Genomic DNA, 72089 nt, shown 5'->3' on the forward strand with positions numbered 1-72089 from the left:
GATCAAATCAAGGGGGCTATCGACTAACTGTTGGATATGATGTAATGCTGAGTTATTGGTGTCCCAGTGTTGTTGCCATCGGGTTCTTGCTCGTTTCTTAATGTGAGATTTTAAATCTTTACTAATTTGTATATTAACCGTATTATCAGATGATGTTGAGGCAAGTTTTGCATGGCTGTCTGCAAGTTCGTTGCCTGTGATACCAATATGGGATGGTATCCAGATTAATGTAACTGTTGTTTTTTGGGAAGCGATTAGTTGGTAACAATCAAGGATCTTTTGGACAATAGGATGATCAGTGAATATGTTTTGGATAGATTGTATTCAGGCTAGTGAGTCTGTGCATATTGCAACTTGTTTATCAGGTGAAGAAATGGATTTGAAAGCCTGAAATATGCTAAATAGTTCGCCAGTGAAAACGCTACAAAACGAGGGGATACAAGATGATGTGATAAGGTTATCTGACGTGGTAACAGAACAGCCTACTCCTGTATCATTCTTTGAGGCATCAGTGTAAAGTACTATGTCGTATTTATTTGTAAATATAATTTCTTTAAAAGACTTTTTAATGAGTTCCCTGGGTGTTGTAAGTTTATCGAATCTTGTAAGAGATGTGTTAAACTGAGGGGTGATTATAGACCAAGGAGGATATGGAGGTAGGGGTCATGGGATTGTTTGTGATGGAGAAATGTTATTAAGTAATTGTGTTAAAATTAGTGGAATGGGTTTTATTGATGGTGATTTAGAATAGTAATGCTGGTTGTTAGTTGATGAAGTAAGAAGAAGATAAACTGGATTGTAGGTATTGGATGAAACGGAGGCAGCATAGGAAAGTAATAATTAGACTTCGGCAAATATGCATATTGCATATTTTGCATATTGTGCATATTTTATGCAAATATTTCATATTTTGGCATATTTGTATAAAAGTTTGCATAAAGTGCATAAAAGTTCAGATTTTTATACTGTATTTGAAAATTTTTAAACATAACAATTTATTTCAATTCTTGTATAAAACTTTGTAGTCATTTTAATCAAGAAATGATCTAAGTACGTAATCTCTACAGGTACAAAACATTTACAATTTCAAAGAAAATCAATTTAAGTAACATTCTTAGAAAGTCTCGGTCACTGAGGCATTCAGTTATTGGATAATCGCTAAGGGTTCGCTCATTTCCATTTTATGATTTAATCCTCAAATCTATCTACAATTTATTGTATCTTAACAGCAGGTAAACGGCTAATAGTTTTGTTCCTAATTTAGGGATTTTCCAAAATCTCCCAGTTTATTGAATTAGGTACCTAAACATTTCTAATTTGATGCTCAGATTTGTAAATCATTTTTGTTTTGATATTCAAAGCATAAACACTCGTTGTGCGTAACAAAAAGGAAGATTGTGATTTTATAATGCCTAAAACAACCAGTGCTTCAACTTGGATTAAACCTTATAAAGAGCTGTCTATGGATATGGGAAAAATATTCTGTTCAGTCTGTGGCAAAATTGTAAGTATCTAATATTTTCTATTAAATATCTAATATTTCATACATACAGGGTGTTTCCAAATGACACTTACAACGTTTGACTGTAGATACTTCTCGAAAAATTGATCAAAACGATATAGTTAATGAGGGGTCAAACTTATTTACTTTTCGAGATACAGGGTGTTAAAATTTAAAAAAATTAAATTCTTTTAGTTAATATCAACAATAACTTTAGAACCAGTAAACATATTTACTTGAAATTTAGTACTCGTAGGTTGTTTTTAAATGAAAAATAGCTTCCTTTAGTGAGAAAAAATTGTCCATGGTACAATACAATGGTGTGTATTTAGAAAAAATTTTCACCTTTACTTTTTTTATGAAGTCAGCTATTCTAAAACACAATTATTTTTATTGTAATTGAATTAACAAAAAAAAAACTTTTGTTGAATTTTAAAATAAGTTATATGATGTACTAATGGTTAGTAACAAAAACTAATTTGTGGATTAATACTGCATTTAAAACACTTAGCGAGTGTTTTTTTTTCCAAACCAGTTATTTGATTAACCAAAAACACCTTGTATATTTTTATATTTTAAAGGTTGGGTTAAAACAAAGGTTTTTATTTTTATTTATAGATAGCATGTGAGAAGAAATTTCAGATAGACCAACATGTGAGAACTGCTTCACACATTGCAAAAAAAGGAAAAATAGGAGGAAAACATCAAACTTCAATGGCTAAATGTTTCCAATCTACTTCAAAAAAATTAGATGAGCAAGAAACTTTTAATGAAGACTTGTGTTGCGCATTAGTGTCTGCAAACATACCGCTTTCAAAATTAGCAAATGTAAATTTTAGTTCGTTTCTAAAAAAATATTGCAAACTTAATGTTCCAAGTGATCGGTCTCTAAGAAGAAATAATGTGAACGGGCTATACTCGTCGGTGTTAATTAATATTAAGGAAGAAATTGCAGATAATTATTTTTACATATCTGTAGACGAAACCATTGATTCCTCAGGAAAGTATATTGCTCATTTATTGATTGGTGTTCTTAAAGAAGATACCTTACCAAAATCTCATCTTATTTCATGCCAGCAACTTGAGAAAACAAATGCTTTAACAATTTCGCGTTTTATATAAGAAACATTAGCAACTTTTTTTCTTCCGACAACTATTCCTTCTAATAAATTACTGCTTATTTTATCGGATGCTGCTCCTTATATGGTGAAAGCAGGACAAAATTTAAAAATATTTTTCCCCGATTTAATACATGTTACTTGTGTAGCGCATGGATTAAACAGAATTGCAGAGGAAATACGAAAAATGTTTCCTCTTGTAAATACCATGATATCCAGTGTCAAAAAAGTATTTCTTAAATCTCCTATAAGAATTCAACTTTATAAAGAAATGCTACCTAACATTCCTCTTCCACCACAACCTATTTTAACGCGATGGGGAACATGGTTAGAAGCAGCTAATTTTTATGCAGATCATTTTGTTAAAATAAAGAACATAATTGATACGTTAACAGATGAAAGTTCCCAATCTCTTTTGGATTCTAAACAAACTTTTCAGAGTAACTTGCTTCAACAAGAACTTTCATTTATAAAATCAAATTTTAGTTTTGTTCAAAAAACAATTACTCAGTTAGAATCACCAAAACTGTCATTGTTCGAAAGTACAGCATTAATAAAAGAATTTGCGTCATGTTGTCGGAACGTTAGAGGTAATATTGGAAAAGATATTTTAAAAAAATTTGAAGCTACTATGGAAAAAAATAAAGGTTACCATATTCTTTCTGAAGTAGTCAGTGTTCTAGCTGGAAATATTTCGGAAACAATTAATTTAGAACCAAATGTTTTGGTTAGTTTGAAAAATGCTCCCGTTACATCAGTTGATGTTGAACGAAGTTTTTCCATATATAAATATATGTACTCAGACAGAAGCCACAAGTTTTTGTTAGAAAATTTTGAACACCACTTGGTCATTTATTGTTACCATAATTCTAAATAAGTTTATTCATACTTAAAAATGATGTAGTTACTTAAATAAAATAAATGTAAATCTTAATGATTAGTAGGAAATATTTAGTTATGTACACTTTTTTTTTAAATAAAATTGTTTTTACTATTTTACGATTTTTTTATTTATTTGTATGCATATTTTGTAAAATATTTGCATATTTTCGGGTAAACACGTGCATATTTATGCGCATATTTTCTACATTTTTATTTGCATATTTGCCGAAGTCTAGTAATAATTGTTCACGTCTAATCCAAAGTGGGGGCTCATTGGCTTCGCAATATAGACTTTCAACGGGGCTAGATCGAAAGGCTCCTAAACAAATTCGTAAGGCTGTGTGATGTATCGAATTTAAAAGGTTAAGGTGTGTTTTAGAGGCAGAGATATATATGTAACAACCATAATCCAGTTTGGAACGAATGATAGACCTATATATCTTAAGCAGGGAGTTCTCATCTGTGCCCCAATGATAGTTTGAAAGAGTTTTGATAATGTTAAGCCTCTTGTTTGCTTCACCTTTTATTTTTAGAATATGTTGTTTCCAGGTGAGTCGTGAATCAAACGTTACACCGAGAATTTTGCATTCCTTGACTACTGGAAGATTCGCTCTCTCAATCATAATATTAGGGGATTGGAAGGGTGATAGTCTACTAAATTTTATTATTTTTGATTTTGTATATGATAAAGACAGGCCTATGGAGCTTGTTTTTTTAACTAGTGTATCTACTGCGGATTGAATATGCTTGGAAGTTGTAGAGATAGATCGTTCGTGGCAGTAAATTATCAGGTCATCTGCGTATAGGACATGCCTAACAGGGGATATTATATCAGAGCACAAGTCGCTTATTGCTAGGTTAAACAGAGTGGGGCTTAATATTGAACCTTGTGGTACGCCGTCAGTTTGATGGTGTAGTGATGAAAAAATGCCATTGACAGAGACTCTAAATGTTCGTGAAGTTAAGAAATTTTGTATAAAATTAAATATGTTACCCTTAATGTTATAATGAGAAAGTTTCTTCAGTATAGATTGCCTGCTAATTGTATCAAATGCACCTTCAATATCAAACACTGCTGCAATGACTTCTTGTCTCCTGTTGAAGGCATCGGAAATATGACTTTGGAGAAGTATTAGATTGTCTTGAGTAGAGCGATTACGTCGAAACCCTGACTGTTCTTTTGGAATTATATTATATTTGTTAAAAAACCACGTAAGACGTTTATTGATCATTTTTTCAAAGATTTTGCAGATGGTACATGTTAGAGATATTGGTCGATAAGCGCTGGGTGATGATCGTGATATGTTAGGCTTTTTAATGGGTATTACAATTGAGGTTTGCCACTGATTAGGAAACTTGTTAGATGACCAGATTAAGTTAAACATTTCAAGAAGTTTAAGATGACCTAAACTAGATAGTTTTTTTATAAAAATGTAAGGAATATCGTCGGGGCCGGAAGCAGTGTTCTTAAGAGTTTTAATAACCGAAGTAAGTTCTATGTAAGAGAATTGGGAATTTAAGTAATCGATATCTTTGACAGTTGCTGAAGAACTTGGAAAGGAATCATCGACTACTGGCTCGATTTGAGAGCAATTTATTTTGCTTTTAAATTTTTTGTCGAAGTGACTGGCTAGGGTCTCACCAATTTCTTGATTGTCACTAATTACATTATCATTTAAAATTAGACTAGATATTTTAGTATTTGTATTGATTCCTTGAATTTGTCGTATTTTGTTCCAAAGATTAGTAGGACTGGTATTTTCATTGATAGAAGATACATAGTTTCTCCATGACGATTTTTTACTTTGTTTTATAATAAATCGCGACCTGGCTCTAGCTTTTTTTTAATTCTGTGAGATTTTCTGGTTTTTTATTTTTCCGATAATCTCTAGTGCCTCCTTATGTTGTTCTACGGAGATTTTGCAAGAATTATTCCACCACGGAACCCTTTTATGTCTGTGTGAAACAGAATTTTTGCCAATATGCAAATTGGCAGCTGAGAGTATCGTGTTTGTGACTAATGATAAATTGTAGTCAATATTGTTGGATAGTGTGAGAAAAGATAAGGTGGTATCTGTTTTGGTAGTGTAGCTTAGCCAGTCGGCATTTTTAAGTTGCCAGTAGCTTCTGGATATAGTTTGTTTAGAGTTGGGGATATCAGTGGATATAAATATGGGGTAATGATTGCTATCGTAAAGATCATCAGCGACTTTCCAATTTAGTAAAGGTGCGGATTTTGGATCACTTAAGCTAAGATCTATAGAAGAAAATGTGCCTGATGAGAAATTCAAGTGTGTACTAGAGCCTGTATTTAGTAGACAGGAATATGTACAATTAATTACGTTTTCAACAGTTTTACCTTTGTTTGACGTGCTATTGGAACCCCACATAGGGTTGTGAGCGTTGAAATCGCCTACAAGAATGTAGGGAGAAGGGAGCTGATAAATGAGGTCAAGAAGTTCTATTTCATTTAGAGAGTGATTGGGTGGAATGTATACGCTACAAATAGTAATCTTATTAGGACACTAAGTGGTTATGGCGATAGCCTCAAGTTCGGTGGTGAGAGAAAGGTGCGAAGAAAATAGTTCACTGGAAATAAAAATTGAAGTTCCACCACTGGCTCTGTTGCAGTCAGCTCGAATATAATGATATCCTTCAAAATTGTTTAGTTTAGGTAATTTAGTAATTTTTGAGTTAGTTTCTTGTAGGCATATGATTTCAGGTTGTTCTTCGGTAGTTAATTGCTGGATTCTTTCTATGCGAGGAAAGAAACCATCGCAATTCCATTGAATTATTTTGAATGTAATGTTTAAATGTGATAAGTGTGGGACTACTGTAAGGATTGTTTAGAGCATTGAGAAATAGGAGCGTTAGTTTCATCGTCAGATAGGTAATCGGATGATGCACTTAAATTGTCGGAGTCTTCAGGATTAAGCTGTCTTTTAATTTTTTTTGCAATCTTGTTATTCGGTTTTTAAAGGATCTCTCTTTTGATTGCGAATGAAGAAGAGATAAATCATTAAGCAATCCCTGGATATTGGAAGTGAAATTGAGAGCTTCTCTAAGTGGGTCCAGTATGCCGTAGGTAATTTCTAGGAAAGCTATAAATTGGTTTTCAGTAAGAGCTGGTTCGGATAAATTATTTTTATAAATGGCTTGGACTGCATTATAAGAAATGGGTGTCAATTTATGTTCTTTTGTTTCAATTGTTTTACTTTTTTTTCTTTTGCGGCTGGCTAAAAGAATTAGTGGTAGATTTTACAGATAAGGGGGGAGGCATTTGATTGATAGTTGGTTCTGGAGTAGGAACTGGAGAAAGTTGAGAAGGGGTGCCAGCATTATTGTCACTGGATATAGCCCGTTTCTGTCTCTGTACGGGAGGTGATGGTAACTGTGTAACTATGAGGATGCTTTTTGCCACATTAGTTGTAGTTTCGGGGTAAGATGTGGATGGTGCATTGATTTGATTGGGAGTGCATTCGGGTATCGTTGTATTTGTGGGTATGGATACGGAGGTAGTGGGAGAGGGAAGTTCGGATTGGGCTACAGAAATTGGTTCATTGGTACAAGTTTCAGCAGTATAACCATCTTGTTTACATAAAAAACATTGTAATTTGTCAGTAGACACAAATATTCGATATGATGTGTAGTCATGAGTTATTAAAAGAGAGGTCTGGACTGAAAAGTTTTCTTTATCCGGAATAACGTACGCCACTCTTCGGAAGCTCATTATATGTGCATATTCATCACCTAGCGAGCCACATTTCACGAATGATACAGGAGAGACTATCTGTAAACCGATATCTTTTAAAGCTTCTTCGATAGTGCTGTGAGGTATCGTGGGAGATACATTTGATATAAGAATACGCTTAGCAGGTGTTATAAGTCTTCGGATAGGGACAACTGTTGAGTTAATAATGATACTTTGGTGGGCACTGAGAAGATCGTCGGTTAGTTTATCAGAGTTTAAATAAATACAAATGCGGTTATTTGAGATTCGAGACGCAAAGATGATATTTTTTGGGGTAACGATGTCTCCTATAGCTTTTATGTACTCAAATAGAACGACATTAGGAAGGGCATGTAAGATAATGGCTTGATTTTTATGAGGAAACGTAGGAGGTGGAGGTTTAGATAAAGTGGCAGCAACATAAGACTTGGTATTATTGATCGTGTTATTTTGTGAGGTCATTTGAGTAGTAGTTGAGGTCATTTTAGTGAGCGGTTCTTGATACCAAAACCACTACACATAAATTTTTATTATCAATGCAACAGATGTCCTAGTGGGACTCTGTGGATAAAAGGATTAAAAATAACAGTTACCTTAATTTTTTTTACGCCACTGGAAAGTCAAATTCACCAATGCACTTTTGAACCATTAAAGTTAAAATGTTTCGGTGAAATTGTCACATATCGGTCTTTACTCGTCGGCTGCTTAAATTGGAATGGAATAGGATTTTGATTTTACCACTATTCACTATTTACTCGTTCAGACTTTAAGAATAATCATTTAAATATTTAAATTTTAAGGAGAAACTTTGAAATGCGTCTATACACTTTGACAGTTGTTTGACGTTTTGAGTATTAAAATTAAAAATTGTAAATATATAAAAAATTGAATGTGTATACGAACATTTACTCTCTGTAAATTTAGATTATAAATAGGCTAAGGTAATAAAATAAAAAATTGAAAGTACCACAACTAGTTTGGCTAATTAGCTATGCCGAAGCCATAATACAATAAAAAAAATTTCTCATCATTTAATATTTGTTTTTGTTATTTTTTAGTGCATTTACTTCATTATTTTATACGATAAGAATCTTGGCAATTAAAAATATTACTTGACACGTGTATAAATATAATTTTTTTTTTAATTTTGATATAAATTAGACAAATATGCTTTTACTTAATAACGTCAGTTTAAAAGTACTAATTAGCAATTTGTTACTTCTATTGGTTTTGTAATTTTATACAAACATGGTAAGTAGACACATTGATGTAATAATAATTTTTAAAAGTCCCTAAATTGGTCAGTTTTTAACGAATGGAATAGAAAAGTTTAGAAAATGAATGTGACAATTTCATTAATAAAAGTGAAAAAGTTTCCTAGCGTAATATGTCGTCTGAGTCTGATTTCTAGATTTTTTTATCTATCTCAATTAAAAAAAAAATATTTATTAAAGTTTCTTGTGTTAAGTCTCTTCAAATCATATAATTGTCTTTTTGACTGTCATATAATCATTTATGTATTTCTTTTTTCGTCCCATTTGGATAGTCTATAATAGAGAATAAAATTTGTAGGCAGTAAATTCTTAGAAGTACTATAGTGGCGTTTCAGCTCTATTGTAGGTCTCCCAATGGTATACGAAAAGTTACGACAAAGCTAATTGTATTGAGGAAATATAATACCTATTTATAATATGTTTCACGTTAATTTAGAAATATAATTATTATTGATATTTAGTTTAACTACAATAAATAATTTTAGGTTAGCAGGAAATAGTTAAACCTTCTTAAAACCGCGATCGTATTGAGGAAATATAATACCTATTTATAATATGTTTCACGTTCATTTAGAAATGTGATTATTATTGATATTTAGTTTAATTACAATAAATAATTTTAGGTTAGCAGGTAATAGTTAAACCTTCTTAAAACCCCGATCGTGATAAAAGCTGATAACTCAGGGATTTACTTGTTTAAACAGAACATACATAACTTAGGTACATAATCACATTTTAAATATTATACATTTTTTACACGGTTGTTTTTTTTTCTAGACAGCAAAGACAGGAAGTGATAAAACTTTATTACATCTTTTGGTGTGAGAAAAAAATCAGTTAAATTATTTAATTAGATTATCGAAGCAGTAAATAAGTATTTAAGTGTTGTGAGCAATATGAAAGGCGAGATGAGTCAAAGCAAACGATGCCCAAATTGTTCGATTTGAGATAAAACTATTACATATGTAAATTGTGGACTCCAAGTAAATGAAGGATTCGATCAATATTTCAATAAAAATATATATTTTTATTTTCATATGCATATGTATGTATAAAAGGAGTTGAATGCTAAAATTTTTTTTAACACATACTCTGCAGTAAAACTCATTGTTAATTTTGTTATTAATATAAAAATACAATACAATACACTGCCACATAATTCAATATTATAATACAATACAAATTAAAATGCAATGTTCATAAGTATTTAAAAATTACAATATACATAACTTACGCGTATGTTTAATTTACCATAATAATATTAATAAAAAAATAATAATATTAATAAATATTAAATATGTTTACAAAAGGAACATTTTTATTCTCGAGAGAAAAAGAGAAAAAATATATCTTCTGTCTCTCTCTTACCTAAATATTACATATGCAATGATTTTGCTGATTCACTCAATATATACGAATACACACAAATTTCCAACGTCGAACGCGCGTATAGAAGTATAAATTCAAAAATTGTTTGTGGAAGATAAAAATAAAAAACCAACAACACGGATTATGTTGTAAATTTTATTTTAAAATTTAGCATTTTTGCGTATATTACATATAAGACTAACGTGAGATTTTTAAATATTTTAAAAATAAAAAAGGAAATTCATATTGGGTTTCGAACTCACATATACCAGCGTATAAGCCAAACACGTAAGAAATTTGCTAATTAGACATGACACTAACGTATTTCAAAATTGACAGTTCTAGGCCATACAGCGATTTATTGTAATTATGATTTTGAAATACAAAAGCCTAAAATAATTATGAACATTTCTAATTGGCAAATTTCTTACGTGTTTCGTTTATACGCTGGTATATGTGAGTTCCAATCCCAATATGAATTTCCTTTTTTATTTTTGAAATATTTAATTTATTTTATTTAATATATAATACAAAACATATCACATAAGTAATAATATTATTATATATTATATATATATATATATATATATATATATATATATATATTTATATGTATATTATTAAATATATATACATATATACAAAAGAAACATTTTGTTTTCCCGATAGAGAAAGAGAGAGAAAATATATCTTCTGTCTCTCTCTTACTCATATCTTACATATGTAATGATTTCACCGATTCACTCCCGTGAAAATTTCCAACGTCGAACGCGCTTATAGAAGTATAACTTCAAAAATCTTATTTATTAATAAAAAAAATAAAAAAATAAAAAAATATTATTTAGATGAAACTTGGCTTAGTATGACTTAAAGGTTATACTTTCTCAAAGGTGTGGTAAGATTTTGAAATTAAAAGTCGCCGACAAGCCTTTATTGAAGGGTTTTTAACAGGTTTAAAAACACTAGTGGGTAAATAACGGAGGCTTATAATAACACATATAGGCAGCGATTCTGGGTTTTTGGACTACAGTTTGTTACTATTCTAATCCAAGAAAACCAAAGATTACCATCCGGAAATGGACGCTCAAAAATTCGAAGGTTGCTATTTAAAGATTCTACCCAAAACCTTGAACCAAATTCTGTCGTTGTTATGGAGAATGCGTCATACCACAGTCGACGGTTCGAGCCAACATTAATAACTTCCTGGCGAAAAGGTGGCATCATCAACTGACTCTCTAAGAAAAATATACCATTCGATGACAACATGTTAAAAGTACAATTATTAAATCTTGCGAGGATATATATATACCCGAATTTAAGAAAAATGTTATTGATAAAACGACTTCTAAAAACAACATAATTAAACATTGCCTCCCTTCTTATCATTGTAAGTTAAACTCTTTCGAGCTTATATGGGCTCAAATAAAAAACAAGGGGCAAGATAACTTAAGTTTTAACATGGAGGAGGTAAAAGGCTACTGCCATAAAAAACGTCACACCTGAGTCTTGGACAAATTGTATAAGACATATTATAAAAGAAAAAGATAGAATGTGGGATTTAGACACGAGTGGATATTTCGGTTGTCTTTCTTCTTCTTCTTAACACGCCATACACCAAAGTGCGTAGGCGACTATTTCATTACTAGAATTCTGTTCTTGGCGGCGTGACACAGCTCGCCTGTATTGTGTATTCCTGTCCATTCTTTAATATTACTTAACCAGGATAATTGTTTACGGCCGGCTCCTCTCCTACCTTCGATCCTCCCTTGTAGGATTAACTGTGGTATTTCATATTTTGCTCCTCTCAATATGTGCCCAAGGTAACCAATCTTACGTTTTTTAATTAATTTAAAGAGTTCTCTTTCCATGCCGGCTCTCTTAAGGACGTCATCGTTTAGAACTCTATCCACCCAAGGTATGCGCATCATTCTTCTTAATGACCACATTTCAAATGCTTCAAGTTTGTTGATAGATGTTTTTTTCAAAGTCCACGTTTCCATGCCATAGAGCAAGATGGACCATATGTAGCACTTGACCATTCTGTAGCGTATTTCGAAATTTAGGTATTGATTACATAGGAGCGGTCTGAATTTCACAAAAGCTTGTCTTGCCATTTGTATTCGGGTTTTTATCTCTTGTTGTGGATCCGATTAGTCATTGATTGTGGTGCCAAGGTATTTAAAAGTTTTCACGCGTTTTATGCGGTTGGCTTTATACTGTGATTAATATTTGATTAATATTTTGACTTCTTGTAAAGGCTGAACTACTTTATCAAGATTAATTTCGTATATAAGTAAATTTATTTATTTAAACATATTTTTTAAACTAAAATACGTTTTCCTTAACTCCAATAAACTTTGCTCTTTTTAAAATGTTAAATAAGTTTCATTTAATAGTATATTAAGATTAATTTTTTTAAATTCACTGCAACAGTGTAAACACTACGCTACTAAATGCTAAACTACGAAATCAATGAGCAATTTATCTCTCTCTATCTTATGACAACGTTGATCAACTATTCCTTTGTCCTTTCTACTGGTCCTAAGAACACGACGTTGTCATATATAACTTTTACACAGAGTATTATCGTACTTTAAAAATTTTTCTATGTGTAAATATTTTTTATAAATATATTATACATAAATATTTATGTTATTAAATACATTTTATTAGGTTCCTTAACGAATACAAAACGATCATTAATCTTTGATAATTTTGCTGCATCTGAATAATTAAAATATAATTTAATAGTAAAAATCTTTTATCACAAACTGGCAACGATGTCGTCATTCACATTTCTGAGAATCTACTACCTACAAATTTGTTTCGTAAGTATACATTATCGTAGCTATACATACCCATTTCCCATTTTTAAAATTGTATTATTATGTTTGTGTAAATTTATTTTTTAGACTGTTTTCGTTTCATTGCTTCTCATAATTTTATCACCGGCATGTTATCATATTGTTTATGTTAGGCTATTAGTTATATATGAAAACTTATTCCTGTATTTACTTTCATTGTAATTATTTGCTTTAAAATAAATATATTGATTGATAGATGTTTAAAATATGATTTTCTTTTTTTGCCGTTTTTGTGTTTTTTTGGTATTTTCGTATTTATAAGATAGCTTGGTTTCCTTTCTTGTTATCTTTTCATATCCGGCCTTTAATATCAAAGTATTTCGTTATGTCGGCTTGCGCCTTTATTTTTCAATTACAAAGATTTAATTTTTAAATTACGACGCAGAAGGCCAAAGAGAAATCCATGTAGAAGGCTTTACGAGGATATAGACATACTGCATAAATGAAAAGGCTCCATAACGTTCTCCATAATTACCTCGCTCCAAGAGAATCAGCTGAGTACATTTAGAATAGTCAAATGATCCTAAATTAGATCTAGACGCGAACTAAATTAGATCTAAATCTCAATTAGATCTAGACTAGGCAGCGTTCCTAGAATTTAAGCTATTATTATGGAACAAAAATGTTACGTTTGGCCCCAACTACTGTACGGGGTAAAAACATGGAAGTAAACGTGGAAATATTGAACCTGGCGTCACCCAGGTGGGGTCTAATGATACCCCCAACATACTCAGAACTAGCATAACTCTATGGTTAATACACGGATGTTTTATTGGTTGTCTATAGCTTCCTAAAACATGTTGTCGTTGGGTATTCTGAACCCATGGTACAATGAATACACAAGGTATGATATTGCGCATGACATTTGACAGCTGGCCCAGGAGTGTGACGTAGTCAAGACCGTTCGAACCATCTCGAACCCATTATTACAGCTTGACGTACACATTAATTTTGAAATTATGGTCAAAAAATGATCTAATTGTTTTTTAAATGTTTTGTTTTGGTTATAATTGAATAAAAAATATATTTTCAGTAGCGTAAAACCTTTACTTTTCCTAGGGATTCAGGCGAAATATTTATTTTTGTTTTCATACATATACTAATAATATAAGCACTCTTTTTGTATGCAAATCCGTTGAAATTTAAAAATTTTCTGCAGAGGAAATACTGTGAATAGGTAAATAGTGGTAGATTTGCTTATTCTGATTCACTGTCACTCACTTCCAAGCAGTTTTACTGAAATAAAAAAAATTACAATAAAGAAAAATCTGTTTTACAATTCAATATGGTATTTTAGATGAGTTATAATGAAATTTAGCAAAATAAAAAATATACACATTACCTACCGATTATTATATGAAAAATTTACTTCAGACGACTTTACACCGGCAAGACAGAAGGCTTGTATAAATACAAAAGTTCAACAATAATATCGGTTATCAATGGTGACTATTGCAAATTGCAAGTTATGATATAATAAATATATTTTAAAGTAACTCAATACTGACCGAGTCATCTATTTTATAATAGAAAAATAATTTAGATATATGCTTACATATGTGTCTTTATACAAATATCCACTTCGCAAGGGCTTAAAAAATTTGATGGGTAAAATTTAACCGGCGGCCGTATCCCAGACGAGCGCGTAAAAAATTACCAGTAAGGCGCGCCTGTATCTGAGACTTGTGTGTACTTGTGGTGTTTAGTTACTGTTTATTTATACTGTATAGTATTTTTTTTGTAAAACTGAAAGTTTTTATTTGCCATTGTATATCTGGTTTTGTACCTTTTTCAAAGTGCGCTGTGCAATTGCTTGTTGCAATAGTGATAATGAAGATAAAATCTTTAGGTTTCATACATTTCCTAAAGATAGTGTGACCAGAAAACTATGGATTATATCTTGTTGTAGGTAGGATAATTTTAATCGTAATACTGCAAGAATTTGTTCTAAACATTTTAAAACTGAAGATTACCAAATAAATCTACAACAGGAACTTTTTAATTACGTTTCTAAAAAATTAACTCAAATCTGAGGCAGTACCTAGTCTTTGCCTAAATCAAAATCAGCTACCCTTTTAACCAACCAAAAGAAACGCGTACAAAGAGCCGAACACAGAGAGTCCAAAAAGTATGTTGAGCAGCATCTTACTACTTCTAGGTCAACGACGTAAGTCTAAACCTTTATTTTTATTAATTTTTAGTCATGAAACCTTAAATGGTTCTTTCATATCGATTTGTTAAGTAAGAAACTAGCCTCAGCCTGCTATGCAATTTGCAATAAGAACTGTTTCGGAGGAGATTAATTTAGCATCTTCCAAAATAACATATTTTTCATTGTTAAATCATGTTATCATTATTAAAATATATAATGTTATCATTATTATAAACAATACCAAGATAATTTTAGGTGTAAATATTACAAAAGATGTCATTTAAAATATGCAATATTGTGTGACCTCACTACACTCATATTCGATGGCCAGCTAGCTCATTCGATATAAATAAAGTTGACTTTATCATTATTTATTTTGATTTTCTGTTGAACATCTGAAATATCGAACTCTGGAGTATAAGTTAACTAACCTGTACCTACGTATAATAAAAGATAATTAAAACTTGTTTTATAAAGGATATCATTATGTTCATCTCTTTATAATTACTATAATTAAATTAGCCAAATTATATAAAAAAAAACTTAAAATTAAAAGTCTTTCCTATACAACTACATTCAAATGTTGCGAGAATAAGCGTTCTTGACTACGTCATGCGCGAAAGCGAACCAATTTTGGAACATTATGTATCATACCTTGTGTATTTATTGTACCATGTTCTGAACCAATTTCAGTTGTAAGTTGATCGTTAAAGTGAGTACAGTGTTCTGCAATCCGATTAGACCCCACCTGGGTGACGAAGACCCAATTTTAATTCGCAAGGTAACTAAGACAATTTTAATTCGTGGCGTTATTTGTTGTGCATATAAACTTTTTTTCTCTAGAATGAATTACGAAAAAGAACAAACCAAACTAATGGCACTTTGGCAGGAACTCGAAGATAATGACTAAGAAATTATGGACTCCGACGATGAAAACAAAATTGATCACATAAGTAATCAGTCTGATGGTGAACAAAATAAAGAAATTGAGGAACTAGAAATATTGGAATCTTAAAATAAGCGAAAAGAAGATGAAAAATATCCTTAATATTTAGAAAGTGATTCCAAAACAAAATGGAGAAAACATAATAGTAATAAAGCTAGTTAGGAGCTAGTTAGGAGGACAGAAAACATAATTTCGAACTTACCAGGATCCAAACCATATGCTAAAAACGCTAAGATTCTTTTAAATTGCTGGCTTCTTCTTTTTGATGAAGAAATGCTTGAAGGTATCATGGTCTGCACCAATGTATTCATAGATAAAAAAGCGTTAGCCTACAAAGATAAAGCATACTGTAATAGGACCAATATTGTTTAAATAAAGGCATTATTTGGAATCCTCTACCTAGCGGGTGTATCTAAAAATGGTCATCGTAATCTAAAAAACCTTTGGCGAACAAATGGTACAGGAATCGATATATTTCGTTCAGTGATGGCACTCAATAGATTTACATTTTTATTGCAGTGCTTACGTTTCGATAATGTAGACAATCGACAAGAAAGACAACAGTCTGATAAGTTGGCTCCTTCTAGGGCAGTTTTTGAAAAATTTGTCGCAATTTGTCAACAAGCTTACTCATCAGGACAGAACTTGACTATTGACGAGAAGTTATAGTCTTTTCGTGGGCGTTGCTCATTCCGGCAGTATATTCCGAACAAGCCCGCCAAATACGGAATAAAAATTCAGGCCCTAGTAGACTCCCGTACTTTTTATGTTTTTTATATGAAAATTTATGCAGGGACCCAGCCAGATGGACCGTACTAAATAAGCAATAATCCTATTAATATTGTCCAAAGATTGATAGCACCAATTTCTGGTAAAAATCGAAATATCACTTTCGGTAATTGGTATACCTCTTATGAACTTGCGTGAAAATATGAAACGTGAAAATTTTGCGTGAACGACATACTTTAACTTCAGTAGGAACTCTGAGGAAAAATAAGCGAGAGATTCCCCCAGAATTTATACAGATTAAGAACAGACACCCACAGTCCTCGGTATTTGGATTTCAGGAACTTATAACTATGGTATTATTTGTACCAAAAAAAAGGGAAAAACGTAATTTTATTATCATCACTTGATCACGATGATGAAATAGATAAATCTACCGGCGACAAACTTTTACCAGAAATAATAAGTTTCTATAACTTAAGGCATTAAGGAGTCGACATTTAAGCTCCAAGCAGAGCAGACGTGCTACAATGGAGTGAAGCGATAGATCTGAGACAGGAAAGATGTTTGAGTAATTAAGAATCGCGAGAGGATTCAATTTCTTTGTGTTATGTTTTAAGACCGGTTAAGGTGCTAATACTCGTTGCAATATGGCAGTTTAGTACAGAGTAATCACCATAAGATTTGTGAACCGGCACTGAAGAAATTTGGAAAATTATTATATAGGATGTCCCGGTTGTCAGCTTGCGTCCTCCACAGAAAATAATTCTACATCTCTTGATTGTTCGTCCCTGAGTATGGAAATGGTTTGCTTTGTCCCTGTTGGAGAATATGTCCAGATAGAGTCCCATAGATGTTAACAAGTTTTTTTGAAAGTTAAGTGCTAAACAGTGAATTAAGGTAACATTTAACGTATTAATTTTAAAGTAAAGACAGACATTATTTTTGATAATTATTAATAATTGCTTTCGTTAAAATTTAAAAGGATTTTGTAATAATTAATGAATTGTAAATTTTATGGTTTAACTTAGTTGTCATTTTAATTGTTTTTTTTTAATTTAATGCTAACATATGACAGCTAGCTTCATTTGTTTCGATATTTACTTGTTTTGTTTGTTTTAAAAAAAGGTTAATCTCTGTGCGGTAATATTTGTAAGTTTTTGTAGTATCTCCAACCCCTTTGTAAACGGAGTTTGTAAACGGACACATGTAAGTTTTTTTATTCTGTATTTGGCAGCTATTTATATAGTATATTTTTTATGCCATTTATGCGTTGATAACTGTTTGTATGAGACAAAAATAAACGTTTTGATTTGTTTCTCTGATCCATTTTTGTTTTTATTTTAGAAAATCTCCTAACCTTTTTGTATGTTTACTTTTTAGGAAGGAAGAAACTTTCTTTCCTCCAGCAGGAAGTTTTTTTGAAGCGGCGTCCCTTTTAAATAGCTAGAGGTATTTCTTCTTGTCTTTTTTTGCCCATTTGTCCAGGAGATTTATGTAAGTAACCTTTTTATTTCATTCATTGTGTAGATACCCCAATCCGACCCATTTATTTCAACTTATCCACGACCCCAGCTCTCCAACAACTAACTGAGTGTCGTTCGCACTAGTAGCGTTTATTTGGCTTGCCTTATCTTCGCCCCCATAGTTTCTGCCCCCAATTTTTCTACCCCCATGTTCTTACCCTGAGGTAAGCAAAATAATTTCGTTACAACCTTTACAAAAGAAGGGGTTGATACGGTGGATGAGTTGACAGAAAGTTACAGTGTACCTCGTAATTATTGTAGAAAGTGGGCACTAAGGATATTTTTTTCATTAATGGACACAGCTGGAATTAACAGCCAGGTAATTTACAGAACAAACACTAATGACTATTCAAAGAAGCGTAGTATATTCCTGGAAGATCTGGGATTAGCATTAGTTACGCCAATTATGGAAGAACGAAAAAGTAATCCGAGACTTTTACAAAACATTTACAATACAAAACAGTTCAACTTTTGGGAGAAAGTGACCAAAATCCAACGAAAAAGCACCGTACGGGACATGGACGGTGTCCAAAGTGTTCCAGAAAGTCTGACAGGAAAACTAAACAAACGTGCAATCAATGCCAACATTTTTTTTGTTTAGATCACCTTCATCGCATTTGCGACGAATGTATCCAGTTCCGGGACTCCTAACTTTTTCAAGCTTGGATATCCAATGTCCTGCTTTTTTATATTTTTATTTGAACCTTTTGACAAAACTTTTTTGGAAAATCTCTTATTTTGAATCATTATCTTTTGTTTGTAAATTTTTGCTGTATCTAGTGTTTTTAGTTTGTAGGAATTTTATTACATTGTAAATTTTACCTAATATGCGGCCAAATGTAATTCAGTGGTAAAAACTGGTGTTATTTATAAAAACTCAAATAGTCAAGTAAGATATTTAAAAAAATAAACTCGTGTTCGAAATGTTTGTTGAGTTTTTCTAATCAATTTTAAATGGAATCAATAATACCCGACTTGGATTATTACACACACATTTTTCACCTGGGTGATGGTCATGGCCAGAGTCTATTACATCATGGAAGTTAGAGTAGTTGACAAAAAACAATAGGTAGAAAAGAAGTCATTGCTGCGAAATATTCAGGACTGTTTGTCTGTGTTAATGTTAATACCTCTATGAGAGTTCTTCTTCTTCTTCTTTTGGCATCATAACCCTGGATGGGTCTTTGCCTGTCTGGCTATGTCCTTCCATTCAGATCTCTCTTGTGCCCTTCTTCTCCATTGTCTTATGTTCATTGTTTTCAGGTCGTCTTCCACGTCATCCAACCATCTCGTTCTGGGCCTTCCTTTTTTTCGCCTTCCTATGGGCTTCCATTGTAACATTTTCTTTGTTGTTTTTGCATCGTTTTGTCTCTGCACATGTCCCAGCCATGACAGTCTTTGACTTTTCACAAATCTTACAATGTCATAACCTTCATTTAACTCATTAACCTCGTCGTTTCTCCTGATTCTCCATGTGCCATCTTCCTCTTGTACCGGGCCATATACTTTCCTCAGTATTTTTCTCTCGAATGTCCTGAGTTGGGCTTCATCTTTTTTCGTCATTACCCAAGTTTCACATCCATAGGTTACTACGGGTCTAATCAGTGTTCTGTAGATAGTCATTTTGGTTCTTTTGTCTAATAATTTCGATGTCATCAATCTTTTATTAGCATAGTATGTACAATTCCCGCTGGAAATACGTGCATTAATTTCGCTACTTACGGAGTTATTCTGATTGATTTCTGTGCCGAGATATGTAAAGGCATCCACTCGTTCGATAGTATAGTTGTCTATTGTGATATTATTTTCATTGTCAGTTATTCTTTTGACTGTCATATACTTCGTTTTTGCTTCGTTTATTTTGAGACCTCTTTTTCTTGCTTCAGGATCAATTTGTTTGAACACTTCCATTAGTCGTGGCTTATTCCTACTAATGATGGCTACATCGTCTGCATATGCAGTAATTTGTACTGATTTGGTGTTTATATGGCCGGTTATATTGGTTTTTCTGATGACTTCCTCAAGAACTAGGTTGAATAGCATGGTTGATAAGGCATCTCCCTGTCTTACTCCCATGTTGATGTTAAACAAGGGAGTCAGTTCTCCATCTACTCTGACTACGGCTTTTGAACCCTGCAATGTCATTTTTATGAGGCTGATGTATTTCTTAGGTATACCTAGATTACAAAGGTCTTCCAGCATTTTGTCTCTTTTCACACTATCAAAAGCTTGTTTAAAGTCTATATACATATTATATAGGTCTATGTCGTATTCATAAGCTTTTTCTTGTATCGTTCTTAGTATGAATATGTTATCTGTAGTGGCTCTATTTGGTCTGAATCCATTTTGATAATCACCAATTATATTTTCGGAGTATTCTAATAATCTATTGTAGATTATACCAGAAAGAATTTTGTATATTACACTTAGCAATGTAATTGGCCTATAATTCTGGCATTCCCTCTTATCTCCTTTTTTATATATTGGCTGTATGAGGCCAACTGTCCATTCCTCTGGCATTTGCTTCTTCGTCCATATTAATGTTATTAGGTAATGGATTCTTTCCAAGAGTTCGGATCCTCCATGCTTTAATAATTCTGCCGAAATTCCGTCCGTTCCTGGTGCTTTATTATTTTTCAGTTTATTTATTATCTGAACTACTTCTTCATAACTCGGATTTTCGATGTGCAGCTCCGCCGTATAATATATTGTCTCGTTCTGATAATTTTCGTTGTCTGCATTTAGATTTTCTTCGAAATATTGTTTCCATCTCATTATAATTTTTTGCTTCTCTGTTAGTAGTTCTCCGTCCTTGTCTTTGCATATCGTTAGTTTTGGTCTAAATGACTGTGTGCTTTCTTTTATGCATTTATAGAAATTTCTGCTTTCGCGTCTGTTGTTATGCTTTACGATTTCTTGTACTTGTTTTTTCATAGCCTCTCTTTTCTTGCTTCTGCATATTCTAGTCGCTTGTATTCTTTTTTGGTTATAAATCTCACTGCTATTTCTTGTATTTCTTTGAAGTTGGTTAAGCCTAGCTTGCCTTTTTTCCTCTACTGCAGTTCTGCATTCATCATCATACCAATCCGCATTTCTTTGCCTTTTGGCTTTTCCGACAGTTTCCTCTGCTGACTCCGTTATAAGTGTTTTTAATTGTCTCAATTCCTCCTCTGCAGTATCTTCCTCTCTAGTTCGGTTGAGTTTTATTTGGAGAGCATTTCTGTAATCTTGTCTTTTTGTTGCGCTTTTGAATCCTTCGACATTCCATTTTTTGATTTGAATATTTTTCCCTTTTGCTACTGTCGCTATTTTCTGCCGTAATTTTGCCCCTACAAGATAGTGATCTGAGTCAGAGTTCGCCCCGCGATACGTTCTGACATTAGTTATGTCTGTTGCCCATCTTTTTGAGATGAGTATATGGTCAATTTGATTGGCTTCGATAGTTCCTGGTATTTTCCATGTTCCTTTATGGATATCTGTTCTCTGAAAGTTAGTACTGACAACTACGTAATTATTTGCTGCTGCGAACTGTGCCACCCTGAGTCCATTTTGACTGGTTTCAGTGTGCAAACTGTGTTTCCCAAATATATTTGCAAACGTTTCTTCTTTCCCCAGTTTAGCATTAAAATCGCCTAACGTTATAACAGCATCGTGTCTTTGGATTTTATCACATACATCCTGTAGTTCTCCGTAGAATCTTTCAACGTCTTCTTCATCAGCCTCTTCCGTCGGTGCATATACATTAACCATTGTTACGTTATGAAATTTACCTTTAAATCTTATGGTGCAAATTCTATCTGATATTGGTGTAAATGCGATAATGGCTTTCCGCAGTTTTTTGGTTACCATAAACCTCTATGAGAGTTGCTATATCCAATTTTGTTCTGGTTATCAATATATCATCCTTCTCTAGTTTGAATCTTTTTTTAAGTTTTTCTAGCAGCATCAGATTAAAGAATATTGATTTTTTATCGTCGAGTTTATACAAGTTTTATTTAAAAAATTGATTTCACGCGGATAACACCTCCAAAATCGCGTTGCTTTAAGCGGTATTTTTGAGATAACGGTTTATTTTACAAAGAAAGTGTTTAAAACCATTTGTATTTAAAATTATTTCAGCTACATTTATTGTTTGAAATTTTATTTTTCTGTGGAGTACAGATTCTTGGTAAATAAATGTTGTCCTTCTGTGTCGAGAATTTGATGGTGACGCACAACGTAACAAAGGTAAAATATTTTCCATCTTTTTTGGTGTCCAAAAATTGACATTCTCAGCAAAATTCAGTTTATTCGTCTCGTTTTTAGAGATCAAATCTGACGACTGGAATAAAATGAAATATTTAGTGTGAAACATGCCACCAAAATTAGTTGCAAAACCATATTCCTAAAATTTGGATCCATAGTCTTTAATTTGGATTCATAAGAAATCTCATATTTATGATTAATTTATCTCCAGATGAAATAATATATACAAAACATATTTTAGGCTTTAGGAAAAATGGTAACTAGAAATCGCTTGGATAATAGAATTGCTCTCGTAACAGGATCAACAAACGGTATAGGCTTAGCTATAGCAGAAAGATTAGCACAAGAGGGAGCAAAAGTTATTATATCTAGCAGAAAAGAGGAACACGTTAAACATACCGTCAAAAAACTTAAGGACAAGGGTTTATTAGTGACAGGTGTCACCTGTCATATTGGAGATTCAGAGCAGAGAAAATTACTGGTAAAAGAAGCAGAAAGACTTGGTGGTAAGTTTAAAGATAACATATAAGCAAAATTATGAACCATATAACTTAATGTGTGTATTTTAAAATTTAAAATTAATTTAAAAATAAATAAATCTTAAATATCTATATTTTAGTTATTTGTGAAAATCTTGAAACACGAACATAATGTAACAAAATTTAAATTTAATGAATACCTTGTCAACATTATCCTTGGTGCTATAGGCCTATAAAAGAGCCTCAACTTTCCCAAGTCTATTACGCCAGTCATTCTATCCACTGTTGCCAGTTTACTGCACCTATTTGTCTACCATCCTCATCTACACCATCCCTCCATTTGAGTTTTGGCCTACCCCTACTTATACTTCTCACAGGTTGTGACATAAGGATTCTTCTAGGAGGGTTGTTCTGCTGTGATCTTGCCAGATGTCCTGCCCATCTTAGTCTTCCTATTTTTGTAAAGGATACTACGTCTATACCACCAAACATATGTTTATATTTGTGATACATCTCGTAGTTGTACCTCCTTCTCCAAACGCCATTTTTACAGATGCCACCGAATATTTTTCTCAGGATCCTTCGTTCACATTATGAGCAGGAGATTTTCATCTACCTTGGAAATGGTCCATGTCTCAGACCCATATGTCAACACTGGTTGTATATGGGTCTTGTATATGTTTATTTTTGTTTTTTGGCTTAAGTTTCTGCTTCTCATATGTCTACTCAGCCCAAAATTGCATTTGTTTGCTAGAATTATTCTTCGCTTGATTTCTTTCGTCATGACGTTCTCCTTGGTAATCAGGGAGCCTAAGTATGTGAATTTGTCCACCACTTCAAAGGTAGAGTTATTAACCGTGAGTTGGTGGCCAATGAATACCTTGTAGGATTTATAATAATTAATGCAAATTCCACATTTAGCTGAATTGGGTTTCGCCGTCAGGAATTAAGATATTCTTTTATCAAATGCCTTAACGTCTTTGGACAAAGTTCTTATGTTTTCTTCAATAACTTTCATTTAGATCGACAGAAAAAAGCAAGATCAAGATCATCTGTGTGACAAATTTTCATCAAATAGTATTTATGAAACACTATGTATGTGAAGAAATTAATTTATACATTCTGTTTCAACGCAAATTCGACCCCTCAGAGAGTCAGAAACCAAGGGTTTCTTCAAAATTTAAGCAAACACATCAATTTGTATTGGGAGAGGGACGAATTTTTATGCAAAATTCATGGCCCTAAATATAACCCATTACTGCCCTGTATCAACTTAAAGTTTTTTTAAGTAGTAAGTGTTGTCGACTGGCACATTATTTGAAAGGTAATTTTTTTCTCTACACCACACTTTATTTTTTTTACGTAATGGCTTTAAAGATAATTTTGAATTTAACTAATTAATTGGTTGACTATCAATAATAACAAGAAAAATATAAAATTTTACCAAATTAACTAATTAAATGTTCTTATTTACCTCCAATACAATAATTCAATCAACCTACAAATATCACTTTTTCATATGAATTTCTTTTTTTAAACGAAATTTCTTACAAAAATGAGATATTATAGTGAAGAAAAAATAGAATTGGTTAAGGTGTACTATGGAAATAATCAGTGTGCTAAGACTACGGCAAGGATCTTTAATACGAACCACTCGACAGTCTATCAGACAACCATCTCGTGCATCTGGTGTATCAGCATCTAGTATTTATCGAATAATAAAATACAAAAAAATTCGCCATTATAAAATATGACTACTTCATCAATTAAACGAAGATAATCCTGATCGTCGGTTTCAATTTTGTAAAGAATTTAGTAAAATCATAAATAACAACCAACATTAATTATACAATACGTGTTTTTCCGACGAGTGTACTTTTATGTTAAATATTAAGTAAATAGCCATAATTGTCGTTATTGAAGTAACAGTAATCATCATTCATTCATGGAAACACATATACATATGCCTCAGAAATTAAATATATGGGTTGGCAATTTAGGGAATCACGTTATTGGATCATTATTTTTTTAAAGAAATCTTAATAGAACAATGTTAGAGGATGAACTGACATTCCAATAGGACGGGGCACCCCATAATATATTATACGCGTAAGACACTTTTTGAATCAATGTTTGCCAGGGCGTTGTATTGGCAGAAGTGGTCCTATAGAGTAGCCGGTCAGGATCTTTCGCCTTTGGATGTTTTTTTGGTGGGTACCTATAATCAAAAATATACGCTACTCCGCCTGCAGATCTTGCAGAATTGCGACAAAGAATTGTAACAGAATGCCGATTATTGACACCGGGGGCATTTGCAAATATTTTACTATTTTTACTTTCTGACTCTAATTATTGGAATAATGGGTTATCTCAAAATAACAACAACAATTCAACAGGTGTTAAATTCTCATATAAAAAAAATGGTTTTGGAAAAGTATTCAGAAGATCTTGAAAATTACCTTGTTTTAACCAAGAATATATACATTTTTAAGTCGCATGTCTAGATGCGTTGGCTGCTATGGCACTAATTCTCTCATTATAAATAAATAAGTTTTACCTCGGCTTGGGCACGAAGTTGTCTCCCTGACAAATGGTCAAGATCTCCATTATCATGTTCATGTCCAGATTCTTTGTGTGTGAGAATGTTTACTTCTGGAGGTTCTGTGTAAATGGCATCTAACTACATCACCGTAAGCGATCTGAAGTGCGTCAGCTAGAGAAAACTGCGCTCAAAAAGAAAAAAATAGTAAATGCTAAGAAATACACGCCCATATACGAGTTTATGTATTACACAATAATATAAAATAGCTCGCATTTCACAGTTTCCTATATTGACCATGCAATTAATATATTATGACATCTGATTTGATTTGTAAATATATCACTGATAGTGAAATCAAGTCCCGTTACTAATGCCTTTATTTTTACAAAAATACGGTAGTACTTCATCCTAGCGTTGCATATATGTAATACTGAAGTTTGGCGCTCCACCCAAAGTGGTAACGAAATATTTAAATAAAATGTAAAAGATTTAGGATATGTACCTTCATATAAAGTTTAATTTACTTTTAAGGCTAAAAAAGTTTTTGAGATAATAAAAACAAAATATTAAATGTATGTACCTACCCTAGATGGATGTCTATTTTTTTTTTAATTCATTAACAATTTATTTTCAATGTATATTATGCACAAAATGTTCACACACCATATCTGCAAACAAGTAAACATACATTACAGAAACTGTCAAATTTACTAGACTTATCTTGTGCGCTGTTTAAATTGTATAATATTATGTAATTTATATGTAACACTAGGGTATTAAGGGTTAAGATCAGTATTATGTTTTTTTTGTTCCGTAAACTTCTACGGCATGGTAATGGTTATTCTGTTATTTAGGGCTGAGATTGGACTAAGAAAAACCAAATATAAATAAAATCTGTACATTCTCGAGCAAAAAAAAATTCCAACATGATTTACGACTTAGTCGTTAATATGTTTTTTAATCTTGCAAAAAACAATTCAATTATCCCTTCTGTATAAAAATATTATATTTAATTTTCAGGATTAGACATTTTAGTCCAAAGTGCAGGTGTAAATCCATTCATCGGTAATATCCTGGATTGTCCCGAAGAGGCTTGGGATAAACTATTAGACACAAATCTTAAGGCGTCTTTTATGTTAACAAAAGAAGTATTTCATCTCCTAAAGAAGAGTAAATACGGAAGAGTTATTTACAATGGATCTCTTGCATCCTACTCACCATCAGAAAATATGGGCGCTTACCCAATCGGCAAAGGAGGTTTAATATTGCTAACTAAACAAGCTGCTTTCCGTTTGGGCTCTTATAATATTACTTGTAATTGTGTAGTACCTGGATTAATCGACACACCATTTGGTAGTGTCTTAATAAAAGATAAAGAGTTTCAGTCGTATTTTAAAAAAGTGACTCCTCTCAAAAGGTAAATTATTATAATATTTTTAGATCTTGACGCTAGATAAGGCTTTAGACGTTAAATTATATTAACAAAAAATTCAAATCCAAATAAGTATACACATAGAATATTCAAACAATTATGAACAATTAGGAAATAACGCAATGAACCTTCGAAAATTGGCACAGTAAGAGGGATTAACATGCTGTTTGGTACACTCATTTGTAAGAGCGTACAGAGATTTGTGCATAAGAAAAATGCGTTGCATTTTCTAGAATTACAAATTTCAAAAATTTTAACTCGGCAAATATTAAATAAAATATCGCTGAACGCTAATATCATATTAGCGAAAGTCACTAGACCCTGGGTATCAAAGAACCAGGTTCTAAAATTTTGTTTACTGTGGTTTAATTTTTTTTTAAATTGATGACATAACAGCATTAATACGTTTTTTTATAGTAAAAACAGAGTATATAATTTGATAATGGTTATAGTTTTATTAAAAAAATCTGTTTAACAAATTGAAAAAAATAGTAAAATTCATTCGTAAATGATTTTAGTTATTTTCCTTGTTCCGATAGTTTACTTAATTCAAAAAAAGGTATTTTTTGTAATTCTGTTTGCTTTGTCTGTATAAGTTAAAATATCAACTCACGAACCACTTTATTTATTTCAGAGTTGGAAGACCTGAAGAAGTTGCCAGTGTAGTTGCATTTCTTGCATCAGATGATGCTTCATATATCACTGCAGAAGCCATTACGGTGGGAGGTGGCTTTCCAAGTAGATTATAGCTAAATAAAATTTAAATTTAGATAAAATATTTTCTTATAGTTGATAAGGTAAAGGGGTATTTAATCTGGTGTATTTTTTATTTGGTTATTTCTTGGTAAATAAAACTTTGTTTTTAAAAATGTTTTTCATCCAAATAGGCAGTCGGTTATAATAAAAACAACTTTTATCGAAAACGTCGCTTTAAGGAGACTATTAAAGAAAAAAAAAAGGCAATTATTTGACTTATAAAATAAATATAGATATTAAACAAGGCGAAAAGCTCGGGTTCGTTCGAAAAACTATTCCCATGAGATCTTTTTGCATAATTACTTTCATAATATACCCCACAATGACGTTCAAGAGGTCGCCCAGGTGAAAAGTTGTTCAATTTTTTTTGTTTTAAACAAATTGTAACACAGATTTGTTTTTAAATTTTTTTTATCATTCTGAACAAACTATTATTTTGTAGTTTTTATGTAAACTTGATGGTTTTCTAGTTACAAATAATTTAAAACTGAGAAAAACGCAAAATTGCGATTTTCAAGGCTCAAAAACACAAGTAAAAAACATTATTTTTGAATTCACCAAAGAACTTAATTCAAGTTCAAACCTTGTTCTATCGTTTCCTGATAACTGAGTACTTTGGGACTATTTTATTTTAAAATATTGTTTTACAATTATTGTTAATGAAGCGCTTATGACAGGAATGGCGCTTCTATTGCGGCGCGTATAAGAGACAAATACAGGATCAGGGCACAAAGTTTTGCTGGTTTTAACTCTCGTTGTACAAATTAGCGCCCATCCTTCCATACGCGCTTCATTATCAATTAAAAAAACAATGGTTATAGTCATTTATGCACCAAGGGTGTTAATAAGACGGTTACGCCTGGAGAGCAACATAATTTAGCCAGAGGGCATCTGGTCTGAGGTATGAATTTTTTACTTCACGTAATATAAAAGCGTTCGATAGAATAAAATATGACGAACTGATTAAAATATTAAATTTAATTGGTCTAGACAGCAGAGATCGCCGTATAATAAACAATATCTATTACGAACAAACTGCAGCTGTTAGAGTTGAGGATCAGTTAACAGACGACATAAAGATAAAAAGAGATGTGTGACAGGGATGTATATTGTCCCCATTATTGTTCAATACATATTCAAATCACATTATGAACCTAGCGCTAACGGACATAGACGAGGGATTACTTATAAACGGAGAACGATTGAACAACATGAGATACGCTAATGATACTGTCCTTTTTGGAGACAGCCTGGAAGGTCTGCAGAAACTTGTCTCCAGGGTGGCAGAAGTAAGTAGCAGGTTTGGGCTTGATTTTAACATCAAAAAAACCAAATACATGGTTATAAGCAAAAATAGGATACCACCTGGTTAATTACTTCTTAACCAATAACCTATAACACAAATCACCAACTTTTGTTATCTGGGTGCAAACTTAAATGAACTGTGGGACCAATCGACGGAAATTAAGATAAGGATACTAGAATACCTGGGCCACATAATGCGCAATGAACAACGATATGACCTAATTCGGACCATACTTCAAGGTAAAGTGCATGGGAAAAGGACTTTTCAAAGCAGTAGTCAACAAAGTCAGAATAGCCATATTAGTGTCCAACATCCGTAACGGATAGGCACCATAAGAAGAAGAAGAAGAATATAAAAACTAAAATTGACACGTTTTTACTTTTTATTTTACTGGTCCTACAAAATATGCATCTTTTGTATGTACCACTGGTGTTACGGGATGATTATGACCATCGAGAAATATCCATTCCTCGGGCCAGAGGCCCTCTGGCTGGATTAAATTGCTTTTCGGGCGTAATCATCTTAACCCTTAACTTTGCGCGCACATAACCGCTGTAAGAAAAATGTTATTGCTTACTAAATATTATCTTCAGAGGGCTCCATTTTCAGAGTTAATTACATTTTTGTTTCTATTTTAATTTTTTTGACATTTTATTGACATTGTATCTCATAAGATACACTACTAGGCGTACCGTACATTACAATGTATCTCGCAAGACACATTGCCAGGAATACTATGAAACAAGTACTGATGACCAATAGATACATTGCCAGGTTATTAGAAAAACACCTCCGTATCTAGAAAGATACATTGCAAAGATGTATATTTGTCGTTTGGACCAATATATTAAATAATATTGGATCATTGAATTAAATGAAAATGATCAAATTTTCACAAAATATAACAAAAACATTAAACAAATCTACAATTGTTTCGCTAAAGGTCTTTAGCATTTTCAAGACTTTTATCAAAACAATTGTAGATTTGTTTAATGTTTTCATTACATTTTGTGGTACTGTTTTTACTTCAATTATTATGAACAGATACCATAAAGTAGGGGTTTAAACCATAAACATAATATTGGATAAATTAATATCAATCATTTACATTTAAAAATTTTAAATAAACTACAAAGTTGATCAAACATTTATTTTTACAGTTTAAATTCAAAACTTCAAATAAAACTTGGAACACTCAAAAAATAAAAGTAAAAAGTAATAATTATAAGTTGTTAAAAATTAAAAAATTTAGTTATGAAAATCATAAAAACAATTGGACCCAGTTCTGCAGAAAGCGACCAACCCACATTATATCAAAAATTGAGCTAATGTCATTTTTCGACTGCTTTCAACCTATTCTTCATTTTGCAGAAGACGACTAACTGCTATCCTAGCATTTTATAGGAAAAAACGATCATCATTGAAAATGTTTATTTTATAATCACGAATTATTTATTTACAGAAAACATCCAAACCACATGGTTAACAAATAAAATGTACTTCCATCTATTAACTTATTGCAGAACGCATCCAACCCACATGGTCGCCTGCCGCTATTCATTTATCTTTTGACCAAGTGATGACCAAGTGGGTTGGATGCATTCTGCAAAACAAAAATCTACCACCTAACCTCAAAATCTAGTGAATAATCATTTCGTCTCGTATTACTATTACTCGTACCTACTACTTAATCGTATTTTTGTTGAAATAATGGACATTTGCTCATAATTTGTTCTTTTAAAGTATTACTAACGAGTACGGAAGTGTGTGTTGTTAATAACGCCCTTGCTGCATAAATAATTATTAAATTATTCTTTTTTAATTGATGAAGAGCGTACGGTAGGACGTGAGCTCATTTGTACAATGAGAGTTTAAACCAGCAAAAATTTGTGCCCTATAGTAGACACCGCAGTTAGAATGCAGTGCAGGTAAGGTAGGAAATGTATTTCTTACGGGAGAACGGCCGACAACGTTGCCGGTTTGCCCGAGCAGTGCATCAGGACCGGATTTAAGAATCATAGCACTGGAATATACGCGCACATAACAATTCTCTACGATTGTATAAAAGACTATCATTATTGTTTCAACTAAAGCATGATTCAATCATCGATGTATAAATAAGAGAGTTACACTGTCGAATCAAACAATAACATGAAGAAAAATTCTATAAAAAAAGTATTCTTTGGGCAATAAAGATCATTTTAAAGTCATTAGGAGAAGCGAATCAGTTTTTATTCCCATCGTCCACGCGAAGCAAAAAGTCTCTTTGTCGATTTGTCGATTTAGGTACTAACCGTTAGACCAAAAACTTGTTGGCAAAAACTATGAAAGCTCAGTTTTATTTAATTTTTGCAAGCTGATGAAAATACCTACATCATGGAGCCGTTGCCAGTATCTGTCATGAATTTCAAACAGGGTATGAGTCTTGAGTGTGCAAGTAAAACGTGTGGTGTTAAATATATTAAACTTTCATCTGAACTTAAAAAATGATGACAGCTTGACTATTATTATGGAAAACGTTTTGAAAATGTGCGGTGTGAGTTTTTACAAAATTTATGACATCCGCGAAGAGGCCCAGCAAGGCGAACTGAAACCGGTACAAAAAAGGAAGAAAAACTGTTTCCAGTCCAACTCACGTGAAAATACTTACAATGAGGGAGTGAAATCTCGAACAAGAAAAATTGTCCATGATTTTTTTTGGAAAACATACCACCAACCGTCGACAGCATAATAACCAGAGTAAAGGATAATGATGACCTACTAGCTTTTTCAAAAACTACATATCATAGGCTACTAAATGACATGGGCTTTGAATGTGGTAAAAGAGGTCGAGATTCGATAATGACGTAAAGAAAAGATATCATATCCTAGAGACACAAGTACGTCAGACAAATAAAAAAATTGAGAAAGAAGGATAACGTAAATCTTGTTTATACCGATTAGTCTGACTGAAAGCTCCAACCCAAAGAGGTCCTTGGTTTGTGCTTCTTCATGCTGGAAGAGAAACTGGTTTTGTGGCTTGAACTGAAATAACTTTCTTGGTCAAAAAGGGAACAGCTGATTACCACTACGAAATAATGGACGGAGATCTATAGGACGCGTGGAACAAAAGGCAAATCAAAGACTAACTAATCGAAAAGAATATTTCCTTCGAATAATTACTACGAAAAACATTTTCTTTGAGGAAAATTGCGAAAAAATATTGCGTTAAGATTTTGAGACTGCCGCGAGACTACTATTGCGAGCTGAATCCAAATGAGATGGTGTGGCGTTAAGGGAAAAGGTATGTGTCTTCAAACAACGTCCGTTTCAAAGAAAAAACGGTAGAACGGTTGATAAAAGAAGCTTACTCTGAAAGAAGCTTTAGAATGCGTATCTAAAAAGAAGTGGCATTATTATGTGAACCAAGTCAAGAAAGTGGAAGAAGAAATGTTTGCAGTTTACAATTTTCAGGAAGATGTAGAACCAGTGATAAATCAAATAGGAGATGATTCAGAGGATGAGGACTATTTAAATATGAATTGCGCTTAGTATTAACTCTCTATCGTATGGAAAATCATAAATGGATTAGGTAGTTTACTATTTTTTTTGTAAGTTTAAAGTTCAGCACATACGCAGACATAACATAAAGTGAAACGTACATTTGTTTGGAAACCTCTATATATTTTTAAAATCTGGCAACTCTGCTAGACAAGTCAACCTAATCATTTTAGTTACAACGTGCTGTGCATTGCGATTTTTTAGAACAAGTGAAAAATTTATCTTCAAACATCGGCGTTTTACAAGTAAGTAATCAATTTTTTTATTATTTCATGTCTAATTGGTGTTTGTTTTTGTTTTTGTTTGGTGTGTACTTTAGATGATATTTAATGATTATTTACTTGGGTTTGTCAGAGAAGCCATATATGGCTTTGTATGCATTTGAAGAGTAATTTATGTAGATATTATTTTTTGTTTTCAGAAATGGATCCCCAAAGGTTTTGTCGCTGTTGTAAATATGTTAACACTATTTCCAGTGACGGAGGGTTAAGCGACGATGCTTATACTGATTCAGACGAAGAATATTTACCTTCTTCGTCTACAAAACAACGTCTTCAGTTTGTAGTAGTATCTGGAACTGATTATTCTGACATAGAGACATCTGATGCCAAATCAGAAGTTGACGATGTAAGGGCAACTACCTCAATAGGACTCAAACCAGCAGACAAAAATAAATCAATATCTACATCTAAAAACAAGAACGAGAAAATATTATGGAAGGAATCAAAATTGAAGAATTATTATGAAAGTGATTATGCTTTCTTGGGAGAATCTGAATGTCCAGAATGCATGCAGAGATTGGAGAGTGCTATAGACTTTTATAAATTTCTATTTAATGACGACTTATTGGAGTTAATAGTTAATGAGTCAAATTTAAAATCAGTGCAAGATAACGTCAACAAACCCGGCAACATTACGATGTATGAAATTGAACAATTTATTGGAATCATCGTATTTATGTCAATTTTAAAATTACCTTCTAGTAGACTCTACTGAAACTCGCGTTTAGGCCAACGATTTGTATACGAAACTATGAGCTGTAATTGATGGAAAGAGATTAAAAAATGTTTACATTTTAATGACAACAATAAGTTTATACGAGCTGGTCACGATAAACTTTCTAAAATAAGACCTCTCGTAGAGAACATACGTGAACAATTATTATTATTGGTTCCTAAAGAAGAGTATCTCTCTATTGATGAACAAATCATATCTACTAAAACAAGACACAAACTAAAACAATGTAATTCTAAGACACCCAAGAATAGGGGATTCAAAAATTTGGTACTTAGTGGAGTTTCAGGATTCAGCTACGATTTTGATATATATGCTGGAAACAAAGTAATGTTATACCTGATGGTGCTCCAGATCTTGGAGCAAGTGGAAATATAAAAGCCAAACTAACTAGTACAATCCCACCGCAGAATTAACACAGTAGCAAACTACCAAATGCCTACACCAAAAGAGTTAAAAAAACATGGTCGAGCTACTATGGTAGAGAAAACTGCTGTTATAGATTGAGTAGAAATCTCTTGTGTTTGTTGGCACGACAACAAACTAGTTATCATGCTCTCAACATACGTAGGTAGTTTTCCTATTACTTCCAGAGAGCGCTATTTTCCAGAAGCCAAAGAACATCGTGAAATTCCTTGTCCCAAATTAATAGATGTTTATAACAAGCATATGGGAGGAGTTGATCTATTGGATTCCATGCTAGGGCTCTATAGGATTCAGTAACGTTCAAAAAAATGGTACAAGAATATATTTTTTCACCTGTTGGACATGTGCATTGCAAATGCATGAATCCTGTGACCCCAAAAGAGTGTATATTATATGCCATTATTTGACTTCAAACAATATATTGCAGAATATTTATAAAAGGTGGGCAAGAATAGTTTGCCAAAGAAAAGGAGTCGAACATTATCAAATGTTAATTCACCATGCAGTTCCATAACTAAAGCAGAAACTCCCAAATCCAAAAATCGGCTTACTTGGCGTCAAGATTATTCAAGCAATGAAGTTCGTATAGACGCCATTGGCCACTTTCCCCAGTCGAACGATACAAGATTGTTGTGTTATAATGACTGTAAATTTAAATCTTTTGTTAGATGTACTAAATGTAACGTACTTTTATGTTTAAACAAAAATAGAAATTGTTTCGTAAAATTTCACTCCTAAAAACAATAACTAGTTTAAGTGCATAAGAAGCCATATTTAGACCTGTCTATTTTGGTACATTTTAGGTTTATTGCATAGGAAGCCATATATGGCTTATCTTTTATATTCTTAATTAGTAGAAAATTGTAGTAAATTATTTGGTAAATATACTTCTTTATAATAACAAAATTTAAAATTTTGCAAAAAAAAAATTTTTTTATCTAAAACATGCAGTAGAAGTAGAGGGTTAATGAACGAGAAATATCTCAGATTTAATGCTCATATTTTTTGGTTTAATTCGTTTATTCGTTTTCTGTAGGTATTTAACGAGTTGTAACCATTTTTATTAGAAATTGGTTTTCAAATAAACGCACTGTATATCAAGAAGGAATATGTAAATAAGTATTCATTTTTAACGTAAACAACTTTTCTACTTTTTAAATTAAGTTCAATTAACAGAAATTATTGACAAATATTTGTATACAAGGTGAACTACAAAATTACGATTTTTTTATATTTTTTAAATATAAAACCTAATAACACGGTTCTCTACCTAAATTTCTTTACATAGTTAAATCTTTTCTATGGGGTGAATTAATTTTTTTATATTTATTATTTTATCAACATTCAGAGTGTTTTATTTTTTGATAATTTATTTTATTTCTTTTTTTTTACATAACCTAATATTCAATTCATGATTTATTTTGCAACTAATACAAAGTTTCTCATTTTAGTTTTTTCGAATAAATAAATTTTTCTTGTTCCCCTTTGTTGGCTGAAACTTTTTGAAGCCTCGTGGTTTACCACACATGAGATGACAATTTCAGTGGCATACCAGATACCATGCAGAACTCAATAGCTGCTTGAAACTATAACCAGTTCAATACACGGCATCTCCACCTAAAACTACAGAGAATCTGTAGTTTTTAGCTAATGTGTTAACAATTTCAAGTGGAGAAATGACAATTTGATTATTTATTTTGAGACTAGATACTGGGGATGACTCCTTTATACCAGAAATTTTACGTATTTTCTTCCATACATACAGGAGTGGAGCTGTTAATGCTAGAGACATATTGGACCCAACTGGATTTTTTTTGTTTGATTTGTTAAACTCTAGCCTTTATTTTTTTGTAGTTAATTTTATTTTTGGGTGTTTGAGTATTTTATGCTTCTTAAATCTATTAAAAGCTGTTCTGCTGGCACATACTGCTTCGTTATACTCCGAATTACACCAAGGCACAGAAACATGATTTTTAATGATCGTTGTTTTGCCGATGAACAGCTCCGCACTTTGTAAGATAACACTATTAAAAGTACCTAAAGAATCGTTTATATTATCATTCAGTATGAGACTCTCCAAAGCCTTATCTATAAAATTTTCACAATAGGTCAACTTAGCCGAATGTATATTCCATTTGACAAAAAAGATATTGGGCAAGGCTGACCTGAGAGATTCTCAATTGTAATAGGGTGATGGTCGCTACCATAAGTATACTCGAGAACAGTCCAAGAGGGACGTGAAGCTAGAGCTGGATCACAGAAACTTGAATCTATCACGGAGGATTCTCTAGTGCAGATGTTAAATCGTGTAGGTGACACATCAATTAGAAAATTAAATTGAATATCCTGCATTACCTTTTCTGGAAGTTTTCCTTAGTGATTAGTACGCTTAGAACCCCAAATAAAGTTATGACCGTTAAAATCACCTACGATAATTCGAGGAGAGGGTATCTGTTCGATAAGGCTTTTTCAATCTTCATATGTAGCTGAGGAACTAGATGGAAGGTAAATGTTACATATAAAAATTGAAACGAGAGCGGTAATCTCTATAACTATCAATGATACTATTATCAGGAAAAACAATTGCAACCAAAGATTTTTGACAAGTGTCATAACTCCACCTGAGAGAAATTACTGTCATGTACTCTATCTTTTCTAAAAATGTTAAAATATTTGGAATTATAGTTTTTTTGAGGGTTTAAATTTGTTTCTTGGAGACTATTGAATATTATTTCGGTATATAATTTAGAAAATAGTTTTTGTAAAGTTGGAAGTCGATGGAAAAATCCATTTATATTTCATTGCAGTAGTTTAGTCATTTATGTTATATGCGAAAAATATAAATTTGCGGGATAATCTGAGATGACTCGCTCTCGGATTCAGGGATGTCGTTATCCAAGGGTCGGATGATTTTCTTTCTTAAAAAGATGATATAAAGTTTGGTTGATCTTTCTTTTAATTGCGGATAAATTTTAGTTAGCATATGACCTAATCCCCAGAGGCCTTAGAAGTAGATTTAATTAGTCAAAATTGAGAACAAATGTGGATAATTGATTTTGGATAAAATCATTGGCAGGCTCAAGTTCATACGATTTTGTTGATTTTATTCATGTATGCTTCTCGTTGCTTTTGCTCGTTTCTCGTTGAAAAATCATTTGCTGATATTTCGGCTGAAAATCGATATTAATTACTTTGCAGCTTTTCATGGTGATAACTTCTCCTTGGCTATTATCAAGGTTAGGATTACTCAGATTATTTGCTAGATTTTCTTGGTCGTAAATTTGTTCGTTTGATATAGATGTTGTTGCAGGTTAAGGCATGGTGACAAGGGAGGAAGGAGTAGGAGGTTGACTGTTATTGGAATCAGTTAAATTTATTGTTAATTCCAGAAGTTGTTAGTTGAGCAACATTCGTAAATGGACTAGGATATTAAATGTGGGACAATTATTTTATAGTGCAGAAGATCGAGAAGCGTTTGCAATGGTGATCGCCAACGTCGGATAATTCTGATATGGCACGCGAAGAAGAAGTTGATTCCAGTTTATCCGGCCAGTTGGTGGCGATATGTCCAGACTTTTTGCAGTTATAACAGGTTATAGTTTCTTGAGATTAGAATACTGGATGTGTTGTATTATCGAAGGTGAATAAGTCGGGTACGGAGATATTATTCGGACTGACGTATATTTGTCTTCTAAAACTCAAAATATGATTATATTCAGGAAGAGTGGAACTGATTTTTAGAAAAGTGACAAGAAAGACCATATTAAGTTCCATATTTTGTAGATAACCAACTAACAGACTGTGTAGTACTGTTAGATATATGTTTAAAAAAACAATACGTTCCACTGGTGAAAGTAGTCTTTAGCTTGTACAATATTGTTTTGGATTTCTATTTGGCCATGGTTTTGCATGAATTCGACCACGATTTGTTTGTTTGCAAGGTACATGCAAATCCGATTATTGGATAGTCAGGAGGAAAATATTATATTTTTGGGGTGAATTAGGTTACCTAAAGGAATTAGGTAATCTTGCAGTCGAGTATTTTCTAAAGCTCTAAAGACAATTGCTTGATGTTTTGAGGGAAATTGTGTAAAGCTGATGATGAATAAGTTTAATTAGTATTTGTCTGCAATTGCGATACCTGTGGTATGTTAGAGAGACTCTAAATATTAGGTTTCATTCTTGATTTTAACACGGGACAGTAAAGGAATGACTGAGTCTAATACACAAGTCATTCCTTTACCATCCTTTAATATTCCATTTATTAAAAAATATGTTGATGATATCATTTTGGCTATACCCAATGACAAGGTAGATGAACTATTAGATACTTTTAATGGTTATGACCCCTACATCCAGTTCACTATAGAGAGGGAAGATGGTAATTGGTCCGTCCCCTTTCTCGACATAAGGATGATCAGGGAAACCAACAACATCAAAATAGATTGGTATCAAAAACCGACCCATTCTGGTAGATACCTTAACTACAACTCATACCATAATAATTCTACCAAAGTCAACTTAATCAAACAGATGAAAAATAGAGTAACAAAACTATCAGATCCTTCATTTCATACAAAAAACCTACAAATCCTACACTACAGAAACTTTTTATTTCAAACGCTTATCCAACACCATTAATTAATAAGATTTTGTTTAATACTACCCATGACGAAGATATTTCACCTTCCTTCGCGACTAACAATGCTGATCCTGATGTCTTAAGTGGGAACCCAGTCTCGGATACTCCTATAAACAAATATTTTTCATTACCATATTTCAGAGATATCACTCCGGGGTTAACAAGGATTCTAAAAAGTGTTGAAAATAGCTTTGGCAATAATAATAACAACATTAAACTTAATGTGGCTTGTAGATCAGCCCTAACAATTAATAATCTTTATTCTAAGATAAAAGATAAGACTCCCATAGATAGGCTTAGTAATATTGTCTACAACATTCCATGTCTCTCTTGCAACAATTCCTACATCGGTCAAACATCTCAATTATTGAAATCACGTATTACACTACACAAAAGTGATTCTTGACTTCACCCTGACCGTTGTGCATTAGCCAAACATGTCCATTCCACTGGTCATCTCATGGACTATACTAACACCACAATTCTCTACCGTGAGAACAATAAATCTAAAAGAGAGTTCATTGAAATGTCTTATATTTTCCTTAACGATTTCTCCAATAATGTTAAGAGTGACATCAAGAATCTAAGCGATATATACCACCTGTTACTTAAATCAGATACCAAGAACAATACTATATCACAGATAACTAACTTGACTGATATATCCATTAACAACTAACATACCTTTATAATTAATTTTCATTAACAAAAATATATAACATTCCCTTGCTTTTCTTAGATACATCTCAATAAGATTCAATAGTACATGAACAATATAATATAATTAAATAAAGAAAATCAAAATAATATTTCCCTTTACTGGGATTTAAATTCATTCGTTTCTTACCAATGAGCCTTAACGACATAAAGATTCATACAAACTAATGAAGTTGTCAGCGCTTGCGTTCTGGCTCAAACAGAACCTCACTTTTAACTGTCTGAAAATCAAAAATTTAGTTATTGCCGACAATTCAAAGAATTACCTCCTTTAAAATGTAGTTACATTGGGTTTTTCGATTAACCTTGGGTAAGTCTTTACGTGTCAAGTTCAAAGCTACCATACATTTCAAACCTTATAAAAAACTTTTTTTTGCACATAGTAACAAAAAACACCACTATGTTACTAGCAAAGTTTTTTAATATTCTAACTCTACAATTCTAAGTTACGGTAAGATCAATATTGTTTTAATAGATAATATATGGTAGCTAATTATAATTTATTCTCTTTCAGCCCTGAAGAAGCCAAATTAATTCTCTTTGGCGAAAAAGTTCGCCGAAACAATTGATACTCATTAGAGTCTTTCTTGCAGATTTCCCCAATATTTAAGAGTTTACTATTTAACTAATCTGCAAAGATTAAATTTCTTTTCTATATATATATATATATATATATATATATATATATATATATATATATATATATATATACTGTAATGGGACTAAAGTAAACTGGATAGCGAAACAAATCTGACAGAATATAAAAATTTAGTAAAAGTAGAATTAAAAAAAAGATAAAAAATCTATTAGATATAGATGGGCAATGGCAATATATCAATAGTAGTATGATAAAAGCGACAGATCAGCTGATTGAAGAACAGAAGAAGGATCGAAATACAGAGTGATAAGAAAGATAAGAAACAAAACATCGAACTTAAGTTAAATAAAGATCATCAAATCTAAAAATAGGGAAGCAATATTAAAGTAAATAAAAAGAAAAACTAAAGCTGGGATAAACAAAGTCTACTTTGAGGATAGACCAAAAATCTAAAACCTTTGTGCCAAATCCTGTTTAGATAATAAACTCTACTACTAAAAATAATATACCCTTGATAAAAGTCAGCAAGTTTTTCACAGAAAGTTTTTAAGTTTAATTTATCCTCATTAAATAGTTGTTTATGTTATTACATAGTTTATTTACGTAATTATTTAATACCATAAATTACTTAACGCAGGTATAAATATAATTTTTTTTTAATTTGATATGAATTAGACGAGTATGATTTTATTTAATAACGTCACTTTAAGGGTAACAAATTTTATATAAGCATGGTAAGTAGAGACATCAGTTTAATACTAATCTCTAAGTGCATAAATTCTCTACCCTATACATACACACAGACATACACACACACCCATATATATATATATATATATATATATATATATATATATATAGATTTTAATTAATTACAATTGTTTTTTCTCCTCACTTGAGGAACATTCTGAATGAAGGTATCATTTAAAAAATTAGGATGACACAGTTTAAAAATTTTTATTAATAACATTTCATTGGAAGCCTTTATTTTTTTTTGCTTTTCTTCCCCTAGTTTCATATTAAGAAAATTAATCCGGAAAAATATCCTTTGTCTACAAAAAGATTGTATTAATTCTTTTGGTATATATTGTACCTTGGTCGCAATAATAGTCAGTGATTTTTTTTTAAATATGTTATTAAATATTTTAAATATATAGTATATATATATATATATATATATATATATATATATATATATATATATATATATATTGAAAATATTTTAGGGTTAATTTAACTTTTTAATTCTAGGCAGCTTATTCTTTGTTATAATCTTTCTTTGCCATCTCCGCGACAAAGGTTGGCAATCATCACTGCTATTCTAACTTTTGACACTACAGCCCGAAAGAGTTCAGTTGAGCTGCATCCAAATCATTCTCTTAGGTTTCTCAGCCAAGACATTCTTCTTCTCAAGCAAGCAAGCAATTTAATTAAACCCAGCCTGTGAGAAATGTTCACCCCTAAGAATTACGTTCGGGTGTAACAATTCATTGGAGTGAGGTGTATTAACTCGAGTAAATACAGGAGTCACTCCACCGATCTCCAATGCTCCAGACCATCCCTTTCCCCCTATAGCACTCTGATGCGCAATAGGGGCACAACTATCAGCCAAATGCTCTTCATGTGGAGATCCTGGGTAATAGAACCCCAACATGGTTTCCTAACCGAATTCAAAACTCAGGACAGCGCATTTTCGCTATATTCCTGTTATCTTAATGTGGCTTATCCGCGAACTAAAATTGCTTACTTGGGCCTCAAGTCTCCGCTCTGAGCTAGGCTCAGTTCGGCGACTTGGTGCTCAAGGGGTTGGGCCCTACATGCCCGAGTTTTTAGTGGTTTTTGTTAATATTTTTTGTGGCTTGCGCCGGTTTTTGTTAGTAGTTTTTTGATTTTTTTTTGGTAGCCGAAGCCGTTTTTTGTTGTTTTTTGGATTTTTTTTTTGTAGGATGCCTGAAACATAAAATCAGAATTAGTGCATATTTATATAATAAATTATCTACATAAAATTTACTGGGTCCACGCTGTACGTTGCGATTGTCCACGAGGGTTATGAGCTACGAACTATCTTCATTGTGCGTTGTTGTTGTTTTTTGAAGTGTTTTCTCTCTGGTGTTTTGTTTTCTCTCTGGTGTAATTGTTGATTTTCTCTCTAGTATTATGATTTTATTCTACTATTTGTTGTTTGGGTCTTTTGTGCTTCCATCTGTGGAAAGCGTCGTACCTCAATATCTCTCGCAATATGTGGTTGGGGTGGTTCTCTATCTTTCCGAACTTTGTCCTAGCTTTTTCTTTCATTGTGTCGGTCACTCTGATTGGTTGTAGTTCTCTAAAGAAGAATCTTTCTGCTACGTATCTCGGTACGTTGACTGCTTCTCTTAGGCTGTTGTTATGTGCCGCTTGTATTTTCTTTTTTGATGTATTGCATATGTGTCCCCATGCGAGAGATGCATATGTTAGTATAGGAAGAATTATACTATTTATTAATCTTATTTTTGTTTTCAATCTAAGTTTGCTTTTTCTTCCTGCTAGGCCTCTTATTGATGCTCTTGCCATGTTGGCTTTTTGTACTGTAGCTTCTACATGTTTGCTAAATGTTAAGCCTTTGTCCATGATTACTCCGAGGTATTTTGCTTCACTTTTCCACTCGATGGGATTGTCTTGCACAGTTACCTGTTCTTCTGGTTGTTGGTGCCTCTTTTTGAAAAGTATAGCCTGTGTCTTTTCGGAGTTTATAGCGATTTTCCATTTTAAACTCCATTCTTCTATGTCATCTAGTGCTATTTGTAAGTTGTTCTTCTTCTACCTATGCTGCGCTTTCTTTGAATCCTTTTCCTGCATTCTTAGTTTTAGGAATTCATATTTGTCATCACGTATTATATGACACAGGTATTGTAGTTTTTTAATTTTGATGAAATCCAGTATCTCCCTTTACCTTCACTCGCTGAAACAACCTTATACAATCTTTCTAGAATAAATTAATGTGATTTATTTTAAACAAAATTAAATATTCAATGTTGAACAAACCACAAAAAATAGTTCTTCTTCTTCTTCTAATTTCATGACCGTTATCGATCGTTGGATATCATGTTGGCTACCATATTCGCTATCGTGACTTTATTGACAGCAGCTCTAAATAACGATGTAGTTGATTTTCCATACCATTGCCTTAGATTTTTCAGCCATGATGTTCTTCTTTTACCAGGACCACGATTACCTTGGATCTTTCCCTGAATGATCAGATGTAAAAGATTATATTTTTCAGGGTATCTCATACTGTGACCGAAGTATTTCAGCTTGCGTTTCTTTATTATATTGACCAGTTGTGTTGTTTGGTTCAGCCGTCTAAGGACCACCTCATTTCTAACTCTGTCGACCCAGCTTATTTTCAGTAGTCGTCTGTATACCCACATCTCAAAGGCTGTCAAGGGTCTAAGGATAGTCTCAGTTAGAGTCCACGCGTCCACTCCATACAGCAGGACAGGAACGATGTAGCAAGATGTCATTCGAACTCTAAGGTTAATGCTAAGATCGTGACTGCAAAGTACGTTTCTCATTTTTACAAAGACAGCTCGGGCTTGTTCTATTCGGCCTTGTAATTTTTACACGAGTTTCTCTACTCTGTCCAATGTGGCATCTTCGACTTTTATACCGACATCATGTATATAATTTTGTTTGCTAACTATCATATATTTAGTTTTCTTAATGTTGAGTTTTAATCCGTACTCATCACAAGTCTGTTTTATTTTATAGTATAAAATAGTTGCAGAACAAAATTCCTAAAATTTGATTCCATATCCATTAATTATTTGGATTTACAAAAACCCACAATAGTTATGAATCTACTTTTAAATGAAGTAATCTATATAAAAAATATTTCAGGCTATAGCGAAAATGGTAACTAGAAATCGCTTAGTTGATAGAATTGCCCTCGTAACAGGATCAACAAAAGGGATAGGCTTAGCTATAGCAGAAAGATTAGCACAAGAAGGAGCAAGAGTTATTATATCTAGCAGAAAAGAGGAAAACGTTAAAAATAGCGTCGAAAAACTTAACGACAAAGGTTTATTAGTGACAGGTGTCACTTGTCATGTTGGAGATTCAGTGCAAAGAAAATTACTGCTAAAAGAAGCAGAAAGACTTGGTGGTAAGTTCATAGATACTATTTATTTAAGCAATATTATGAACCAATAAGTTCAATGTATATACTTTAAAATTAAAAATTAAATTAAAAAAAATAAATAAAACTATAAATGCAGTAGAATAACTGTACAATATATATGTTGTGTTCCTTGCTGCTTAACCTTTAACTACGGGCGCCCAACCATGAACCTCAAATACGGGCGCGGTGTACTCTATACACCAGTTACAAATAGCTACAGAAACAAAATATTTCTTTAATAATTAGAACTATATTAAATTGCACAACTTGTGTTTAATCAATAATGAGTTATTATATAAAACCAAAAAATAATTCAAAATGGTAAACCAGTCAGAAAAAACGAGAACAGTAATTTAATACATATTTAAACACCAACCTAAAAAAATATGCGAAAATTTTTAAATTTTTAACTAGGTAGAAAAATAAACACATACGAGTCTTTATTCACTTTCGTCTTCTTCCTGGTTATTTGAGTTAATACACTTAGGACAAATAATGGTGGAATGTTCTTTGCAAACCATTCTCCTGCATGTCTGACACGAAATGGTTGTCACTCTATTTTTACGCCTTCCGCAGAGATAGCACCTTCTTTGTATTTTTGTTGGTAGTTCTTCTTCTTCTGGTTCCACTACAGTAGCTTTATATTTCTTCAGGAATAGTTTTAACCCTCCTTTCCACGGATGACTTTTTTGTGACACAAATCCACGGGTGGGGTCTATCAGAACCAAATTTTAAACATGGTTTTTCTCAATCAATTTTTTTTTAAATATTTTTAAGGAAACTTACTGATGTAACGTTGAACTACCTAAATGTACATGTAATATGTGTATTAATATGTATTGGTATAGTTTACTGCGAAATAACTAACACCTTTACTTTTTTACAAGAGTTTACTAAAAAAGTCATGAACAGCAAAATACAAAAGAAAAATATAAAAAAAGACAATATTATTATTCTATATATTTACAGTAATACAAGTAAAAACTAAATATCCAAAATTAAAATCAGAAACAGATAATAGAGGGGATTAAATAATGTTAATTTTGTTCTGAAGCTATTTTCTTGTGGCATTTTAAATTAATTTATATTTAAATGGGAATAAGCCACAATTAAAGGTTAAAATACGTTTATTGACGTTTCAATATATTGTTAATTTTATTTCTACACAATCGGCACAACATGCTTTTATATGTTCCACACATAACCAATTTTTGCACAATTGGCAAAAATACCTAGTTTTTCTTTTTTTACAATACTTACACCATCCCCGTTTTCCTGGGGCTGGGACATCCCTCGTCGTTTGCTCAATTCCAGAAAATTTTGCAGCAAGTAACCGTGATGTTCTCGGTATACGCATATTTAGCGCTCTTATTTTCATATTTTTCTGGACTAACGCAATTTCTAAAGACTTCAGAAACAATAGACGAGAAGACCGAAATTCCGCATTCGTATTATTGGATCTTAGTATATAATAAATGCATTTATAGCTGCATTATTAGCCAAGCCTTAGCACAAAACGGGTGGGGTCCGTCAGGATACTTTTGCATGTAGCGATTGAAGGGATTCATACAATTTTACCAAATTATGTGTACTATTCAGTACTATTCAAAGGTACACCGAGTCTAAGGAAAAAAATACAAAAAAAAAATTGAAAAAATGAAGCAAATTTCTTTTATACTTGTACTGATGGAACCCACCCGTGGGATGGAGGGTTAAATCTAAGGGCAAACTCTGTATTTCAGCTCGTTCTGAAAGGTGTGGTCTCAACCAAGATAAAGATAATTCCTTTAAAAAGATCCTTCTATATTTTTGAGGATTGTTTATATTTGCAGCATTATATAGGATTTGGCTGTTAATTCTTGCGATGTTTAGGAGCTGAAAAAATATAACCATTGGCCACCTTTGCGTTCTCCTTGATACCGAGTATGTACCGCACATTTGATCTACTGTGTCGACACCTCCTTTGTGAGAATTATAATCTAAAATTATATTTGGCTTTTTTTTCTCCGGATCTACTGCAAAATCATTATGCATGGTTGATATCAAAGGCACAGCTTTATTTTTTGCAGGGACATATGACACTATAGTTACCTCTTTTTGAAATTCGAAAAGAGACGATCCAACTTCTCTTTCTTTATGTGGTAGGAACTACAACGGCAGCTCCCGTTTATTTTTCTTTGGTGTGCCAACCATTATTACTTAGAGCAGCAAGCAAAAATAAAAATCGATCAGCACTTATGCACGCTCTAAATATTTCTGAGTCGGTTTTGTCTTTAGTCCACAATTCAAGAAAATGTGTATGATTTTGCTTTTTAGTTCCTGCAAGAAGTAGTAGTCCGATAAATGCCAAAATTTCTGTTTTTGTTGTGTCTTTAGCCCGTCTCGGCCGGTTATACTTTATTCGCATATTTGCAATTTTTAAGTTTGTACACTCAACTATATTTTCAATAAAGTCGTCACTAAAACCTTTTTCGATAGCACTTCTCTCACTGGTAATATCTCTAGCACTCAGCTTTGGCCCAGGAAGTATTTTTACAATATTTTTGCTGGAAGTTTTGCTACATTTGCTCACCACTGAATATTTATACCACTTTGTTTGTTTATCTTTTGCTATAAAATACTCATCTTCATCGCTTTCTAAACTCTCACCATCGCTCTCGTTATCTGAATTAGAAGACTCTTTATCATTTAGTTAGATCTCCTACTCAGTGTTATAATCGTTGTTTTCCGTAATTTCTTTTTCTTTTTCTGACGAACTAGCAATACTAGCATCCTCTTCTCCCCTAAATTCTTCCTTAGGTTCTTCTTCGAACAATGCTTCAGCCATAGCTCTAAGCTCATCTTGTGTGAGACTTTTAGGGTTTCTAACACGCACTCGATCCCTATAAAAAATATTTCTCCTAAGTTTTTATTTCAAATTTTTGTATAAAAAGTACAATGTAACATTTACTACACAGAAAATAACTCGTTTGCAGGTAATTTAAAGTTTAACATTCGTTAAATTTACTTACATAACTATGTGCGTGGTGTACTGAAGGCACCGTTCGGGAACTCACTTTGATATTTTTTATCATAATTCAACTATTCGATCAAAAATCACGTATCCACGGTAACAGACAATGGTTGATACTATACTGATAGGTTACGTTTAGCGCCGTAAAAGCAGAAAATAGTTTTAAGAAACGGCAACCAACTTAACACGCATGGTGTACTGTATACACCGTAGCCCGTAGTTAAAGGTATTATTTCTTCACGCAACTAATTGTGATTTTTGTACTTATGGATATTGTTCTAGAACACTTTAATATTAAGCTCGTAATTCGTTCAGACGAAATGGTAGAAATTTGGAAAAATCAAAATTAATCATTTTACTCGTCGACAGGAATACGGCCAATATTAATAGCCAGCAATGTCTTGGAGAATTCTTTGACAGAAAAATCGTTTAGCAATGCTATTCGACAAAAAATGGCATGCCAGACTGGAATTTATTTTAGAATTTACGTAATTCGGTAGGAGACATGCCGAAATAATGACAACCCAGAACATTGACAGCTACCCACTACATTATGACAGTGCACGGACAAATACTGTATTATACAAGTTGCGAAAGTAAAAGCAGTCATGTCTGCTTCGACCTTTGTACACCAAAAACAATTACTATGATGACTAAATCATACATAGTAAAGTTGTGGCATAATAATTTTGTTTTATAAAAATTGCACTAGCTATGACGAACGGGCAGACTTTAATGGCTTTTAAATCCATTAGCCCAATCCGGTTATGCAAAAATCATCGATTTCACGGCAAAATTTTTCGCAGATATCTGAAGCTTTTAAGGCATAGGTGGGGGTTACTAGATGATGAATAGATGAAAAAGTACTATTTTTTTGTTATCTTGCGTTTAACAATAATTTATGGTCACAATTTGATTTTTTGTCTATAACTTTTGTCCCTTATATTTTACATAAACAATATTTATATCATTTTTTTTTATATCAAGAATATCTTTATTATCCCGCTTTTTAAATTAAAATTGATATATAATACACGGAGATATTTGCAAAAAAAGCAGTTTTTTGGCACCAATTTATAAATTTTATTATTTTTTTGATTAACAAAATAAAATGTTATTAATACATATGATCATCGAGGAATTACTGTCTTTTAAATTTGTGCGAAATTAGTTCCGGATCGGTCAAATACTTTAAAAGTAATTAAATTTATTTATCCCTGAGGCTAAATATTAAAACTATTAAACTTGCTCTATTAATGACGCTAGATATATTAAGCAAATTTCATAGGATTCTTTAAGACTTAAACTATCTCAGAAGTTAAATGCACATTGCGTTTTCATTGAAATTATTTACAAAATAAAAGTTTGAAAAAGGGATATGTTTTTTACTTATAAACAATTGTAATAACTTCTATATTTTTCAACTACAGACTTGTACGTACAACCATTGGATAGCTGTTAAAAAAACTCACATTTAAAAAAAAACCTTCTATGACTAATAGGAACGAAGTGAAGGACAATTTTTAAAAAAATCATATCTACATTGTTTTTAAACATTAAGAAGTAAAATTTGCACAACGTTTGAATAAAAATCTAAACTTAATATTGAAACTTATCATCCAATTCATGCAAAATTCATCCAATTTTTCGAAACTTACAGCACTTAGAAACGAAGGTGCTTTCGAAAGAGCGACATAGGAAAGTGGAAGGGACAACTGTTACAGCTCTGTTTTTTTTGTTTTTCAAAATGGGAACTTTAAATTGAGACAAGTAGGAAAAATTTACATCATCTCGTCTTCCATTGCAGCTAGAAGTTTTTTTTTTTAATCTGGAGTAGCTCGTCGAAATACGAATAACTACATAGTTTTCACTGGCCGGGAAATATGGGAAATCTCGGAAAAATTGAGTTCGTTTGAAATTCACTGTAAAAACTTACTTTTTTTTTAATTTCGCTGGAATAGTCTGTAGCAGTATTACTAATGATAACATCAACATGTTTTTTTTCATTTTATATCAATGATGTAATAATACTTATATATTTTATAAATTAAATTTCAGGTAATTTTCAGGTAATTAAATTTCAGGGGATTTTCCGAGCTTTCCTGGAGGTAAAAATTATGTCATCATTATAAATACTGCGACAGACTATTTCAGCAAAATTTAAAAAAAAAGTTTTTATGGAGAATTTCAAATGAACTCAATTTTTCGAGGTTTCCCATATTTCCCGGCCAGTGAAAACTATGTAGTTATTCATATTTCGACGAGCTACCTCAGATTAAAAAAAAGAGGTTTCTAGCTGCAATGAAGAGCTGCCGAGGTAATGTAAATTTTTTCTACGTTTTTCAATTTGAAGTTTCGGTCTCGAAAAAAAAAACAGAGCTGAAACAGTTATCCCCTCCACTTTCCTATGTCGATCTTTCGAAAGTACCCTCGTTTCGAAAGGCTGTAAGTTTCGAAAAATTAAATGAATTTTATAGCTATAAGTTTCAATATAAAGTTTAGATTTTCATTCAAACGTTGTGCAAATTTTACTTGTTATTGTTTATAAACAATGGGGATATGATTTCTTTAAAAATAATCCCTATTGGTCTTTTTTTTAAATGTGAGTTTTTTTAACACCTGTCCAATGGTTGTACGTACAAGCCTGTGGCTTTAAAAATATAGAAGTTATTACAATTGTTTATAAGTAAAAAACATACCCATTTCTCAAACGTTTATTTTGCGGATAATTTCGATGAAAACGCAATATGAATTTAACTTCTGAGATAGTTTAAGTCTTAAAAAATCCTATGAAATTTGCGAAATGTGTCTAACATCATTAATGAAGCAAGTTCAATAGTTTAAATATTTAGCCTAAGGGATAAATAAATTAAATCACTTTTAAACTATTTCACCGATCGGAGGGAAATTTCGCACTAATTTAAAAGACTGTAATTCCTCGATGTTCAAATGTATTAATAACATTTTATCTTGTTAATAGAAAAATTAATAAAATTTATAAATTACTGCAAAAACATTGCTTTTTTGCCAATATCTCCGTAAATTACTTATTAATTTTAATTTAAAAAACCGGAAAATATATATAATAATAATAATTGATATAAAAATTTTTTATAAATATTGTTCATGTGAAATATAAGGGAAAAAACTTAAGGAAAAAAATAAAGAAAAAATCCAATTGTGACCATAAATTATTATTTAAAAAAAAGCAAGTTAAAAATAAGAGTACTTTTTCATCTATTCGTCATCTAGTAACCCCCAACAATATCTTAAAGAATAGAGCAATCAAGATCAGCCTTTGTGAAAATGAGGAAATTTCTGAGTAACCAAAGACTCAATCTGCAAATCCGATATCGGATGGTAAAATGTTATATCCACTCTATTCTTCTATATGGCGTCGAAGCCTGGACTGTTAATGTTGACTTAATGAGAAAACTGGAAGCTTTTGAGATCTGGCTTTTTAGGAGAATTTTGAAGATACCATGGACCGATCATATTACGAACGAAATGGTGTTGCACAGAATGGGAAGAGACAGAGAACCAGAATCCAGACTCCTAAGTATTTCATTTTGTCCACTTGCTCAATATCTTCATTTTTTGATCTGGACCCTTGTAATGACTTTGGCCCTCTTACTGATAACTATGGTTTTTGTTTTTTTATGTTTATTGTTAAACCAAACTGTTTCCCAGTATCACAAATTGTGTTTGGTAACGTCTGCAGGTCTGTCTCACTTTCAGCGATAATGATTGTATCGTCAGCATAACGGATGTTATTTATATTTTCATCATTTATCTTGACCCCTTCTGTACAGTTTTCAAGTGACTGCATAAATAACTCTTCGGAATATATATTAAATAGTAATGGTGAACGTACACAGCCCTGTCTCACTCCTCTACTTATCTGTTGCTCATCCGTGTTATTTCCATCTAATGTTACCGCAGCCTGTTGGTTCCAATAGAGATTTATCACTATGTTAACGTCATTTTTGTCGAGTCCTTTTCTCTTTAGACATTCCATGAGAATAATTTATAAACGCAACGAAAAAACCTTTGGTGGTCTCGACATTTTTGAGCAAGAGTTATGAACTATACAGAGCTTCCACTGTTCCGAAGCCATTAGAAAAGCCAAACTGTCTATTAACCATATCCGCTTCGCACTTTCTGAAGTGTGACATTAAGCTGATTAATCTATAGTCATTACAGTGTTTGGGGTTCTTGGTTTTTGGTAGCGGAACAAAGGTCGATAGCAGCCATTCTGTAGGTATTTCACCAAATTTGTATATGTTGTTAAAGAGTATAGTTATTGCACTTAAATTGTCTTCGACCATAAGTTTAATCAGCTCGATATGAACTTCATCTGGCCCAGGGGCTCTGTCAGATTTTCAGTTGTTTATAGCATGTTGGACTTCAGATTTTAATATTATTGGAGCTTCCTCGTTATTAATTTGTGTTGGTTCCGTTCTTGTGTCCATGAAAAGATCTTCAATATATTTAGTCCATACTTGTTTTATTTCAATTGGGTTATTAATAGGTTTATTGTTTTTGTCCATTAATCAGTTAGGTGTATTTGTTCGGGATTATCCAGATAATTCTTTCACTTTTTTATATAAATCATAATGATCATGCTTTTTCTTCAATTCTTCCACTTCGATGCATGTTTCCATCATCCACTTTTCCTTAGCCCCTTTTATTTTGTTCCTTATTAATTTATATTTTTTTCTGTACTTATTTGGGTTTTTGGGATTTGGGATTTTCTATTTTTCTTCATTGTTCCATGATTTCCAGTATTTCTTGAGTCATCCAAGGTTTTCTGCTTTCTGTTTTCTTTTATAGAGTTTATTTCTGTGTTTTTATAACAAAATCTTAAGTGGTAAATTTATTCTTCTAAGTCATATGTTTTTACTTTGTTTTAAAACAGTATTATATTCATCATACATTGAGAGTTTAAATACTACATTCTTACCTTTTTGAGAAGAGTTTATTAAATTCTCTATCATGTAATTATCCTCAAGTTCCCCATAACACGCTGCCTTGATAAATGTGTCCGAAGGACTATGTATTAACTCCGAATGGATATATACAATATAAATATTAGAAAAACAAGAGTGTCTGTTAAAGCAAGGTCGGATGTAGCTATGCCTATGCACAACAATAATAATTACACCGAAATACTAAACGAAATTCGGAAGTAATGAAGTATGGCTTATAAGTTTTTTGTATATGCGAATGTAGCTTTACACTATAACAATCTGCAAAAAAACCAACCATTTTCCACTTTTGTGGGTTACGAGGTATTAGAACAAAACAAACGATATTAATTTTACGTCTGTCTGTCTGTCTGTTATAAAAATGTTATTTTTAATTTCAGGACTAGACATTTTAGTCCAAAGTGCAGGTGTAAATCCATTCATCGGTAATATCCTAGATTGTCCCGAAGATGCTTGGGATAAAACATTAGACACAAATCTTAAGGCGTCTTTTATGTTAACAAAAGAAGTATTTCATCTCCTAAAGAAGAGTAAATACGGCAGAGTTATTTACAATGGATCTCTTGCATCCTATTCACCAGTAGAAAATATGGGCGCTTACCCAATCAGCAAAGGAGGTTTAATACTGCTAACTAAACAAGCTGCCTTCCCTTTGGGGTCTTATAATATTACTTGTAATTGTGTAGTACCTGGACTAATCGACACATCATTTGCTAGCATTGTAATAGAAGATAAAGAGCTCCAGCCGTATTTTGGGAGGATGACTTCTATCAAAAGGTAAATTATTATAATATTTTTAGATATAGAAAATTAATTTAGATTTACGATGTAAAAAGAATTAAGTTTTGAGGGGATTATTTTATTACTGTCGTACCCTAAGTGACCTGAGATACTGAAGTATCTCTATTTTTTACGCCACAAGATGTCGCGATTAGAACCTGTTTTTTGTATGAGCTGATGAAAATTTTTACTAAGATAAAGATCTGACAGGTTGTGTACGACTTTCTTCGGAATTACACAAGTAGTAGAGTACTTAGACTTGTGTAAAGAATTACACAAGTACTCCATATAAATATGATTTAAAATGATTGCTTCCCCCAATGAACTACGAGTAATTCTTTTATTATTAATATGGATTTCTTAAGTTTTCCTTTGTTGAAGCTACGCGATGCGTAAGCTATTGGTAAGTCTGTTCCATTATAATTTTGTCTTAAAATTGCCAAGCAGCTCGCGTTTGGTGCTGTCTGTTATTAGGATGAATTATTTACTGAAATCTGGATATATGAGAATTGGTGGTTTAGTCTTAAATGACTTGAGTCATCTTTGACTAAACCACCTTTAAACCACTTCTTTCAAATAACTCTTCACATCTCACTTGAGAAAGGCAATCAGCCGAAACAGCTGTAGTGATAAGAATTTAAAATAAATTTTGTGAAAGTTTTGAAAACAAAGTTTTCAGTGTTTTATTGTTACATTTATTATTTTAATTCAAACTGTGCATTTTTTTTGTATTGGTTGTTCAAAATACGAACTGTGGATTTTCTGACTTTCCCTGACTATCTTCTAATTGGCCAAACGTTTCTGTTATATCCTCCTCTTAAGTTTCTTCTATATATCACATTATTGTATTGTCTGTAACCTGTTTATGTGTATTGTCCTTGACTTTTCGTTGAATCATTATGCTGAGCGAAAGTAGGTCTTCTCCACTTCATACTTATCATATCCATTATAGTATCATCTTTTGTATTGGAATTTACCTCTTTTTTTCAAGTTAAGTTTGCAGTTCAACATTCTTTTCTGTTTGTTGTTGTCTGTCTTGTCCATCGATATTAAATTGGACATTACCTCTTGAGGGATCGTAAAGTTACCTGCCTCTAATAATAGTTTAGCTTGGTCAGTTATATGACGATGAAACGCAATATTTGCTAATATTGCGTTTCATCGTCGCCACCACTTTTCCATTGTTCATTTCTTTGCCAAATCTAATGTCACTTTTTCCGCTACGTATGCCACTTTTATAGTGTATTTTTATGTATGAGAGAGTAATAAAACAATAAATTATGTATGCAAATCCCTAAACTGTTAATACGGGTGACTCAATGAAAAACAGATATTTGTCAACAAGTTTACAGAAGCATATAGGAAAACAATTTTAAATTGAGTATGACCACCAGGTATAAAGGTTGAAGCAGAATAGAATACAATAGTTGTGAGGGTTACTAATCCCTAAATAAGGTTGCCAGTGTCGGAGTGATGGAGGTTAACAGGTACTAATGAATTTGCAAGAAATGTAAGATGTTTATTTTATTGGTTATATATAACCAATAAATTTTGGTTTTTTTAAAACCTTTTATTGGTTATATATAACCAATAAAAGTTTAGTAAGTACCTACCTATTTGCAAAATAAAGTTTAATTCTTTAGATAAAATAAAACGTTTTATTTTATCTATTTGCAAAATAAAGTTTAATTCTTTGCTTATTTGCAAAATAAAGTTTAATTCTTTAGATAAAATAAAACGTTTTATTTTATCTGAAATGAGTGCATTCCACGAAGTAAGGGTTTCAACAATCAAACATTTAATTCTTTAATTCCAGGAATCTACGACAGTAATTGACTAGATAATTACCTTCTAAATTTATTCCACAGAAAATGTGATAGTGGGTTTTTCCATTTTGTATATAGGAAGGTCCAAGTGGCGTATTCAAAATTCTTAACAGTTCACTAAAAGTAGGTACTTCAGTTGCAAGGTGCAGTTTATTGTGTATACTAATGTTATGGAAAATTTGGAAGTGCCGTGTAAACGCCGAAAAATTGGTCCTCTAACAGTTAATGAAAAAACATTAATATTTAATTGTTTTAAATCATTTACAGACAAACGTTTATGTGAAAGTGTTGATGAGACCGTTGAGTTAGTTAGCAGTACACTTGGTGTTGGGAAATCTACGATTTACAGAGTTATTAAAGAAGAGAAATGTGGTAGTTTTCAAATGCCACGTAATGCTCCAGGGAAACCAAAATTTCAAATAGAATATCATTTTAAAGAAGGACTTCGACGGAAAGTGCATGAATTCTTCTTTAGACAAGAATTTCCAACATTGGATAAAGTTCTTGTCTCAGTTCGAGATGATAAGGATTACCCAGAAATGAGTCGAAGTACGTTATGGAAACTTTTAAAAGAAATAGGCTTCCGCTGGAAAAAGAATTCCAGAAAGTCTATTTTATTAGAAAGAAGCGATATTGTCATATGGAGAAGACATTTTCTAAGAACCATAAAGGAAATGAGAAACCAAAAAAGAAAAATATTTTATCTTGATGAAACATGGATCAACAAGGGTCATACACCAAATAAATTTTGGCAGGATAAAACTGTTACAAGTCAAAGGCACGCTTTTGTAAATAACTTATCTACTGGTTTAAACCCACCATCAGGAAAGGGACGCAGGCTGATAATAGTACACATTGGCAGTTCAGACGGTTTTGTTGAAGGTGGTTTATTAACTTTTGAATCAACTCGTACCGGTGACTACCATGAAGACATGAACGCTGATGTCTTTCAAGAATGGTTCGAACAAATGATAGATCTTCTTCCTAAGAACTGTGTAATAGTAATGGATAATGCAAGTTATCACTCCAGACTTATAGAAGGACTGCCCACAACCAAGTGGTTAAAAAAAGACTTGCAGAATTGGCTGAGTTCAAAAAATATTACGTACCATCCCGGATCTATAAGAAAGGAACTTTATTCGTTGTGTGCCCTTCATAATGAAAAATTTAAAAAATACGAAATTGATGAAATTGCCAAAAATCGTGGAATGACAGTACTTAGATCCCCACCATATCATTATGAATTAAACCCGATTGAACTGGTATGGGCACAGATAAAGAGTGAAGTTTCAAGCAAAAATACCACTTTTAAAATTCATGATGTTAAACAGTTGTTTTTGGAGGCCGTAAATAATGTAAAACCTGAAAACTGGGAAAAGGCAGTAAATCACACTATTAAAGAAGAGGAAAAAATGTGGAAGCTGGACAATATTACTGATAAAATGATCGAGCCAGTTATTATAAATCTTGGTTCTGAAAGTTCATCTTCTGAATCTGATTTGGATTTGTAACAAGTAGCTGTAAGTTTTATATTAATATTTTTATTCATCTATTTAACATACCTTAGACGGTTTTAAAAACTCTTTTTCTCTTTTGTAATTTTTAAAAATTAAAAAAAATGTGAATTTTTTAAAACTCTTTTTAATGTAGGCCAGTCAGTTCTAATATAGTGTGTGATAAAAGAGGTCACTTTTGTTTACATACACGTAACACTTTATAACACTGAAATAATTCATTTATTTTTTACAATTATTCAAAGTAATTTTTCAATTAATCTTGAGCACGCCCATGGAGTGGTCGGAGCTACCAGTTAAAATTATGCTAATTACTCTCTCGTTCATAAAAATAAACTATAGTTGTTCAGCTAATGCTTCTATCTCAGATGCATACACACCTGCATCTTGATGTCCTTGATTATTTTGCTGATTTAGTTTTGACCATGTTTGGACTGTCAACTTTTAATTCTTTTGCCCCATACTAAAGTTATGGGACATAAAAGAAAAATAGCCTGTGTCTTTGTTTTTTTTTTTTTCTAGATGTTTTTTGGATATATTTTTGTCAAAAAAATTTGGACTCTAAAAGGTGACATTTTGGTAGAAAATTTAATTTATAGCAACTTTTCTGTAGATATATATTTACGAAAACTGACTAGAATTCAGCCAAATACACCCTAGTGCATAGCAACAAATTTAAATTCACTTTGTTTCTTTGGTAGCACTCCTTGGAATAAGTTAGTGAAACCGAGTACATGTTTTTTAATTTGATACTAGTTATAGTTTAGGTGAAGAATCTGTTTAAGAATTAAAAGAAAATAGTAAGATTCATGCTTTAACTATTTTCCTTCTTCTGACAGTTTGCATAATTCAAAATTAGGTATTTTATTTTTATTTCGTGTTCTCTTTACTGTGTATGTATAAGTTAGATAATTAACTCACTAACCGCTTTATTTATTTTAGAATTGGAAGACCTGAAGAAGTTGCTGGTGTAGTTGCATTTCTTGCATCAGATGATGCTTCATATATCACTGCAGAAGCCATTACGGTGGGAGGTGGCTTTCCAAGTAGATTATAAAAAAATATTATTTTAATTTACACAAACTATTGATTCGTTGGGTTGAGTTTAAAGGGTATATAATTTTGTGCAGTTTTGATTGATTATCAGTTGTTAAAAATACAACTTCTAACAACATCTATAACGCCGTAACGCCAACTAGACTATTCAAGGAACACAGGAGAAATGATTTTAGTTATAAAACAAATAAATATGGAATATTTCACCGGAATTACTAAAATCAGCTCTCGAGACTACATACAATATATTCTACTTGAGTGTCATATAACAGACATAAAATGTAATATATGTATATGTATATATCGATCGTTCGGAAGTAAAGGGTTACAACTCGAAAAAACTACTTTTGCAGGAGGGGGTTTTAAGTTTTTTTAGGAGTTTTTCTTTTTATTTCCTAATCATTAATTAATAAAATTATTTGCTTTTTATTTAAATAAGTAGGCTAAGTCGGGTTTAATAAAATGACATAATTGTGATTTTTCAAACTGTTTATTTATTGTTATAAGAAAATACATGCAACGGTTTTGAATTAAAAATTAGTAAATGTTTATAATCTGTAACATTATTAACTTAATTTATAATAATTTAATACATACTTAAAATCATAAAAATATTTAAATTAAATCATTACAAATTATTGTAAAAATCAAAATAATATGGTGGAACGCATTTTTTCTTTTCGACTAATGATATCAAACCTATTTTCTTTTGCGTCTGATATTCCTGGTTTCATGGAATAGGTATGAGTTTTTTTTATTTGGATTTGTTCTATATTAACAGTTCTTCTCGAACTAATAATTTCAGCTTGCCAGAAATCTGTATCTTTAAAAGAATTTTTATAAAATAATGTGTCTGCATTTTTTTTTTCTAATTTTATTAACAGACATAAATTGTTCAAAACAGACAGTTTTTACATTTTTAGGGATATTCACAAACAAGTCAGACGTTAATTTTTTAAATCCACGAAGTCCTTAAAACAAAGTTCGTTTACTTCACGTTTCGCGTATACACTATCACCTTCATTTTGGCTATGGCCGGAAACAAGAAATTTATGGGTTATTGAAATTATATTTAATTTTAGTATTGCATAAATATAAAGAGCTATTATAAATTTGTTTTTCTTCTGGCCTGCACAGTTGTCGGAATAAAGTATAATATTTAAATCTTCGTGATTGATTGCTTATATTTTCTGGAAATTTAAAAACACAGGAACCATTTCATTCGCTCTCGTTTGTGCCTCAACCTCATGCCACATGAAGCAAGTACCTTGGACTAATGTCTAGAGCCTGACCCACTACTCTGAGCCGCGTAATGTAGGTTGTCTATTATGAATTTGAATCGGGGAAATTACTGATAGACTCACGCATGACGTCCGACATCGGATAATCATTTTTTACTAAAATAGATGTTATAATAATTATTTTTCTTCCAAAAACGAATTGTCATTAGAACAGACAATTTTAGTTCTATCATATAATGATTTAATAACTCTTTTTTAACATTTATGTTGTGATTTGATTTATAATTTGGATATATGTTCATATGCAACAAAAAATATTAAAAGCCAGAGCTTTTCGAGGAACTAACCATCATTTAATAAATAATTTTTATATGCAAAAAACTGTCAAATAACTGTCAAAGTTAAAGTTGATAATTAAAAGTTCTCCTATTAATTTTTAATAATTGTGTGTATATTAAACAGTATTTAATAGTTATATTATAATTAATTATTATTCAAGATTCCCATTGATGTAGCCAACGAGTAAACATTACCTTGTGATGTGATAATTCGAATTATTTTGTGTGTTATGGAAACAGCAATTATTATTGGACTATAATATTATTATATTCAACTGAAGGAAAACTGCAGATACAGGTAACTGTTATATTCCTATTATTTTATCCACAGTGTCCTAATAGGACGACTGTTGCAATACTAAAAATTAAGTGAAGTGTTTTTGGTATCCAGGAACACTCACAAAAATGAACTCAAATCAAAACCTCACAACTCCACAAGTCCTCCACACAAAATCATATATCGCTGCTACTTTATCCAAACCTCCACCTCCTACTTTCCCACGTAAGGAGCAAGCCATTTTAATGCACGCTATTCCAAATACTGTTTTATTTGACTATGTTAAAGCTATAGGGGACATTGTTATCCCAAAAAACATTACCTTTGCATCACGTATTCCAAATAACCGCATCTGTATTTATCTTTCCTCGCCTACAGTTGTCGATAACCTTCTAAAAACACATCAAAATATCTCTATCAACTCTACAGTAGTTCCCATCAGAAGACTTATCACCCCAGCTAAACGCCTTCTTATATCTAACGTATCTCCTTCAATTCCACATTCCATAATTGAGAAAGCCCTTAAAGATATTGGATTACAGCTGGTTTCTCCTGTGTCATTTGTGAAATGTGGTGCACTCGGAGAAGGTTATGCACACATAATGAGCTTCCGAAGAGTAACGTATATTATCCCCGATAAAGAGAACTTTTCAATAGATAGAAACTTCGTTATTACATACGAAAACACACCTTATAGAATATTTATTTCTACGGATAAATTGCATTGTTTTTTATGTAAAGAGGTCGGACATACCGCTGACTCATGTACCAATAATCCAACTACTTTTTCTCAAACTGAACTACCCCATCTAGAGCCCTCTACATCTGAAATTACTGATATAATTTCTGACGTAAACACTCCTGTTCAATCAGACCTAACTACTTTAAATTGCACAGAAACCCACACTGAAATAGATACTGAAACTATACACCCATCAATTCCACCCACACAAGGACAAAAAAGAACTATATCAACAGACAGCAATTCTGATATTCCTTCTCTATTATCTTCAGCAAGTACACCCGAACCAGCGTCTAACCAAATGCTTCCTCCGTTATCCACAAAAACAAACACTATCTCCAAACCTCACAAGAAAAAAGCAAAAACTACAAAATCAGAGGAACATAATCTAACAGCTAGTTCACTACAATCCGTAGCGGCCATTTATAAAAATAATCCATCTGGTCTAACTTTGACCGAGACTCAGTTTATTGCTTTCCTAGAAAATACACATGGTAATCCTAGTCCACTTAATGAAGCTTTTGTTTTTACGTCAAATATTGAAGGACTATTACAAGACATAACAGTTCTCCATTCAGAAACTAAGGAAAGATCCCTTAAAAATCGACTTACGAGACTTCAAAAGAAAATCAAAAGACAGCTAAACCCAGATGACTCTGATAATATCAGCGTCTCATCTGAACTCCTAACCGATGATGAAACCAAAACCCTTATCTCCCAACAGCCAGAACAACCATCTCAGTTGCCCCTTACCCCTTCAACTCAAGATTCACCTTCAATTTAATCCAATGGAACTGCGATGGGTTCTTTCCCCGTATTGAAAGAATCCAACAACTAGTGACAGAAAAACAACCCGATATCATATGTCTACAAGAAACGAACTCAAAAATATCTAAGCTTCCCACACTAAAAAAGTTCGAAGGATATCATTATATCAGAACTAATTGTGACAGAGCCAGTGGTGGGACATCTATTTTTATTTCAAGTGAAATATATTCATCCCATCTTCTCATCACCACCGAACTCGAGGCTATCGCCGTAACTACTTGGTGTCCTAATAAACTTACGATATGCAGTGTTTACATTCCTCCTAACTACCCCCTTAAAGAAATTGAAATTCTAAATCTTATATATCAGCTCCCCGTTCCATATATTCTAGTAGGTGACTTCAATGCTCATAACTTTATGTGGGGGTCAAACCATACTAATGGCAAAGGTAAAACTATAGAAAACGTTATCAATTGCACAGGCTCCTGTCTACTAAATACAGGCTCTAATACGCATCTGAACTTTTCCTCTGGCACATTTTCGGCGATAGATCTTAGTTTTAGCGACCCAAAAACTTATACTTCACTAACTTGGAAAACTTCCGATGATCTATATGACAGCAACCACTTTCCAATATTTGTATCATCTGATATCTCCAACCATGAACAAACTATAACCAGAAACTTCTGGCGGCTAAAAAATGCCGACTGGACAGACTATACTTCACAAACAGATAACACCTTACCTTCTCTATCCCTATCCGACAATATTAACAATAATCTATTATTAATCACAGATTCCATACTTAAAGCTGCAAATTTGCACATAGGCAAAAATAGTATTTCCCATAAAAGAAAGGCAGTACCTTGGTGGAATACATCTTGCCAAACTGCAACAGAACAACAAAAATTAGCTCTTAAAAATTACCGTAAAAACAAAAATCTGGAGAATCTTATTGAACTAAAGAAAACCAGAGCCACAGCCCGATTTATTATAAAACAAAGTAAAAAATCATCTTGGAGAGAATATGTATCCTCTATTAATTCAAGCACCAATCCGGCGGACCTCTGGAAAAAGATTAGGCAAATCCAAGGAAACAACACCAACCTCAAAATCTCTAGTATTGCTGTAAATAACACTACAATCACTGACAATCAAGAAATCGGTGAAACCCTAGCAACGCACTTCGACACTAAATTCAAAAGTAAAATAGATGCCTCCTTACGAAAACCATTACCTAACGCCCCACCCTGTTCCTCACCCGAAACAATAATGGACATCACACATCTTAATTCTCCCTTTCTTTTTGAAGAACTAGTATCAGTTATTCAAACTTGTAAAAACAATGCCGCTGGTCCTGACGACATTCCTTACATATTAATCAAAAAGCTCTCAAACTGTAGCCTACTCAAAATACTTGAGATGTATAATTTAATCTGGTCATCTAACCAATTTCCCAATCAATGGCAAACCTCTATCGTAATACCTATTAAAAAGCCTAACCTAGAACGTTCCTTGGCCAACTCTTATAGACCTATATCACTAACTTGTACGATGTGCAAAATATTCGAAAAAATGATTAATAAAAGACTCCTATGGTTCATTGAAAAACATAAGATATTTGCTAGTGAACAGTCAGGATTTCGTCAGAACCGTTCAACCCAAGACAATCTTGTAATCCTCCAAACTCATATATCACAGGCCTTAAACAAAAGACAAGAAGTCGTAGCTGCCATATTTGATATTGAAGGTGCTTTTGACACTATAAGTAGGCAATGTATATTAAACAAACTTATCCTTCTTAATATTAATGGTAATATATTTAACTTCATACGAAATTTTCTATCTTCTAGATCGTTCAGAGTCTCTGTCAACGGTATTTTATCTTCTACTCATACTCAAACTGATGGCGTACCTCAGGGATCGGTACTAAGTCCTACACTTTTTAATCTAGCAATAAGTGATTTATGCTCTCACCTCATTTCCCCTATTAAACATATCATGTATGCTGATGACCTAGTAATTTACTGTCATGGACAAAACTCTTCTACCACCTCGAAGCTTATTCAAACTGCTGTTGACACACTTTTAAAAAAAACTAGTGACATGGGGTTATCTTTATCCAATGTAAAATCTAAAATTATAAACTTTAGTAGACGTCCCCCTTCTCCATCTCCACTTATTTTGATCAACAATGTCCCTCTTCCTGTTGTTAAACAATGCAAAATTCTCGGATTAACGTTTGACTCACGACTAACTTGGAAGCAACATATATTTGCAATAAAAGGAGAAACGAGCATAAGACTAAACATAATAAAAACTCTATCACATCATTATTGGGGATCTGACGAAAACTCACTTCTTAAAATATACAGATCACTAATACGCTCCAAGCTAGATTATGGTTGTCACATATATATATCCGCCTCCAAAACATATATTAACCTTCTAAACTCAATTCACAACACAGCCCTTCGTCTTTGTATTGGCGCTTTTCGATCTAGTCCTGTAGATAATCTTTATTGCGAAGCTAACGAACCTCCTCTTTATATAAGACGAAAACAACTGCTACTCTGTTATGCAGCATCGGTATCAGCTAACCCCTCTAATCCAGTGCATCCCTTATTTGTAATGTCCACGTATAGTTTACACAATACCAATTTCTTACCACCAATAAAACCTATTCCACTAATTTTAGCACAGACACTTAATGATATCTCTCTTACAAATACCCTTCCTCTTTATCTCCCTCCATCTCCACCTTGGATCATGTCCATGCCCAAATTTAACACCTCGCTCACCAACTTCGATAAAAATAAACATCCGAAAGAGATCATTATAAATGCATTTAAAGACATTATAGATACAAATAAATACGACCTAATATTATACACGGATGCCTCAAAAAAATGACACAGGAGTAGGCTGCTCTGTTACAACCTCTCATTCACTAATTAAGTCATCACTTATACCAGCCATCAGCAGCGTTCATACTGGCGAGTTATTTAGTATATTGCAAGCTTTTAACCATATATCTCCACCTAATAAGCAGGTTGCCATATGCACAGACTCTTTAGCATCAATCTATTCTATCAAAAATATATTTACTGATCATCCAATCGTCCAAAAGATCCTAGACTCTTACCAAATTATCTTGTCCCAAAACATAACAGTTACCATAATCTGGCTGCCATCTCATATTGGTATAGAAGGCAATGAAACTGCAGATCACTATGCTAAACTTGCTACAGCATCACCTGAAATCACTGATAAAATTCAAATTTGTAAGGACCTAAAATCATATATTAAAAGAAGAACCAGACTCCTTTGGCAGCAGCATTGGAACTCTAACCGTTCGATCTTACACGAAATACAACCGTCAATAACCAGTCAGCCTACATTTGACTATTCAGCCCTCTCAAGACGAGATCTCATTGTGATAAGACGACTTCGGATAGGACATTCAAAACTCACACACGGCTACCTAATGTCCTCTAGCATCCGTCCCTCCTGTCAAATCTGCCAATCATATTTGACAATCAAACATATTCTCACTGAATGCCATCAACATTTGGCCAGAAGATTACAATACAAACTCAAAAGTGAAGTACGAGATATCCTAAACAACCCTGACCAAATAAAAGCTGTGCTACAATTCCTTAGAGATGAACACTTATACCAAAAAATATAATTAGATTTTAATTTAGACATTATATAACATATTATTATCATTCCGTATTATTGTAACATATTCTTAATGTAACACTTAATGTTTGTGTAATGAAAATTCATGTTATAGTACCTGTGTAAGTGGCCATAGTAGCCGAGCACGTTAAAGTTGAAATAAAAAAAAAAAAAAAAAAAAAAAAAAAATTTATATAACTGTGCTGAGTAATGTATTTCGAAACGGGGAAATTATTCATTTATAGATATTACAAAGAAAAGGTCTCTAAAACGTTTTTAAGCAAGCCAAAAAAATCATATTACAAGGAATTAATGAATCAAATATGTAGCACCTTTTTTGTAGATGTATTATTCAAAAGCAAACTGAAGTTATTACTATAAACAGGGATCTGTATAGCTGTGGCTATGCTTGACTTAAATAAAACAACGATTAGATAGAAAAAAAAATCACAAATATTAAAATTATCTATATTTTTTAAATGTTAATATAATTTGGTACATTGATTTTTATATTTAATATTTTCTAAGTAAGTTTTTATATAAATAAATAGTCTATATATAAATGTACCATTAGATGAAACTTTGAAAACAATTAGGACCAAATTGCAAAATGATTGATTAACAACTAGAACCAAATTAAATGTGTCAGCTATAACGGAACTGTTGACATTATCTACTGACAACACTTATTTTCATCTAAACAATGGTTTCTATAAACAAAATTTTTGGGCTGTGCTTTAAATCCATAATTAGCTAATATATTGATGGAAGACTTCAAAACAAATATTCCTAATCAAAATTTAATGCTCATAATACGTTGGAAATATGTAGATGATCTGTTGGAAACACTTCTGATTAATATATATAAAAGGTAAAAGGGAGGAGTCAATAAAACTTACAATGGAAAAGAAATAAAATAAATCGTTGCCTTTTCTGGATGTTTTAATCTCAAAGGAAAATAGTGGATATGGGACTCATGTATACAAAAAACCAACACATATGAACATATATCTAAATTATAAATCAAATCACAATATAAATGTTAAAAAGGGAGTCATTCAATCATTATATGATAAAACTAAAATTGCCTGTTCTAATGACAATTCGTTTTGGAAGAAAAATAATTATTAACATCTATTTTAGTCGAAAATGATTATCAGATGTCGGACGTCATGCGTAAGTCTGTCAGTAATTTCACCGATTCAAATTCATAATAGGCAACCTACATTACGCGGCTCAGAATAGTGGGTCGGGCTCTAGACATTAGTGTACCTTGGTGGTTTTTAATATCATACAAAGTAAAATTTAGTACATTAAGCTTTGAAACATACTAGAAAGCTGCAGTATCTCCTACATCACAAGGCAAAACTACCTGCAGATCAAAAACAATACTTTAGTATTTTCTGTAGTATATCTGTCATATTCTTTTTCTTTACGACTTAAATCCTCCTTTAAATGTTTCTGATATTTTTCTAAAATATTTTGCTGTTCAATATTAGTTAAATTTTTAAATTGCAAACAAAGCTCGCATTGATCTTTTGATGAATTGATTAAATTCCCCCTCAAAAAATTTTCTGTACATGTGATAGTTTGCCCCTTGTCGTTGTTTTTCATCGCAGCACGATGTATATCTGCAAGAGTTTTGCTTCCTTCAATATATTATTTGCAATTATGTGATCTACAGTAATGACTATCTATTCGAGGTGTCGAATTTATGTTTGAATCACTCTAATATTGATTAACAGTGTAGCTAAAAAAATACTTGCATACACGTAGAGTTTTATTAACGACTAGCGGACCCAACAGACTTCGTTCTGTTAAATAGATTTGGAATGTGGCGGTTTATTTCTTTAAATCTCCTGAACAGAACCGTCATCATATTGACAGGGCGGTGTGTGAGGGTCAGCTCGGGTGAGCTGACCCTCAGCGTGAAGTTTTTTCGCCTCCACGAACTTTGGCCACCCTTTTGGACCCACTAAAAACCCCAACTGGGATGTCTGCTAGAGGGCTCCAAACTAAGAGGGATAATTAAGGTTCAAACATGATTGAAAAGTAATCTAAAGGGATAGTGGTAACCTAAAGGTGACAAATATTTCTAAAGTGGGTGCTTCAATGACAAAACATAGAGATAATCAATTATTTATTATTATTATTATCCAGATTTAGCCATACGGCTCACACTCCCTCTAAGGGGAAAATTCACTCATCCCAGATACCTATGGTATCAAAAGGATTGAGCTCTGGTGGGACTCTTTCCATGTTATCGAGTCCTAGGTGACTTGGTATGTCGGTGTATCTCCCAAAAATTTTCGTACGCATCTGGACGTCGAAAGTAACACAGTTATTATTATTATTATTACCATAGTGTTAATAACCGATGTAATAAAGAATAATGAAATAAAACGTGTATAAGTATTTTCAGTAATCGCTTTATTGTAAATCAAGTGAATCATAATTATTAACAAAAATCTATTTTATTTTTATTGTAGTGCTTTATGATATAGGTACAATGTTTTTTGTTTGATTACCTAGTGAATATACAAACAAATTTGATGGTTTTCCAACACGGGAACAGGCAACATACAATTGGCCAGTTGAGAAGCATGGGTTTTCTAGATTAATACCACAAACACCTAATGATTAGACCTGGGACTTATTTATGATCATAGCAAAAGCAAGCCACACTGGAAACTGTAGTCGTTTAAATTCAAATGATACATCAGTCGGAATCATTGGGATGCGTGGTATCAAAACGACTTCTTCTTTATTTTTATCGCTAACCGTGTGCCGTTGCAAAGACGCGGTTTGTTGATATTTCTTAACATTATAACTACCTATCCAGCCTTTAATTAAAGATTGTGACATGGTAATCCTGATAAATCCAGCGAGTTTAAAAATTCAGGCGGATACTTGACGACATCATCTTGGTTAGTAGCCGTATTAACTGATTTATATATCCTCAATTCGCCTGTAATTTATTCAAAAATTTTGAAATTAAATTCATTTACATCTATGTTTTTTTGCAGCCAATATAGGCCGTTCGCTAAACCAATCATGGTTTCTGTAATTTTGAGCAACATCTGGAAACACCTTTTGAATAAGTTCATCTTTTGATATCAATGTCAATGAGTTGTTTAGAGAATATGTCTCCAGATTAGTCATTTTGCAACTCGACACACATATTGTGGCTTAAGTGTAATACCTTGACATGTTTCCACAAATTGAAGGACTTTAAACATGCATTGAGTTCATCAGCTGGCGTTGATCGTGGAATCACTGGCACTGTTTGACGAAAATCTCTTGCTAATAAAATTATTGCACCATCAAATGGGTTATTATTACTTTGTAGATCTTTCAAAGTTCTATCTAAAGCCTCCAAAGATTTTTTATGTGCCATCGTGCATTCATCACAAACAATCAATTCACATTGCTGCAAAATCTCTGCCATTGCCGAGTTCTTTGGAATGTGGCAGATTGGAGTTTCGTTGCATTGCATGTTTAATGGCAATTTTAGAGCTGAATGGTCTGTTCGACTACCTTCAAGCAAAGTTGCTGCGATTTCCGACGAAGCAAGTGCAAGTGCAATTTTATTTTGTGAGCGAATTGTTGCTAATACCAATAAAATCAAAAAAGTTTTTCCTGTACCACCAGGTGCATCTAAGAAGTAAATCCCTCCTGTTTTATCATTTGTTACTTTTATAAATGTATCAAATATATACTTCTGTTTTTCATTTAATAGTGGAAGATTTGTTTGAATTAATTCTTTCGAAGTGTTAAGATCATACTGTTTTTCCCGGTGCAACTCTTGGTTAAAAGCATTATGCATTGGACGATTGAGCGCGGCCACGCCTAATTAAAATAATAGTTTGTTTGACATCATCAAGCACATGTCCTTAATTGACATCAATGCTTCATTGTTAATTTCTTCGCTTATTTGTTTATTTGGATTTCCCCTTCTAAACCGTATTTGATACAAAATATCATCACACATATTATCTTTGTACTTGATCTACAAATCATTTGGGTTTGATGGGAAGCATGTAGATATGATTATAGAAAACAATGTTCGTATTTGATGAGCTTGTGATGATATTACAGCATCATTGAGAGTTTGATCCCAATGAACGTCATTTTCTAGCAATTACAAACGTTGGCAGGCTTCTCTGTATGATCCACACAAATCACCATCAACAGTTCGTAAATGTTGGAATAATGTTGGGCCACGTACATTGACTCATAGCAGTCGAAAATAAAAACATTCATCATTGCTTGGATGTACTGAATAAATTCGACCAATCGTATCGGTAGAATATACCTCTGGGTATGCTGGAACGGGTTTTCCTTGTTTCCGTCGTATAAATCTCCTTGAGTATTGATTCCAAGTATAATATTTTGGCATTTCAGACTATAGCAATGTTTGAGCAAAAGCATCGTTTTGGCATATCTCAAAAAAACTGGTTAATGTGGAAGGTGGTGGCTGAGCAACTCTTTGTACTGAGTTCTGTGCTGTAAAATATACTCTTTGTCTATTTTCTAATTGCACAGCTAAATGAACAACAGTAGCGTGTCTCTCATAATTAGTTAAATAGGAATTTAGTTAGAAAATATATTTGTGAGAAAAAGAAAAGAGCTGTTTTAGGGTTTTCCCGGAAATTATTCGAATTTTTCTCGCCATAAAAACATTTTAAAAAAATAATTGTTAAGATAGGTCCATGCGTTGTTGAGTTATGCACTTAACAAAACATTTTGCGACTCATTTTTATATTATAGATGATAAAAGAGTATGCATTATTAGGATTTCTTGGAGTATCTGCATTACTGTATTTGTACCTTGGGTTTACACTTTGCATAATAATATTATTCGATGAAATACAATGTCTTTGTTTCTCTAATTCTTGTAATCCCCAGTAGTCATTGAAAATATTTAATCGTTGCCGTTCATCTATGTTTTGAGAACATTATAGTTTACACTTTTTACCACATGGTGGTTTAAGCATTCTTTTGGGCGTTCTTGTTTATTTTTTTTCTGACCACCATTTTCAGTTTTTGCACTAATTAGGCCAACATAACTTTTGCCACTATTTCTCAACTGTTTTGCTATATTTTTAAGCCTTCATTTCTCAATCGTTTGTTTTCTTTTTATTTCTGTTTTAGACAGAACTCAGGGAGCTCTCTGTAGGACTCATTTTCAGAATCTGATAAGTCACTACTAATTGTTGAAGAGCTTGGCGAAGAGTTCGATGACGAAGATAAACTGCTGGTAGATGAAGCAAACGAACACGTTTGTGTTTTTTCTATAACCAAATTCTGGACATCTTAAACCAAAATTAATTTTATTAGAGATGCACAAATTTAATAGGATGAAATCATATGTGTAAGTTATTTAAAAAAATAAAAAAGCACCTGGTACTGATACAAGAACTGCTGGATTATTAAAACATGGAGGACCAACACTATGGTAAAAAATACACGGTTTAGTTACCCAAATATAGATTGATGTTACAATATTTGAAGAACGGAAATGGGGCCTCATGTACCCTATTTATGAGAAAACAAATAAACGAGAATGCTCCAACTACACAGGAATTATATTACTAAACACATTATATGTTACATTATATGTTTAATAAGTGTTTTCATCTCTCATTTATAACGACCTAACGCTTTTTGTGAAAGGGGTTATCGGTAATTACCACTTCGAATTTCGTCCAAACCGCTCTACTAACGATCACGTTATAAAAGGGCTACGAATATAACATCGCCATAAACAGTTCATTTAATGATATCAAATAAGCCTTTGACACTATAGATAGAAATATATCATGTCAAAATCTGGTACTTATGGATATACTTAAAAAACTAGTCAGATCGGAGCAGCTTACTCTTTCTCTATTATGCAAGTAAAAACTGCTAATATTCTAAAATATTAGGACAGAATTCAAATATGCAAATGTACAAAACACTAGTAAAGCCCATTGTGACCTATCGTTGTGATACAAGGATCCTGCTGAAAATAGTCAAAGACAATTTTGAAAGGAAATCGTTCAGGAAGGTTTCTGTAATTTACCCGGAAAGCATAATGGGGGCCACAGAATCTGCGTCAATGGAGGCCGACCGAAAATTGATCATTAGGCCGCCCTACAAAGCATTGGTTTGGGAGTTTTGAGAATGATCTAAGGATAATGAGAAATTTGAATTAAAGAAGAGTTGCCAACGATAGAATGAAATGTAATGCAAAAGTTGAAAAGGCCAAAATCCACAGAGGTTTGTAGCGCTAAAGAAAGCTAATAAAAGAGCTTGTTTTTGGATAAGAAAGATTTATAAGAGCATATTTATGGAAAAAATAAAACAAATACTATATACGCTTCATTTATTTAGGTAGAATACATTTATACTCCATTTTACTTACATATATTCACATTTAACAAATATATAACCTCAGTGTGTACATGCATGGGTATAAAACATTGACTTGCTTCTATATATTACTTGCTTAACAATATTGTCTATAAGGTAACATAATTATTAGACTCTGCAGTCTAAATTATTAACTCCATTAGAATTTTATATTGATAAAGTAACTGTAAAACAAGAAAATATTTAAATTTGTAATTTTTAACATGGAATATATAGGGAAAAGAATAATAAGAAAAAAGAGAAGAAATGAACTACTTTAGTATTTTATTTTCTACGAAAAGAATAGTATGCTGTAGATTTATTTTAGAGCCTAAGAGGGCAATTTTATTTTAGCAAACTATTTTTAATACTTTCTAAATGAAACCATTAAATAATCTTGGGAGCTTTCTATGTTCTCCACTTGTATCTTAGTTTTCACAATGACAAGCAAATTTCAGTTTTCATAAATTTTACAAATTTCTTAGTTGTATTATATTTGAAAAAACTTATTTCAAATATTTCAGCTACTTAATTTCTTGTTTACCTCAAATACATACTGTATTGCCTTCTCACTCTACTCCTATTTGGTACATTATAACAGAGATGCGTACACTGATACACCTGATGTTATTAAAAATCTATATTAGTCCAATATGGTAACAGTACAACTAGATTAGAAGTTCTCAAGACAATTCATAGCAGTGAGAGGGGTTAGACAAGAAAGTGTTCTGTCGCCTGACTTATTTAATATTTATGGTGAGCATGTCATGGGGATTGATTTAAAAGGATAGGTAGGTGGAATAAAGGTGGCTAGCAGAGAGATATTTAATTTAATATTTGCTGATGACACTACACTTATAGCTGTAAATGAACAAGAAATGCTAGATTTCCCGCGAAGCGTTAAATAAAAAAGCAATAAAGTTGGTCATATAATTAATAAAGACCTGACAAAAACAATGGTAATAAGGGATTAATTACTATTCAGCTAACTAAACACTTGCAGGAATACCAGATGATAGACAGCTTTAACTGTTTCGGATCTAGTATAACTAATAATGGCAAGTGCGAAGCAGAAGTTGGAAGACACATCGGTATGAAGGAAAATGCGATGAATCGTCTAACTTAAGTTTGGAAAGAAAAATCTCTCTCTTCAAAAACATGGAAACACTGGTTAATGCACATCTATTACAAGTATTTCTATACGGGGCAGGGTAAAAAAGAATGCTGTGCGTATCTTGGTTAGCTCATTAAAAAAAGGTTGCTATTCTTGTAAAAGTGCATGGTACGATTAAGTTAAGATTACAGCGGGCCACTCATTATGCAAAACTCTTATTAGGAAGCTGAGTATGGAGTCCAATAAAAAAAATGAGACAAAATCACATATCTATCTAATGACAACACGATAAGAGTGAAAGACTATTCTCCTAGAAAATATTCGAACAGGATTTAAGAATTCATCATATTATGATCCATTATGTTTTATCAATAACCAGAAAGATAAGTCAGCATTCTTTTTTTGTCGA

At 32.4% G+C, this 72089-nt stretch overlaps 2 protein-coding genes across 3 annotated transcripts; both read left to right on the forward strand.

Annotated features, from left to right (window-relative positions):
* Positions 1-8370: 8370 nt before the first annotated feature.
* Positions 8371-27648, forward strand: LOC140448538 (dehydrogenase/reductase SDR family member 4-like). Of its 2 annotated transcripts, none has more exons than XM_072541620.1 (4): positions 8371-8482; positions 22574-22838; positions 26374-26770; positions 27420-27646. In XM_072541620.1, the coding sequence occupies exons 1-4, from the start codon at positions 8480-8482 to the stop codon at positions 27532-27534; spliced, it is 780 nt and encodes a 259-aa protein (XP_072397721.1). In that variant the 5' UTR covers positions 8371-8479; the 3' UTR covers positions 27535-27646. The 2 variants fall into 2 exon arrangements, with proteins under 2 accessions (XP_072397721.1, XP_072397722.1); XM_072541621.1 differs by lacking the exon at positions 8371-8482 and adding an exon at positions 15595-15670 and having other exon boundaries at positions 27420-27648.
* Positions 27649-32810: 5162 nt separating this feature from the next.
* LOC140449082 (dehydrogenase/reductase SDR family member 4-like) lies at positions 32811-57202 on the forward strand. The gene is made up of 4 exons (XM_072542225.1): positions 32811-33338; positions 43664-43928; positions 52325-52721; positions 57007-57202. Exons 1-4 carry the CDS (start codon positions 32811-32813, stop codon positions 57119-57121), a joined length of 1305 nt encoding a protein of 434 aa, XP_072398326.1. The 3' UTR covers positions 57122-57202.
* The last annotated feature ends 14887 nt before the right edge of the window (positions 57203-72089 follow it).

This window comes from Diabrotica undecimpunctata, chromosome 8 (assembly GCF_040954645.1).
Source record: "Diabrotica undecimpunctata isolate CICGRU chromosome 8, icDiaUnde3, whole genome shotgun sequence".
NCBI lineage: Eukaryota > Metazoa > Arthropoda > Insecta > Coleoptera > Chrysomelidae > Diabrotica > Diabrotica undecimpunctata.

What these genes read in the sequence shown, in the direction of transcription:
- LOC140448538 (XM_072541620.1), top strand. An exon ending in AGAAGCAGAAAGACTTGGTG is followed by an intron (nt 22,839 to 26,373) that starts GTAAGTTTAAAG and finishes TTTAATTTTCAG; the next exon opens with GATTAGACATTTTAGTCCAA. An exon ending in AAAGTGACTCCTCTCAAAAG is followed by an intron (nt 26,771 to 27,419) that starts GTAAATTATTAT and finishes TATTTATTTCAG; the next exon opens with AGTTGGAAGACCTGAAGAAG.
- LOC140449082 (XM_072542225.1), top strand. Translation starts at nt 32,811, where the DNA reads ATGGATCCCCAAAGGTTTTGTCGCTGTTGTAAATATGTTAACACTATT. An exon ending in AACAATTTATTGGAATCATC is followed by an intron (nt 33,339 to 43,663) that starts GTATTTATGTCA and finishes AAAATATTTCAG; the next exon opens with GCTATAGCGAAAATGGTAAC. An exon ending in AGAAGCAGAAAGACTTGGTG is followed by an intron (nt 43,929 to 52,324) that starts GTAAGTTCATAG and finishes TTTTAATTTCAG; the next exon opens with GACTAGACATTTTAGTCCAA.